This window comes from Lissotriton helveticus, chromosome 7 (genome assembly GCF_964261635.1).
Source record: "Lissotriton helveticus chromosome 7, aLisHel1.1, whole genome shotgun sequence".
Classification (NCBI taxonomy): domain Eukaryota; kingdom Metazoa; phylum Chordata; class Amphibia; order Caudata; family Salamandridae; genus Lissotriton; species Lissotriton helveticus.
Genome location: NC_136068.1, coordinates 475,865,195 through 475,937,283, shown reverse-complemented (window position 1 = coordinate 475,937,283; position 72,089 = coordinate 475,865,195). Strand labels below are relative to the sequence as shown.

General features: G+C 45.6%; 1 protein-coding gene across 1 annotated transcript; it reads right to left on the bottom strand.

Moving 5' to 3' along the window:
- Positions 1-18,588: 18,588 nt before the first annotated feature.
- On the bottom strand, positions 18,589-48,038 carry LOC144766830 (importin subunit alpha-5-like). The gene is made up of 8 exons (XM_078650550.1): positions 47,955-48,038; positions 47,048-47,316; positions 46,648-46,730; positions 33,286-33,549; positions 31,501-31,734; positions 29,417-29,599; positions 28,045-28,194; positions 18,589-18,787 (listed from the first exon to the last, which is right to left on the bottom strand). Exons 1-8 carry the CDS (start codon positions 48,035-48,037, stop codon positions 18,680-18,682), a joined length of 1,374 nt encoding a protein of 457 aa, XP_078506676.1. The 5' UTR covers position 48,038; the 3' UTR covers positions 18,589-18,679.
- Positions 48,039-72,089: the final 24,051 nt, after the last annotated feature.

Below are 72,089 nucleotides of genomic sequence, written 5' to 3'. Positions count from 1 at the left end.
AAGTGAACGTGTTCAATTTGTTCCATCAAAATTCAAAGACTATGTTAGTTTCTAGTTGTTTATATACAGGTTTTATATATATTTTATTTATTTTTTTACATTTATTTTACTTTATTTTATTTTATTTTTTTACTTTTTCTTTCTTTCAAAAAGGGGGAGGTGTGTGGTATTTCATTCAGTGAGTATTATTTGGAATTGTACTATGTCAAATGGAATGTTTGTGGTTGAATTGGTTAGTTGGTTGGAGGCAGAGGAGCTGAGGGATTGTCTGGCTCTCCTACTCATGGTTGTTAAGCTGTGCTTCTACAATAAATCCTATCTGGAAACTCATCTTCGTGAAAGCTTATTACTACAGTTTCCTTAAGTCACATAAGGTTTATATCCTCACTGTATTATAAGGGCTAAGAACAACCATGGCGTATTAGATATTTACATGTTTTTTCAGAGTTTTCAAATAGATGGTTTCTTGCTTATTTTTATAGTATGTTACTTATTAAGGTATTTTCATGTGATGTAATTTAAAAACTTTTATATTGGCTTTTGTATGTAATTTTATCAGTGAATCTTATGGAACTCTGCATACTTTTATTGCTAGTATTAGCCGAATAAAGAGGATTTTACTATACATTTGTTTCAGCCTTGCAAACAGTCAAAGTTAAAGTTGTAATGCTATAATATTATGTTTCATAATGAGTTGCGTGCTACCACGCGACTCATGGTCATTGTTATTGTTGTTCCTTGTACATTCTCGAGCGTTGACGCTTAGTTGCGAAGAATCCCAGCAACGCCAGATTGGATGTTGGATTCTCCATTGGCTGGATATCTCCGGTCATGGGTACTTTGATCCAGAAATAAATCTACAAAAGAAAACCAGAACTTGTCCTGTTTTCTTCCACAATAGTTAACACTTATATTACGAATCTGTACATATGTTCATTCTAGCCATTTCCTATGATAGCATTTCATTCATTTTTCTGTTTTGTGTGAGGTATGATGATCTTTTATTGCAATCTCACGTGCAGTGTTGTATTATTTTGTCTGGGATGTCAGGTCTTTTATGTTGTAATAGGTTCAATATTTAATCAAACTTTTTGGAAAGGCGATTGTAGTGTTCTTTATGTATTCGGATTCACTGTGGTAACTATTTTCGTCTGCAATGTATTTCTTCTATGTTCTTGTTTCAATATGTGATATGTTCCATTTGGAATCCCTGACCTAAATTTAGTAGTGGCATAAGCAAGGTTGTTGAATGTTCTCACTGTCCCACATTCAAGTCCAAGTTCCAGCCTTTGTTTCCAGGAACAGAGGCTGGAGAAGACAGTGGGTGCAATGTGTGAGATGGTTAATCCAAGTTGCTGTGTAGAACATTCATAATTAACCCATCCAGCAGCTTCCTGGTGGCTACTGTACACAACCAGTTCTTCCATAAAGTGCATGGCTTTCCAGGGAAGTGTTGTTCATTCCCCCTCCCTCCCCCCAATCTACCATCAAGTGATAATGTCATTTAGTTTGCAGCTTTCCGTGATAATGGATAGAAAACATACATTTTGTGGTTTTCCTTGACTGAAGTGAACAGGCTTTAGAATCAAAATAGTTAAACATTCCAAGGAAACCCACTAGGAAAGTGATTGGCTGGTCCCATTGTGAGCAAACAAATGTGGTCACATGACCATGGAAACCATTCAGAGGCCACCAGAATAAGGGCATATGTCCAGGTGTAGCCCTGATCACTCACAAGCCTGCAGCGTGCCAAAAACCTATCAGCTCATTCTTCTGATCAAATCATTTTTAGTGCTGGAAGATAAAAAAAAGTCTGTCCCTTTATTGAGGTCTCGTACTATTCATTAAAGTCTACACCGGAAGTCTAGTGACTAACCAGAGAACCGCGGTTATCATGTTCAGCTGTGTGCTGAGCAATGTCACAAAGAACTCAAACTTTATCCCTGTAGCCGCTTTCATTGGGATTGGAGCCATTGGTTCATTAATGTACGCGCTGCATGTGATGAAGCGTTCCGAGGACACTTGGGAAAAGAACAACCCTGAACTTTGGAACAAAAATAACCCCAACTATCCACACAAGTTGGGTCCAGAAAGCATAGGTTACAAGGAACTAAAGAAAGAAGGACCATGAGTTTCGAAGCACAACCTGCGCAGTCAGTGAGCTGTACAGAAGGATGGTGATATTCAGACGTTGATGACCACCAAGCCCTTGTTTTTTATGCTGCATAATTACTTATAAGGGAACGTTATTAGCAATTCCATCCTTGTAAGTCACATTTACGTTACGTGCCCTACATTTCCATTTGAGGTGTGTATACAATGAATAAATATGTAAAAGGTGTACTTAGGTTTTTATACTTTAATTGTGTGTAAGGAGTATAGACCATGACAGTGTGAACAGGGATTCTTTTAAAAAAAACTAAATAAAAACCTTTTATACGTGCCTCTTGTAGTACACATGCCCACTTTAGAGCTCCCTTTAACTAAGCATTCTGTTGTGCCTTGTAATGATGGCTCACGCATGCAGCTGACTGACGGCAAACTTTAGTTGCTGTTGGGCAACATCATAACAGAGGAGGCTGTCAAGACAAGAGCACAGGCGTGTCTCCATTGCCATTTGGTGTTCTTTGGTAAGAGTACCCTGGTTTGCTAGTACTCCACACAACCTCAGGGTTGCTTTGGAAGAATGCTTGGCATTTTTCAACACTTTTCACTTTGTCTTAGAACACCAAGCGCATTGCCATGAGAACTCTCACACAACTGGTGCGTGTGCATTCTCTATGTATTATTCAGCAGCACCAGTCACAGCGTAGCGTGGTGGCAATTTTAATTTTGGAAGGAGAACTACAGTCTACCTGCACATTCGGTAACTTCGTCTTGATTGTCATTGAATCACCACACACGAGCATTCTCATCAACAATCTGCCTTCACACTCGGTAATGGGCACACCTTTTCTTCAGGGAAGGACTCTTCCATCACCGCATACCAGCCACGAATTGTAATATTGCAAGGTATTTCATTTAAAGATTGCCTACACACTCAGTAACAGGCCTACCATTTCATCAGTCACAGTACTCTGCAGTGATTTTGCATTTTCATTTAGGTACTTGTGTTAGGGTTTCAGCATTACATTTTATTACTGCATTTTTGGTCAAAGTATTTTCGTTTCTCTTGAGTCTTGCCTGGAGTCCATTGTGAGATACTGGAGCACATTTAAGGTACACTTCAGACATTGATGTGTCCTCAATTTATTTGAATTGTGTTATTTACCTCTACTTTTGAGATGTTGGCTGTTTATTTGTACAGATTTTTGTTTTGCAAATTGCACATTTACTACAGGTTTCTCATGGCCACTCACCAGTAAATTACTCAGCCACTTCCTTTTCTAACTTAACCTGGTAAACCACTCCTTTGGCTGCCATAGATGCCAATGGGTACAGACCGGTGTGCAAATTTGCCTCTTAATTTGGAAGCATTGGCCGTTCTGGCCAACAAGTTTTTGACGGCTGAAGATGGTCAGTGGAATGTTTATATGGAGGCTATCACTAGGATGCGAAAATAATTCTCAGAAGCCCAACAATAAGGGGCGGCTCCTCCGCTACGCCGGAGGAGCGTTGCCCCACTGCTCTGTGAGCAGGAAAGGAAAAACAAAAAGATAATACTGCATTATCATTGTGTCATTGCAGTCAGCTGGTTAGGGACGGGGCTGAGCCGTGACAGAGGAGCAGGGGGAAGGAGCGGTGATCTCTCCAACCACGCAAGGCAGTTTGGCAGGCCAAACAGTGATGTGCATTTAGCAAATATTGCACAGCCTGGTTGGAGAACATGCACAGGCTGCCACTCCATGCCGGAGTGTCGAACCACCGCGCTTAGACCAATCAAAATGGGTCTGGAAGGCAGATTTATGATCGGTTAGGTGAGTCTGGGAGCCTGTGTGCTTCCAGCTTCTTGTCCATTGAGTCCCGACATAGACCGAAGAGGGCTGCACCGGCTGGCCTGCAGCCAAATGATTTATTTTTAAATGTATTTTCATGCCCCCCAACCGCCGTTAAGTGGCAGCCGCCACTGATCATTATGCTTGAATGTCATCTTCTGCAAGCGTAAGCAACAACCAAATGAAAACGTGGAAGAATATGCAACAGCCCTTAGAGTTCTACCTAAAACGTGCGAATTTGGTCCTACTTAGACACTTATTCGTGACCAGTTTGTATTTAACTGTTATTCAAGGAAGATTCTGGAAAGATTGTTGAGTTGCAGGAATCAAACTTTGCAAGAAGTTGTTGAATTAGCCAAGAGCTCTAGAGATCACTAATTGTTTTCCAAAGTGAACCTTTTTTAAACACTGGCAAGATTTTTTGGTTCATGTCATAGCTGTGGGTCCAAAACTCATCTCAGTAATTTTCCTGGCTGTCCTACTGTTGGCAAGAGAGGTTTACTGTGTAAAAAAAGAAATGGGTCATTTTCAAAGTGCGTGCAAGATTGTGAAACAACCTGTGAAAGTTGGAAGTGTGAATGTGGATATATGCGCAGAACCCTTCAAATGTTGTCCACATATTGGACTGTACTGATCAGTCCACACCCGAGGAGGGTCTGTCATGTAAAGGTCGCATTGGTAATGTCGTCGATGGTCATGGCAGATTCTGGGTCACCCATCACCATTCTGAGACACCACATTTCCTGAGTCGTGGAGCACTAATTGCACATTACTCCCCACAGATGTTAATCCCAAGACGTTCAAAGAGAATGATATCGATATGCTTGGCTACTTCAAAACTAATGTGTCTTGTCTGGATAGAGAAACATACACTAAAAGTGTATGTAGCACGGAAAGGCAGAAATAGTATTGGGTGGCAGGACCATGCCAAAATGGACTTCTATGAATTCACAGGTTCTGACAACCCTGTAGTGGTTGGTGAGGTTCCAGCATCATTGGTTGGTGACATACAGGAAACTGTAGAGCATATCCTGGATGGACATTTTTTCCTCGCTGTTTTTTTTTCCAGCACAGTGCCAGATAATTTTACTCTTGTACTGGATGCTGCAGAACGTGTGGCAATGAGATGTTATGGCTGAGCATCAGTCTGCTATGAGTGAGCAGGCGTGGTAAAATGCTTATGCAGAAGAATGCATTTTGGGAAAGGTTATGGAGTATACATTCCATGGTTTGCCGGTGGAGACATTCTTAGACGGCGATTTGGAGAGAGAGGAAAAAAAACTCATGTCACTCTTTGGTTAATGGAGTGGGCCTCAAAAGGGATTGTGTGGCCTCACTTCCAAAACTGTTCAACAAAATAATATCCTTGGCACATTTAGGTCACAGGGGAACCACCAAGACACGTATGAAGGTTGAGCAACCCTATTGGTGCCTGATATGAATAGTTATGCTCAAGATGGACAGGTGTCCTGAGTGTCTACACAAGCACTGGGAACGCATGCATGCTCTTACACCCGAAACCTGATTCAAAGAGTACTTAGACAATACTAGGCTTACATTTTGCAGGGCCTTAGCCCACCTTACCAGTCAGTAATAGGTACACCGGGTTTCTCTTTGATTAGGTCTTGAAGCTGATGCATCATTCACAGAATCATTTTACTCCGAGACAATTATCAAATTCTTAGAAAGTATTTTTGTTCTGGAAGCACACCTAAAATTGTAGTAACAGACCGCAGTACACACTTTGTGTCTAACCATATGAGAAGATGTTTGTGCAGTATGGACATTGAACTAAAAGCTCAGTTTTCATCATCTTCCTTGGATGGGTTGGTTGAGTAGTGCAAGAGTATCATTGAGGACGGCATACACACTGCTTTGAATTCAGGGCTAAATGTGGGTCCAGTTATTACTCAGAAAGTTAGTAAGTACAATATGTCCCAACATTGCACCATGGGACTGACCCCTTTTTCATTCCTAAATGATAAAGGCACTTCCTTATTGTCATCATGATTGACTGAAATAATTCACATAAGTGCAAGTGTTTGCCTGCCCAGACATAATATATCCTCAAAAATGAGGAAACAAAATCTTACAGGAAGCAGAATTTTTATAAGAAACCCATTACTGGTTAATGTTTAAAATGTCCATAAGAGAGGGGGAGGAAAAAAAAAGGGGGGGGCAGGGGGATTCCAAGTTCACTGCCCCGCTGAGGGCAAACAAAGTTAGCAGAGGTGCTGCACTAGTTATAAAAGGTTGGTGGAACAAGAGAAAGTTAGTAAAGCTTATGCCAGAGAAAAGAAGTGTGATTAGCACGAGGAAAGGATCTTTTCACACTTGTATAGTAGGTAACCAGGTACAGGTTGATTGAAATCTTTTGAAGAAAGGTTAATTGCCCTGCAAACTTGTGGGTATTGGGTTTGTTTATGGATTTAAACTGTCAAGAAAGATGTAATGATTATATTTTTTTTATTTTTTTTCCCAAAAGTTTTATATAGCGCTGGCTAGACCCGGAGGTATCAGAGCGCTTTACATGAGCATCAGATCATAGTTACAGGGTACATCGTTACAAAGGTTACATAGTTCTTAGAGCATGGCCACATAGTTACTTGTAAGGTCGAGATAAACAATAAGCACAAATATGTAAAGGGAAAAGCAGGCAAGGTGAGAGATTCAGGGGAGGGGGTGTTGGAGCAGGGGAAGTAGACAGATAATGAAGGCGGGAAAGAGGAGGGTAGGGTGAGAGACAGCATGGGAAGAGGAGAGGAAGGGTGACGGGGACACAAACCGGTAGACGAGTCAAGGCAAACGTCCAAAGTCCAGTAAGCTGTGATCCCAGGGGAAGTGGTATCACTTTCCTATCTCAGTTGTGAGAGGCTCCCTTTGTGCAGTGGACTCTCTCAGAGGGGTCTCTGAGACTCCAAGGCCTACACACTGGATCCTTCCCCAGAAAGGGGAGAGGGAGTGCTTTGGCAAGGGGTGCCATACCATACCTTAAGTGTGAGTGGCTCCCTTGGCGCAGTGGACTGACTCGGCGGGTTCGCTGAGACTCCAGAGTATAAATATTGTATCTTTCCTGTGCTTAGTCAAAGGGCACAAAGGACAGGGGGGTAGGCAGAGTAGCAGGCAAGGGGAGAGATTCGGCGGAGAGGGGATAGGAGCTAGGGACGAGACAATAAAGAGAGACGAAAAGAAGTCTGTCTAAAGACAGACTGGGTAGGTGACGACCAAGGATGGAATCCACGGCCCATCTCCCCTATAGCTAAACCAAGTAGCTCCATCAGGCATCAGACAAAATAGTTCAGTCTCAATGCATTGAGAGAGGAGGGAAGGAGAGACATAAATAGAGGGCGGATGCGGTAGGAGACGGCAGGAGAAGCGAGTGAAGTGCAACAATGTTGTTCAACAATATACCAGGAAAAGATCAAACAAGTAAACATTATATCAAACAATCAGCAATACATTAGGGGAGGAGAGAGAGGAGCGAGAAAGTAGTGGGTGGTAGGGGAGGAGGGAAAGTGAGGATAAGGGAAGAGACAATCGTAGAGACGAAAGGAAGGTTTTTAACAGTTTGCGAAAGCAGTTATAGCTCGGGCAGAGACGGAGAGTGGTTGGAAAAGAATTCCAGGTGGAGGGAGCCAAGGCAGAGAAACTCAGCCCTCCATGCTTTTTCCGTCTGTATTTGGGAACCACAAGGTAGTTAAGAGATGTTGAGCGAAGATCTCTGGGGGGAACGTAACGAGACAGGCAAGATGAAATAAACACAGGGGCAGCGTTTGGAGACAGGGAGCCAGTGAAGGCTGCGCAGGAGGGGGGTAACGTGCTGATGTTTCGGCTGGTGGAAGATCAGACGGGCAGCCTGATTCTGCACCAGTTGCAGCCGATGGAGGTGGAATGCAGGGATCCCCACATAAAGGGTATTAGCATAGTCGAGTCTGGAGGTGATTAAAGCGAGAATGACAAGGATCAAGGCATCTCTGGTAAGGAACCTGCTGATTTTACGAATCCGCCTTAGATGGAAAAAACAGGATGAGGTGACTGAGTTGATTTGCGGTCTCATAGAGAGGTCTTCAGAAATAATCACCCCCAGACTCTTCACGGTATGCGCAGGAGAAGGTGCCGTCCCCAAGGATGAAGGCCAGAAAGTGGGATTCCAAGGATTAGAGGAGCCTCCCACTAGTACAAGCTCTGTTTTAGTGGGGTTCAATTTCAGTTGGCTGTGAGACATCCATTCAGCAATGGTCAACATGGTGGACTGGAAATTAAGACAGGAGGAAGGAAGAGAATCAATAGGGAAGATTAACTGAAGATCATCTGCATAATTAAAAATTGTGATCGGGGAATTACGGAGAGAGACTAAGAGGGGTTGTAGGTACAAATTAAATACTAAAGGTAATAGCGCAGAGCCCTGAGGGACCCCGCAAGTTAGAGATGAGTAGGGGGCAGAGAAGGTGGACATGTGAACTGCCTGCGATCGGTGGTCAAGGAAAGATCTAAGCCAATCGAGGGCCACCCCCTGGATGCCAGCGTTGTTGACACGGTCAATCAAAATAGTATGATCGACCGTGTCAAAAGCTGCCGATAGGTCCAAAAGGACAAGGGCCTGTGCGATGTTTTTATCAGCACCTTTCCTGAGGGTATCCATAACGGCTACTATGACTGCCTCGGTGGAATGGAGGGGTCTGAAGCCCGCTTGTTGGGCATCCAGGAAGGAGGATTTCTCGATAAAGGAGCTCAGGCAGCGGGTGACATATGTCTCCAGAATTTTCCCTAGATAGGGGAGGAGAGAGATCGGTCTATAATTGCTTAGGATTGTGGGATCGGCATTAGTTTTTTTTAGGATGGGTAAGACAGCTGCCTGTTTGAAGGAGTGAGGGACTTTCCCAGTAGCTAAAGAGTTGTTAAGCAAGGCTAGTGGGGGGCCAGGACAGGCCAAAAAAGCGTCCCTCAAGATCTGAGGGGGGCAGCAGTCATTAGGGGAACCTGAGCTGACGTTGTAAAGCAATGAAGAAAATTCTTCTAGTGAAATTGGCGGAAACTCTGTCAGACGACAGGTGTTCATGGGGGAGGGAGGTAGGGGTAAGGGGGATGAAGGGGAGGGGATATTATTTTTGATAGTTGTAATTTTATCAATAAAATAAGAATTGAGGGAATCACACAAGGTTTGGGTGGGTTGGGGTTGAGGAGTGACCCTGTCAGGCAGGGAGAGCTCGTTGATAATGGAAAAGATATCTTTAGCTTTATTGTTGGATTCCATTATCTTTTGGGAAAAATAGACGGACTTAGCTGTCAAGATCGATTTTTTGATAGATATAAATATTACGTCACACCAAGAAGGATATGGATGGTATCTAATACACAATGATCACAGAGAAAAAACACAGTGATAATTCCGTGTAGATAGATTGTTAGGTCTTTAGATATGGACCAGGTGGACGGCTGACTCAACGCTCTTTCGACAGAAACACTGTCTTCATCAGGAGTTTACCTTTAAAAGCTGTGCTCTGAAAAGGGATAACATGTATAGAAGGCCAAACACATCTAAATTGTTTATAATGCGTCACTGCTGAGGTACTGATACTTGCAAACTTAACAAAAAAGACAGGCATAGTAAAATTATACAATGAAGATAAATTCTCATATTTACTTGATAATGTATTAAAAAGAGCCAAGAACACCAAAGAGAATGAAAAAAGTTAAAAACCATTACTAAATATTGGAAATGCAACCTTATACAGATTAACAGAGGAGGCAACATTGTGACTTACATGATAGTTTAAAAAGATACAGATTAGACCATGGCATACTGCGATGAAAAACACATTCTTACCATATAACAAGAAGACGTCTCCAAGAGAAAAGTGCATAAAACCAAACTATCTTCAATTGGAAGCAGGGATTATTCTCTATATAAAACAAGAATCATGTATACAGATATAACAGACCTGCAAGATCGCCCTAACACCCTTGTCCTATAGCTAAGGAGGGAAAAAGGGGAAATGAGTGGATTACCAGGGTGAAACAAGGCAGTACAGTGAGAAATATTACAATTGAGTCAATGCATACGCTTGTCTTATTCAGACAAACAAATATCGGGTAGCAATAGGCGTTTGTTGCAATTGTACAAAGTGGGCAATTTCCCATGCAAATTAGGGAACAGCGAGATGTGTTGTAGAAGGGGGGAGGTGAACAAGTAGCTGTTGATTAGGGCAAGCCTTTCCCAGCAAATGAAAATCAGGTTTGAGGGATATTGCAGGGACAGGTTCAGGATTTGTCAAACAGACAACCCCTGCAGCCCCTATGAATTGGTGGCGATATTAGAGTCCGTTTTTACACATTAGATGGTGGTGGTTGAGGTCTGGCAAGGAAATACAGATGTGGTCAGCGAGGTACGGTCTTTCCTGAACTTCCTACCACAGAGCAGCAAAGTCTGAAGGCGTCATATCATTTAGTGCTGATGAAGCAAGAAGAGTGAATAATAGCCGGAATATATAATAAAATGTCAAGTAGCTACAGAAGGAGTGTTGGAGACGGTAGTGCAACTCAGAATAGCTTGTGTGGGTCGTTTCTGTACACAAACCAGATGGAGAACCTGCATGTGTACAGTTGTGGCATTTTATGTACAATTGGGGCAGATCATTGGCACAGACAACCTACTGGATCTTGGAGGTCACCAATTTGCAAATGCTACTAGACCCTCCAGCAAACCCAGGTGTGTGCCTCCGTTCTGGTGGTAACGTTTATATTCAAGGTAGGGGAGTGCATGAAATGAGCTGTGGCGACTGCAACATACACCAAGTGGAAGTGCGGGTGAGGAGAGCAATACGAAGTGCAGGATGACAAGATTATGAAAAACAAGTTAAACTTGCCGGCTGCATCACGCCTTCGTACTGGAACTTTCTTGTCCCAGCAGACACTGCAGGCTAGTCACAGATTCCCTGTCCAAACCGCTGCAGAGCAGTGCGGTGATTAGTCCAACTTGTCTAGAAATACGCTCTACTCAGACCAGGGAGTCTGTGGGGGTTCTGTAACTCAGCTGTTCAATACAGGCAGGTTAGAGAAACCCATGTGAGTTTTTGGTTAGCCAGAGATAGCCAGCCCCACACACACACGAGCACTTAGGGAGTGCACTAGCCCCCCTCCCATTCTTCAGCTCCCCCCTCCCCCACCTACCTCCTGCACACACTGGCTGAGCCAGCAGCTTAAAAATAAATACTGAAAGTTTAATTTTTTTGCTGCTGGCTCCGAGCCAGAGGATGGACTGCGGAGGAGCCGCCCTGGAAATGTGAATCACAACGGCAAAGCCATAAATTAAAGTAGTTGTAGTAACTTAATGTAAAATATGACAAGGTCAGGCAAAATCCCCAGTCTGGTACATAAAATATTAGGAATTCTCTGGTTCACTGCAAGCAGGAATGGAAGAAAATTAAGTTCTGCACTATAATTGAAGACGTATGCCAAAAGTAGGTGAAAAATTGGTGATTAACCCCTAGACCATATTTCTGCATACAGAACTGATCTTCTGCTGATGGGTTGACTTCACATGCTCCAAACTTCAGTGAAGTGCTTCCACTGCAGCTCCTTGGCAGCAGCCATAGGTTTTGGTCTCCTGTTTTTTGCCCAGGCCCAGCTTGACCTCTTCTGGCTGTGCCAAGTTAAGCATAGTAGATCCTGGGTCCAAGTGGTGCAGGATGGCTCAAACGGCTGTAATGGAGTGCAGGTGAGGGCCTAGGTGTCCACAGTCTTCTCTGTATAGAAACAGGTAGATTTAGGCCGGTGCAGCTTGCTGCTATGGAAGAAATTTACACCGCACTTTCAACTGCGATTTTTATTGCACTGCACCGGGACACCATCTTGCTAGAGCCGGAGCCTGCCCACCTGGAAGTCCCAGGGACAGCACGTTAATTATATTGAGCTGGTCTCTGAATTTTTGCACACCAGCCCATCAGCCTAGGATTTATACAAAAACAGTGGTTCTGTTGGGGCGTACGACAATTTCTTTGTTAGGCTCACTTATTTTCCAATACTTTTTGTATATTTCACATTATTATTTTTGGAAATACTGGAATGGAGCATTTGTAGGAAGAGAAAAACAAGTTTATGAAAAGGAAAACACACCCCAAAGTTTTGACTTTTGCAAGACTTTTCTTATTTGTCAAAATGTCAGGCATCAGTTGATCACAGATAAAAATAGAAATGGGTTGTCCAAAACATAAATGACATAGGAATCACAAGTGAAATAAGGTGCTCAGGCGAGTGATAGTGACCAGTGATGATCTAACTGTGCAGTGACACAATAACGTATAGAGACATAAAATTACATGAGTCCATAATTTGAAATCAATAGTTTCAACACACAAATATGCTTTCTTTTCAGTTGAAACTTGGTATGGACAGGTTGAGAGTACAACGTCGACGTTTCGACCCTTAAAAATGGTGTCGACTTTCTGGCAACCGTATCAGGTCTTCATCAGGACGAAAACATAGGACAACCTGTGAATGAGTAAGGGGCGGTTTTAGTTGCTGGTGTGTGGAGAGTGTTTGTAAAACCGTGAGACAAATCCCATGTTCTGAGGGTCACTAGGCCACCCCATTAGTATTATTGGTTATCAGCCTAGGATGACACCAGGCTGTGGCCAGAGTGGCACAGACAGCAGTGACCGAGCCGGGCTTTGTGATCTTGTCCCTCACAGGCATTTTAAGTGCAGCAGAGCCATAGGCCGCCTTTGTGTGGAGGCAGCAGTCAATGGATTTGTACAGCTTGTGCCCCTGGAGGAGAGCCTGCCTTCTGCACTTCATTCAATCAGTCTGTCCACTACAAGTCACTTGGTTGTGTTTGGTCAGTTTTTGAAGTGTAGGCAGTGGAATAGCTGGAAAACATCTACTGCTCTAGTGGCATTCAGGTGCAGGCTATTTTGTAGGCTGTTGCCTAATGTGCTTGTGAGCAGTATTTCCTCAGATTATTTGCCTGACAAACTTTCAGGCATAGTTTGTGCAATGACATGCGAATACGATGACTGAAGAAATTGCACTCTGGGAGAGTCATTTCTTCCTCTTCTATGCAAAACCAAGAAACAAGGAAGCTATTTTGCCTTGCCAGAAGTTCTCAGCAACATTTTAAATCCCATCGAACTATCACTGGATTCTATCGAAAATGGTCTAGAACTGACTCAGAAGCAGTGCCAGACATTTCTAGTCATGGTTCTGCCATCACTTATAACTATGTCCTGTACTCTATGCCACAAGTGTCTTAAGGGGGACTATGCCGTCACAGGGGGATGGGGCTGTGGTGGTTGGAGGTGATCAGGAGGGAATCAGTCTTCCACTGTTCTTTAAACTACAGTGGAATCCTCCGCTGATGCTCAGGCAGGCAATGCCCCACAAGCTGATAAAAGACTGCGGTTCTCCATTTATATGGGGGGGGGGGGGCGCATGTACTCAGTTTCAGATGAAACTTCAAGAAATGAAATTAGTGTTCACACCAGCAACTGTCAGTACAGAGGCGATGATTGGATAAGATTTAACTCTCCTGGACACTGATAGACATATGCAGAGTAAGGGAGGTGCCCCCTCCCCACAATCGTGATCCCTTGCTTAAACCAGACAAAGGGAGCTTACTTAATTCCCCCTCCTGGCGTCCATCTCTGCCTCCTCTATATTGTAGTTATAGTCCCCAGGAGCTGGGTCAGGACGTTTATTTCAAGCATACAGTTAGATGTCAACGAGGGGAGGGTGCCTCATCTGATCTATTCATTTTTTCCCCATCGAAAAAATCCTGTTTTCTATTTGGTCTTTATTGGAAAGGAGTGTCAAGTTCCAATTAGGCATTGGAGAGGTCTGCAATTCTGTTTGAAGTACAGAATGCAAACAAGAGTATCCTTACCAAGCCAAAATACACAGTGAATTCCTTTAAGGATAATGGTGTGAAAAATGTCAGGATTGTTCTTTTTGGGGGGACGCGGGACGACTAGAGATGCTTTTGTTGAAACTGGTATACCACTACATCAGTTGCCTCCCCGAGACAACGCTTGCAATTTGGACAATGAAGAGCTATGGTTCAATATGCTTTTTGGGGATTCAGACCAGGGATCCTCTGGAGAGAATAAGAAAACAAAAAAGACTAACTTGGTTTTACCCAGTGTTTAAAAAGGGAATTAAGAAGCGCACTGAAAAAGCTGGGAAAGGAAATGTATCAGCTCTGTGGGAGGGTGGGGTAGGTCGTTGGAAGCGGGAACGTGCAATTCCCAGCACTTTACCTGCCTCATATCGTAATGTGCCCGTTTTCAGTGGTGTCCCAGTCAGGGCTGTTAAGGTGGATAATTCCACAAGAAGTCAAAAGGGTATGACTAAGAAAAGGATGACAATTAATATATCCTAAACAGAAAATAAAAAGATTCAATTTCCCCAGGGACATCGATATGCATAGTAACAAGGGAGGGGTTCTGTGAGAAGTTGGCCTGATACGTGATGTCCACTATTCTAGTGGGCACCCTGTATCAGTCCAAACAACCCTTATGGTGATGGTTGTAAAGTCAACCTTATAGACCAGCTATCCTAGTGGTAGCATGACAAAGCAGTCTTAGGCTAAAACTTCAGAGAGCATGTGAAGCCAGCTGTTTTACCATATGTAACCCCTTTAATACCAAATGAAAGGACACCACACAGGTTATATATAATATATATATGTATTTATTACTAACACAACCCCTCTGAACTCTTTGAGGTCAGAGGCACAAGCACATAACAAAATACTTAATCATACAATAAGTTGCACAAAATACAGTCGAGCCCTAGGGGCGTTGCAAACCATATACTAAAATAGTGGTATAAGAACCACGTCACAAACAGGGAGTAGGCCTAGGGCATCGCTGTGGCTACACTGAACTACCAAAGGTTAGGAAGCAGGAGGCCCACGCGACGCATTTGCAGTGTGTTAACACACACGCGGGTTCTCATAGGAATACAATGGGAACAAATGAGTTAGAAACTAGTTGATTTAAGACACTTCCGGAAGGACTAGGAGAAAGCTACTGAAAACTAGGACACTTGGATAGTCAATACCCACAGGAGCACTGTAGTACTTACGTTACCTCACCCACAGGAGCCGGGTGCATAGGTGTCAAGTTGTGTCGGGTTTCGTCGCTGAATCCTACGGAGACCTGTGAAAAGATGCTGCAGGCGACCAGGAGATAAGTGTCCGGTTGGATCCAAGGGTGGATCGAGGATGAAGAGTACCTGAATGCAGAGGGGACAGAGTCTGGGTCACTAGCCAGTGACCAGGAAGGAACCAGGTGATGTCATGAAGCTTGTGTCTGCAGCCACGTGGACCAGGAGGTGTCGACGACAACCAGGAGCTGGATACGGACTGTCCCACAAAGGATCTCGCTGTTGGCAGTGTCGACTTCCGGATTGGAGTCAACAAGCCTAGGCAAAGGCAACCCACGCAGGAATCGAAGACGGCTTCTGTTGCAGACCAGCAAGGTCTAGGGAGCTTCTTTTCAGGGAAGCAAGGACAAGCCTGGATCAACAAGGCAAGCGGTGTAAATTCAAAGGTTCGTCGTCACAGAGGCCACTAGCCAACGGGCAAGTGACCGGACAGATGCGTCAAGCACAAAAGTACCAGCAGGTCCCACGCGGCACTCATGGAGTGTGGAGGGCTGTGCTTCAGTGCAAAAAGTGCTCGAGGCTGGGGCTTCTCAATCCCTAATGCACAACTTCGAGGGTGCCTCAGAAGCTGCACAAGTAGCAATGAGCAAGTTTTACAAGATGGCCGGTCCCACGTCTCTCATCGCCTCCACGGTTCTCAGCTTTGCTGTGGATTGGGGTCAAAGAAGTCTGGAAGTCCAGTTCTTGTTGGGCTCTGTGCTCCGGCGGGAGCATCGACAAAGCAAACCGCAGATCGCTGGATGGTGCCTGTTTGCACAGGGTGGTCACTCCTTAACCACAAGGGAGATTCTTCAGTCTTCTAGTTGCAGTAGAATGTCGAAGGTCCAGAGTTTTGTTTCAAGTTTCAGTTCAGGATAATCTAAAGTCTCTAGACTCAGCTCCTACCTATATACTAATCAGAGGGGCTGGATTACCTGCTAGTTCCCTCCTATGGGTGGGACCAGGGAAGGGGGTGGTTACACCCCTTTCCCTTTGTCCGGTTTCTCGCCACAGCTGGGGCTGGAGTGCCCCAGCAACTGGGCTATGCATGGAGCACCTTCTGTGCGCCAGGCAGTGTCTCATTTCATTCAGCCCTCCCTGCCCCAATACACTATGGCCTGCCTGGGGTGGTGCTAGCACCTCCCAAGGCAGGAAATCTATTGTCCAAGCCTCCCTTGCTGGAAGGACTCCCAGCAGCAGGAGGTCAGATTGTGTCTGTGGCAGCAGCATCCATTTTGTGATGCTGAGGCTCTGGTTAACTTTAACCGGGATTAACGGGAACAACATGTCTTCTCCCTCTAGAAGGGAGAAATGCTACCCCCTGTCTCCAGAACTGGTGAGGGGGGTAGTATTCCAAAGCATATGACACCTTACACGACATGTTTTGATAAAGCCAAACCAAAGTTAGCATTAACCGCGAGGATTATAATGCACTTAAAAGTATATGGTATGGCTATATCATAGAACAGCTATAAGGACATGGTTCCGAAAGCTGCAGACAGGCTCAGCTCATGCTAGAACCTCATCCCACATAAAACCAAGCACTCTGTCTTCAGGATTGTTAAGGCCTGCCATAGGAGTGACTTATAGGTATATACGTGTCTAATGGTATGTATAGGGATACTACACCTAAGCAAGGGGTGATTACACGACCTTGCCCCTGCTGAGTGATCAGCCAGTTGAGTCAATGTGGATGGCCAGCCAGGGGTGGCATAATACATGCTGCAGCCCCTGGTATGCCTTGGATCCACCTATGCCCTGGGTACCTACGGTACACTATACAGGGGCTCATAAGGTGACCCAAAACCCAATTGGAGATGTACCTAAAGTACACAGAGTCCATTTTACAGTGAGAGCAGATAGTTGGCCTGGGAACCTACTAATCCGGGCCCTAGGCTAAGTCGAAAACCAGCTAAATAGGCAGACCGAAAAAATTGGAGTAACCATATAGTCAGATATGCACCTTCCTACAGGTGGATCGAGATTACCTCCCAAGGTTAATCTTCGGAATGCTCCCACTACGCTAGAGAACTTTATTGGAGTTGATGTGAGAACTAGAGTAGTCAGTCGCAGCCTATGCGGGTAAGAGCATTGGGGCAGAACTTAGACGACCATGAGGGGAAAATTACATAATTTTCCCATAGTCTGAAAAAAATCCCCACCACTTACCTGCACAGGCCGCGGCTGGGAGTAGTGCACACTTCTACTCTGCCGTCCGACACTTCAGGGAGTTTCAATTCATTTATCCAATAATCTGTTTGAGCCCCTTGGAGAGAGAGGAGGAACAGGAAGTGGGGCCCTTTTGCACCAGCTGAAGTTGAGGCACAGGGAAGTTCTCAATCTATATGGGTTGACCAAAGAGGGGAAACACCCCCCCCGCACCGAGGGGAGAGGGGGGGGGGGAGCTAAGGGCTATATGGTGCAATCCAAAGTATGAGAAATGCAGATTATGGCAACACTGAAGTGTTTGTCTTGCACCCCAGTTCTGGGCTTGTCCCCAAAACAAAAAAAATATTTGTCAATACCAGGGGCTGATTGAGCAGTCTAAACCAATACTAATGAGTGGTTTCCATTCTACAACTATGGAAAGGTGACCTGCCTAGAAACCGAATACTCATGCTTTGTGTAAAGTGAATGGTCAAGAGTGGAGCACTGGTAGTCAATTCAGATCTGGGATTGGGCAGTTTGGTGAAGCAGGTTATTTTAAGTACCATGAAGGAGACTTATCTATTTAAATGGGCTCTTAACCTCACAATGGTTATTTATTTCTATATAGCACAAACTTGACCAAAGATATCTGGTATCAGAGCGCTTTACATACCACCAGTTGTGTTACATATAACACATTCATTTTTGTTAGGCAAGGAGAGATTAAGTGATTTGCCCAGAATCACAGGATGTTCAGCGTCATTGCCGAGACACAAACCTGGTTCCCCAGATTAGAGGTCAACCGCCCTAGAACTTAGGCCAACTCCTCTCCTCTGAATTTGTATAGAATTATGCCAAACTGCAGAATGGGGTCACACAATGCTAGGATCAATTTGTCAATAGGATGGACTTTTTGCGTGAGGTACACAAGACAAGAGCCTTCCAATGGAAGGAAGATCAAAACTAATCTGGCATCCGCAAGAATGCTTTGAATTGGAGGCACTTTGTTGAGTAGACAGTAACAACGTTGGTTTCTATAACTTAGGAATCAGTTTGTGGATTCTTGGAGAATGGAAGTGGTTTACAACACAGGAAAGTTATACAGCTTCCCATGACAAACACTTTGAGTGGGGAAAGTTCAAAGCAGATTGTAAGAGTGATGTAATCAAAGGAACGTGGGATAAGACCGCAGCATACTAGAGTGATTCTTAATCAGTGTCAGGTCTAATTTTCATTCCACACAGACTTGGCTAGGTAGGTGTTGGGGCAACCATATCTGTTTTTCAATGAGAAAAATAAATCTTTGTTTTATTAACTTCTATGCCATCCTAACAAAATAATAACACGATTATGCAAAACCACCTTTATTAATTTCCAGGAGAACAAAAGTCTCCTCTCCAAGTGCTATGACAATCCTCATTTCTGAGAAAGTTCAATGTTGCATTTTGTCCAGTTTAGACATTAGAGGAACCTTTAGCTTCACTAGAAAACGTGTAGCCTTCCTCACCAGCCTCTGGCTCAAGTGCAACACCGTCCGCAACACCGTCCTTGTCCTCATCCCCCTGCATGGAAAAAGTTTGATTTTAGTACTCCGGGTTAACGGTTTTGAGCAACTTTAACAAAAAGGTTAATACACAATAAAATTTGACAAGAACCTACAAATTAGACAATATAAAAATTGCAAACTTTACGAATATATTCACAATTGGTCAAGATAATCTAGATTTAACAAATTCATCAAGAGTAATATGAAACCAGAGATCAAAACAATTGATAACCCTAAAATTTCGTAGAGGAAAACTGCTTGGTGCTCATTGCGCCAAATGTTTACTTTGAAACGCACAGTAGAAATCTCTGCATACTGCAGTATTAAAACAAGCACCTTAATCCATGCCCAATATGTCATACAGCACTTCTGTCATTTAAGGGCGGTAAATAATGTACAGCCTATTACTCACTTAAGTACTAAATTTACCACCTCGTAAGAACTTGCCCTCTGGTTACAGCAGTGCTAGGTTGCACCTGACCAGTTTACCCCATAAGTGTTGGCAAAAAGTCTTAAAAAAAAAAAAAAATCAGACTTTTTAAAAATGAGATTTACTTCAGTTCTTTGTGTGAACACTGCAAGCCATTCATACCACCACTGTCTCAATACTCCTGAGCATCATAGCTACCCTTGGAGTGAAAAGTAGTCAGTGCCATATTAAGCTAGCATTTATCTGCAGACCGTCTCCTTTTCCGAGAACCAAGGGTAAGCCAACCAACTTTAAGCCCAAGCTTCCAAATCAAATAATTCCTTGAAAAAAGAAAAAAGTAAAAAAGATTTGAAGGCATTACCACAGGTTGGACTTTAGGAGTAGGACCATGTGTAACAAAATGAATTACAGCCCAGCTACCATCTCAAATATATCAAAATGCCAAGTAAAGCCTTTCACAGCAAAACAAAGCTTGCATCTCGAACCTCCAGTTTGAAAACACGTTTCATGGCTAGATTGTCCAGTGACTGAGTTTTAGTATCCTACTGCTGATAAAGGCATGCCTCTGGCCATGAGGCCCTTTGAATTGGATTATATTTTGGTCTATAGTGCAAGGTATGGGCCATGGCACCTTTATCCAATCACCAATATTAAAAACCCTTAAATTCTAATCCATGTGCAGGGACCCATTATCTATTGATAAAGATAAACCCACACAGAGTTAAAGCCACTTTGACAAGTTAATCATTCTCAAGCAAGAGGTACTATAAGTGAGGGCATTGCACCTACTTAAAAGGTCCTGGGTGTTGGGAATCAAATGAAAGCCCTTCTAAGCCTCTTAAGCCCTTCTAAGCCTCTTAAGCCAAGGAGGGGGAATGTTTGAACACTAGCTCCTCAAAACTACGCCCGATTCTGAAGTTCAGAGATTAACAGGGATTGTCAAAGCATATTTGTTTTCCAGCAAAGACACGTATAGACTGACATTCTCACAATTCTCTTTTACTAATTAAAGTAATTGCTCAGTAGGCTTGGAGAAACTGATGTGTACTACCAGCAGAGTAAGTGGGTCTTACCAAATCGTGTTCACCAATTTTCACCAGGCAATAACTTTCATGATCATATTTAATTAATTAGCGAGAGCGGTCACCCATTGGCCATAGGCCCCACCCACCCATCCAACACCATTGCCCTTAAGGCATGCCTGCGGAAACTACTTCTGGGCTTAGTTATGAGGTGTGTGTTGGAATGGTTTGGATGGGGACTAACAGTTTTGTTTTAGGACCTGTTCTAGGTAGGGTGAGGGGTGGGGGAGTTGAGGAGGGTTGGGTTCTTGGTAAGGTGGGGGGGCGGGGGAGTTGGGGGCTGGGGTTCACCGGTGTGTTAAATGGTTTTAAGGGAGAGGAGAAGTGGCGGAATTGTGATGATTGAAGCAGTACCCGATTTGCGATGTATTACTTGGAATGTACAGGGACTACACACAATGACAAGGCGCCACAAGGTCCATGTATATCTGGTCAGGAGGGGGGTATATATAGCATTGCTCCAAGAAACGCATCTTACTAAGTCAGAGGGCCTAGCATTGCAGCGTAGGTGGAGTGGGCAGGTTTTTAGCACATCTTATTTGGCGTATGCAAGGGGGGCGTTGATGTGGGTCAGGGCAGGGGTCCCCTTTCAGGTACTTCAACAAACGATAGATGGCAAGGGCAGATTTGTTGGGGTTGAAGGGCACTTGTATGGCAGGGAGGTAACCGTATGTAGTATTTATGCCCCAAATGTGGATAAGGCAAGGTTTCTGGATCGAATGTTCAGCATGCTGGCACATTTCCTGGCGGGATAATCTTGGAGGGAGAATTTAATTCAAAAGTGGACACGGTCAAGGACAGGTCGCACCCCCTCTTACCAGATTCACCGGTTCATAGATTGTCCAAGTATAGGCTTGATTGGCAAGCTAGGTGGCAATTGGTTGATGTACGGAGGTCACATCATTCGCAGCCAAGGGATTATTCCTATTTCTCTGTACTACACAAGCTTCATGTTAGGCTAGATGCCATACTGTGCTCCCCATTGGTAGTGCCTTCTGTAACACTCTGAATATTTCACTAGGACCCTCTCCGACCACAACCCGTTGCTGATCACCTTGCATTGGACGAAAGAAAAGGCTGAAATACCCACATGGCGATTGCACCCCGAGACATTAGATGACCCAGTGTTCAGTAGGGAGGTGGAAGAGGGGATAACGCATTACTTTAATGAGGACGCTGGCACTGCTACCACTAGGGCGGTGGAATGGGACGCCTTTAAGGTGGTAGTAAGAGGGATATGCATAAGCATGTATGCTGGATTAAGGAAAACCCTGCTGCAGGATGTTGAGAAAGCAGACCAGCGATTGAGGGTAGCGGAACAAGCAAGGACGGAGCACCCGGAATGCCAGAAAGACGTAATAGAGGCCAAGAAGAAGCTAGCTGCGGCGGTAGAGAGGCTGCGCTGTTTTGATTATAGGAAGTATGTTGAGAAGACACATGCAGAAGGCGATAAGGCAGGAACACTACGAGCTTGGCTGGCGAATCAGATACTGCGGGGCTCCCCGACCTTGGCACTGGGTCAGATGAGAGTACAGCGGTCTATACACAAAGTAGGATCATGCATGGGTTCAGGGAGTACTATGAGAAGCTTTATGAGAGCACACTAACAGCGGACGAGGCGGATATGGAGGCCTTCTTTGAGAGTGTAACACTCCCACAGCTAGATGAACAACATGCGAAACACCTGGGTCGAAACATTACGCTTGAAGAGATTAGGAGCGCCATTAAACAGATGGCGTGGAATAGGACCCCGGGAGTAGACGGATTACCTATTGAATTTTATATGCAATATATAGACATATTGGCACCAAGGCTCCTAGAGGTCTATGGTGAGGCGTGGGATTGGGGACAGCTCCCGATGACCATGCGAGAGGCCCTCATTGTTCCACTATTAAAGCTGGGACGAGACGGTACGGACACGGCGGCATACCGCCCGTTGTCCACAGACTATAAAATACTCAGTCGGATCCTGGCATCGCGCCTGCTGCAGCATAGGACTAGCCTGATCCACAAAGACCAGACGGGGTTCATCCTTACCAGGAATACTACTACCAATGTGCGGAGGCTGATGAGGGTCTTTGGAGAAGCTTGCGAAGGCTCGCCCATGGCCGCAATCCTCTCAGTGGACATAGAAAAGGCCTTGTACAGCCTAGAATGGCCATATTTGTATACAACGATAGGGCACTTTGGGCTGGGTATGGCATTTGTGGGGTGGACGACGGTGCAATATACTTCGGCAGTAGCTAGAGTGAAGGTAGGGCAGATGGGTTCTCCCCAATATGCGGTAGCCCGTGGCACAGGGTAGGGTTGCCTTCTTTCCCCGCTGTTATTTGCTTTAGCAATAGAACCCTTAGCAACGAGGGCTAGATTGGGACAGTGGTATGAGGGCCTAGCTTTTAGAGGAGAGCAGCAGCACATCTCGTTATACGCAGAGGATTTGTTGTTGTTTTTGGCAAATACGGACAAAGCATTGAAGGGGGCAGCACACCTGCTATCAGATTTTGGGACGGTTTCAGGACTGAGGGTTAATTGGTCTAAAACATGTTTATTTCCAGTGAGACCAGGTAAGGCGGCACCTAGGATGTCGCAGACAGTGCGGTGGGAACAGTCTTGTTTAGCGTACCTTGGAGTGCATGTCTATCATGGAGCCAGTGATATGTTAGAAGGCAATATAGGGCGATGTATACGAGCACTAAAGGGAAGCGTGGCATTTTGGAGTACCCTCCCGTTGTCGGTGATGGGGAGGATAGCCCTGTTAAATATGGTGGCACTCCCTCAGCTGTTGTACCTTTTTAGAACATTGCCTATATGGGTGCCATGCTCGGTTTTCACCAACTTGAAGTCTATGATAGTGGGGTTCATATGGGGGTCAGGGAGGCGCAGAGTAGCACTAAAAACATTGATGAGACCAAAGGCGGAGGGCGGATTGGCGGTTCCTGACCTGGAATTGTATTATATAGCAGCCCAACTACAGGTTCTTACACAGGCGGTGGCCGTGGAATTTCGGGGTCCTGAATCCGTGGGAGGTAGGGGAATTCCAAGACATGTCCTATCCTTTATAGTAATGCAACAGCGATTGAGCCGGGAGATGTTACAGTGGAAAAGACGACTGAGAAGAGAGTGGGTGTGCAGCACCCCTATGTGCCTCAGATACCACTAGGGATGCTGACAGCATTGCCCCTCGGAGGAGATTGGGTGTCACTGTGGGACTGGTAGCAGACAGGGATCCAAGTGATAGGGGACTGTTAGACCTGACACCTTTTGGCGTGGTTCTTCCCCCATCTTTTTGCCTCGGACTCATGTGTTTTGATGCTGTGCTGGATTTCGTTTTTGCTGATTTAGATTCTTTGGACACTCTGCCACTGCTGATCAGTGTCAGAGTTTAAGTGCTCCCTCTGTAAATTGTGATATTGATTGAATATACCTGATTGGCATATTTGTATCACCACGAAGTCCCTAGTAAAGTGCACTGTGTGTGCCAGGGCTGGTGATGACAAATGCTACTAGTGGGCCTGCAGCGCAGATTGCGCCACCCACATGAGTAGCTTTAAAATGGTGACTCAGGCCTGCCAGCGCAGGGCCTGTGGGCAGTCAGTGGACTGCCCTGTCCCCCTGGCCAGTGTCTCCACTGGCTGGGCCTAACCCTTCCCTGTCTGTGCACATCAGCCACCCCTATGGAAGGCTCAAGGTACCCCCCTGGGCAGGGTGCAGTGTATAGCTAAGGTTGAGCATGTACTAGTGCAGGTCACATGCTCTGGTAGTGGGCAGCAGCCATTTTATGTGCTCACTGCTGTAAGGCTCTCTTGCTCCATGGAGTAACATGGAGGAGACTGGCCCCATGTGATGCCAGCCTATCTTCCCATAGGAACAAGATGGGACATAAGTGAAGGATATCCCTGAACTCAGAATTTAATGACACATCTTTTAGTGAAGGGTGTTTTTAAATCCTGTGTTGGAGAATAGCACTTTTAGAAAGTGGCTGTTCTCTTGTCTAAACCTTTCTGTGTGCCTGGGTTTGTGGAATGCCTGCCTGGTCTGGATGTGACAGGGGGGGCTGCAGAGCCCCGGAGGAGAGGGTCGGAGCCAGCCCGGGGATGAAAGGGCACATCTGCCTGCCTGGGAGGTGGGAGGAAGGAATGCCTGATAAGTACTGGGCTGTGCCGGCCTACCTCCCCCATGCTAGCTCCCTCCTGGTGGTCAACTGACACCTCTGGCCCTGAAGCTGACAGGAAGAAGAAAACCAGAGACACCTCAGTGCTCCGCAACCCCCAGAACTGGTTTAGACTGGACCCAGGGCCTCCATGCACAAAGACTTCAAAGGACTTCAAAGACATTGAGGGGTATAAGGAAAGGACCCCTGACTACAGAAGTTGAGATTCTGAAATTCTACAAGCAAGAAGGAACCTCGGCTGGAAGGAGGACGGCTAGAGAACCAAAGGAAGATTGCCTTGCTGTGTGCTCCAAGGGCTGACCTGTTCTACTGTCTACCTGGAAGCTGAGGAGGAGAAAGGGACTTTGCTGTGTGCTGTGACCCTGCCTGCTTGCAACTGCCAAGACTTTGCTGTGTGCTGTGTCTACAATACTGAATCTCCAAGGGCCTGAGAAGAGCTGGCCTCCTGCTGGGAACCCAGGGTTAAAGGTTCCTAAAACTTTGCCAAGGACTGCTGAGAGATCGTGCTGTGGTCCGCTCCAACGTGTGATTATTACTTGCCAGCCGTGAGGATTAATCGCTGTGCTCTTCGGCACAGATTCAGGGGGTGAGGAGGGACCCGGAGTGGTTTTCGGCGTCCTACGCTCCCCCTGTTGATCCACAGGTGGAGAATCCGGCTGACCGTGATCAGCGGCCCCGAAAACCCCTTTGCCGCCAAATAACCACCGCGGCCCGGGGCCAGCAAACCCCCCGTAACCTGCTTCGAGGTCTGGGAGTTGCCGCGGCGAAGAACGAAGCCGCCGTGCTCCCATTGGTGGAGGGAGCCGAGCCCCCTCACTAACGCCGCGACGGGATTGGCCCGTGCGGCGCGGCGTCATCAGCGGGTTTGTGCCGTGATTGGGTGACGGCCTCGCGTGTAGAGGGGCTCGTCTGAGGGGCCGCGACCTGATTGGCCCGCAGCGTGGAGCAGCCTTCAAGCCGCCGAGGAAACCATGACCTGGTTACCCCAGCGAGGAGCCGACAGCCGGAGCAGCCGCCGGACCCGTCGTCGCCGAGGGAGTCTGCGTGTGTTCCCCGCCCCTGGCCTACCGGCCCCCGAGGAGTGCTGCATCCCCCGCCGCTCGTTGGATTGTCGAGAGCGGGCGGGTGGAGCAGAGGGGACCGGCCGGGGCAAGGAGCGAGTGCGCTCTGGCAGGCACGAGGCGCCTGAGGCCATCGGGCGCACGCGGAGATACCGAGCACCGGTAAAAGAGTCCCGAGGAGACCGGGTGAGGCGCGCTTGCCGCACTTGGGGGGGGCTCAATGACTGGAAGGCTGAGTGGTGATAACTTAGCCTTGGCACTGCTCGATTGCTCTTGGGAGAGCGCTTGATTAGGAATCAGTGGCCATATTTTTAACTACTGATTTAAGGGACTTGAGACTATACATGGTTTTTTTGCATAAGAACTTCCTATTTACAAGCAACATTATTAAGATTAAGTGCAAACCGTAAAGATAAAATGCAACAGCTTTCTAAAGAAGTGTTTATCATGCAACTGCTTTCATTACTTGCTGAAACTAGATAAAGTTATATATTTTTATAAAATATACTTACCTGTGTGGTCTCAGTATGTGGTGGATTGGGGATTATTGTTGTGTTAAGTGCAAATGTTATCCACATTGCCTCTGTTTAGCCTAGACTGCTCGCGCCATGCTACCTAGAGGGTGAGCAGGGGTTATCTCAGAGGGTTATTCCGTCGCCCTGACTAGAAGCAAGGGTCCCTACTTGGTCTAAGGTACTTACCTCTGCCAACCAGAGACCCCGGGTTCTAACAGGGACCTATACGAGGATGGCGTACTGCTGCCTTATCAGGCGTTGCAGGAGAGGTTTGATCTTCAGATGGGAGGCTTTCTGACGCATGCGGCCAAGGTGCGGGCAATACAGAAAAATTGGCAGGGGGGTATTAATAGAGCCTACAACAATGATGACATGTCAGTATGTGGTGATGGCTGCAGGTACGTTTAAAGCAGTTACATGCTTGTACTCGAGGATGAGGACTGAGGGTTTAGCCCCGTTGGATACGCTGCGCATAAAATGGGAGGAGAGCATTGAGAAGCCCGTACCGGAGCCCACATGAGGGCACATCCTGTGTAGGGCGTGGAAGGGCACAAGGAATGCACGATTCCAACTGGTGCATTTCTTTATATTACATAGAACGTATTTGACACCTGGCAAGATCATGAAATACTATAATGTTAACAATGTGATGTGTCCTAGATGCACTAGAGTAGGAGCAGAATTGAAGCATATGTTGTGGGAGTGCCCGAACGTGGGAAGCTATTGGGAAGAAGTGGGAGACCTATTAAATGTAATCACGGAGCGCCAGTTGGACTTGGATATGGCTACCTGCATTCTGCACTGGTTCCCTCACACTTCTAAGACGAAGGTCACAATTAAGTTTGTAGATATGGGTCTGGTGCTAGTGAAAAGGGAAATAAAGATGCGCTGGAAATCGAAAGAGGGTCCCAGCATTAAGAGATGGCGGGCCGTGCTACTTAAGTGGGCTGGTAGTGAGAGTGCCGTTCGCCTCCAGCAGGCGCGACGTCAGAATAATGAAAAGGCGCTGGACGCGGCACGGGCGGAGTTGGTACAGACGCTAATAGGTCAATCGACTGAGGAAAACAGAGTAGATGGATGGGGCGCACGGGGGAACTGCAACACCCTGTAAGGGCATCCTGGCTTTAAGGCAACACAAACCTTAACTATAGAATTGTTGTGGATACATGGAACACACCGGTGGGAGGGGGGAAGGGAGTTCTTATTTGTACATTTGATTAGATATAGTATGTAAACAATGTCGGTTATAGTGCAGCAATGCCTGTGGATTAGCGGTCTGGTGCAGTTTCATTGTGTCCTACAGGGGGAACATTGAACATGGAAATTGATCAGTAAAATGGTGGACTTGAAATGGAACCAACTAATAAACCTTTCGGGGGGGGAAGAATGTTTAGTAAATGTGATGTATTTTTGATTGTCGCAATGAAAATCAATAAAATGTTTACTAAAAAAAAATTTAATTAAATGGATGATATCGCTTCACAGTGGCCAAGTGACTTTGACATGTTGACAGTTAGGCTTTTCTAACCCTCCTCCACCCCCAAAAAATAAAAGCCCCAAACAGCTGTTACTGCTACTACTACAGCAGTGAGGACCAGTATGAATTGATGCGATTTGAGGTAGTGCATTAAGGTTGAACATGGTTCGGAACAACATCTGAGTCTCCCGTATCCCATTGGATAATGGAGTATAATTCCCCATTCGAGGAGCAGAAAAACAATAAAACAAAAATGAGAATGTTAGGTATACATTGAAACATTATGCTAAGACATATTGACAAATATTTAATTCTGCCCTTACATTTCCATGTACAATATAGAACACTAATTTGGTCAGTGTCAAGACGAAATACCATGAAAAAGCTTACAGGTAAGTGGTCTCTGCTCCTTCTGTACTTATTTTATCGGATACACATGGCTTCACCATGTAGGTAAAACAGTTTCAATGAGCTTCTACACAATACTAGACAAGTGGTCTTAAAGTTACTTAAAATAAAAGCAAAAAGGAGTCAAACCTCTGAAGAAAAATATTTCTCCATCAGTGCCAAAGCAGCAAGATACACCTTGTGGTTCTCATGGGTTTGTAATGCTTCGATGCTTTCCAAGCCACCAAGTTCTTCCACCAGGAAACAGAGGATCTCCACTTCTCCCAGCCTTTCCGCTACCTGTTGATCAAAGGAAGTGAGCTTTAAAGAAACAGAATCACTGTTGGAAAGAAAGCCAAGATACTTAAACTAGAGGAATGGTCAGCACCACTGACAATTTATTCAGTATAGATCACACGCTTTCTACAGCACCAGTAAAGGTTTTGTGGCATGATTTTATTAATACTAACCATCCCTGAAAACTACAGATGCAAGTTAAAATACAAGAGCAATGCTTAAAATTAAACCCTATGCTTTAAAGGATTACAAAAAAAAGGTCACCAGTTCAGCTTTGACAAGTTACACACGTGGAGGATGGCAAGTAGTAATGACTGCAAGTATTTATATGCAGTGCAGAAGAGCAATTTTGATAAGTGTATAAAATCTGGAACCCAAAGAGTCGCCATTGATCTCGATTCTGGGAAACAAATCTGTCATTGCCAGAACTGAAATAAAATAAGGTGGGCTGATGGAGAAGCAATATTAGCCCATTACTAGACATCAAACAGTTAATCTTGACAAGGCGGTAGGTCAATTAGACAGGTCTAACCTATGCAGGCTAATCATCAAAATCCCAATTCAGCTACACTGGCTGCATGAAAACTAGGGCAAGTGGTTCAATAACTACCCAAGGGAAACTACAGGTACACATTTAATCCAGTGTTTAAAGTTTAGCACACCATTGAATATTAGCAGCATCCACACCAATATCAAAGCCACTAAACTTGTATCATTTAGATCTCTCCAATTATGCCACTCTTCATGGAAGCGAGTTTGATTGTGCTCGGTAGCAATGTCCAAAACCTAAATCCTACTGTTTAAGTCAGCCATGCCCAGACCTCCCTAGTCATGATGGTACATCAAAGCAGCCTTGACCAAGAACTTCAGTAAACTGTGTCCCTTACTAACCACCATTGATTTACAGCGACCCAAGCCTTTTTACACGGCTTCCTGCGGAACGAAGAAAGGCACCCTTCAGCTTTACAGGATCCACAATATCTTGATGCACTGCACAGTGCCTTTTATTCGCATCATCCCACCTCCCAATAGCCCCCACACTCTAAGGCTTAAGACTAAAAACACATTTACTTTTAATAATATCTACACTGTTAGTACTTTCTAGCACTGCCCTACCAGAGTGTGTATCGGAGCACTGCATAATATATAGTTGAGACCAGTCCTTGAAGGCCAATGCCAGCATTCTCATACTGGCTACAATAACCCTGCATTGCAGATTGCTCACCATGAAGATCTTCGAAATTGCATCAAAAATGGCCAAAGTGACTTTGCTGTCCTTACAAGTGAGCAGGTTTAGTAAAGGAGCCATCACTCCACACTGGACCAGCTGGACCACCTGTTCCACCGTCCCACCAATGGTGTAGTTTGTGACCGCACACACAGCCTCTTTCTGAGCTTCGAAGTCACCCTGTGATTAAGAATGGACAATTGCAAGGTTTAGTGCTAACACGTCAATGACTGATGCCAGACATATCCACCCAGTCTTCAAAAACGTTAACAGACTGTGCTCATTAAACAAACTAATATATGCATTAGCAGTTCTCCCATCCAAGAACAGTAAAAGAAACTAAAAAGGTGTTTAAAAATCCGTTGCACTTATGTAGTGGTTACACAGTTAAACATTTGTAGTATTGTACAGTATAAAATAGATAATGGTGCACAACTCTAAACGGAAAGAATTTAGGAAAACAAAAGTGAAGTTTGGTATACTAAGCCCTTGGATTATAAACCCCAGATGACCATTTACTGCTCCATGTACAAAATCTTAATACAATATCTGAATCTATTAGATACAAGAATCAGGAGTGCAGTTATTGCAGTCTAGAGCAATTCCTATTCCCTCAGATGTGCTCACTTTAGCCTCAAACCCAATGTGGCTCTAGACAGAGTAATCCTCAAAATGCCCAGACCATCTGAAAACATCCAACATGGTCTTAGTTAACAATGATACCAGACAAGTGTTTAAGAGCAAACCTAGCAAGCGGAGAGGCTGCCTAGAGGTGTTCTGCTCTAGCAACTATCGAAGGCTGGATCACATGGGCTTCCAGTTACAAGGCACAGGATCTTTCAGCTCAGATGCTTTACTTTAGATTCCCTCCACCGTAGACTTAACTTGTTAATCAGGAAACCTTGGAGTCACATGGTGCCCATTTCTGGTAAGCAGCAGAAGTCCCACAGTAAGCTTAAGTATATTGTTAAAGCAGATTATAGAAGAATGTTGTCTTTTCTAGATAAAAGAATTGTATATTACATTTTAGATTGTAGGACAAATCCAAATGTAAAATAGAAGGTACTGCAGGAATAACTCTTGAAGTAAAAGCATTGAAAGTACTCCCCAGCCTCAGAGGAACTATTCCATTTGAGAAGGGTCAAGGGGTGGCAGCTTGTCCATGTGACCAAAGAATATTTGAATAGCGCTTTTCTTTGGCAGGATGGGGGGGCTGAATGTGGTTAAAATTCAAGTACTAATGTTCTCCTTTTGTCCACTTAAGTTGGATACTGGCAATGCTAATTTTAAGGAGGAAGTTGAGAAAGCTACATTGGCAGCTACAGAGAAAGCAAGATTGCAGCTAGAGAAAATGCAGCCCACAAAACGTGAAGATTAAACAGTCACCCAGAAAAGTAAGGCAGATGCAACTTTATGGATTGCTCATATCCATACAATTCAACTGAACATACCTTGCATTGCTGAAAGTCATTTGATTAGAAAAATAAAGCAGCCATACACAATACTACTTCCAAACAGAATCCATTCACCACTTGAAGTAGGTTATGACCACGAAATTAGTGAAGACAAAAAGGGTCTTTTGTTACTCTAGGTGCAGAACTAAATTTAAACTGTTACACAAAAGTTACTGTAAACAACAGTGTCAGTAATCTTCAGAACTAAGATGAAGTTAAGGTGCATAGAGCACCCTACAGCACCATTCCATGCAGTACCAAATCCCATCCATTAATGATCTAGTAACAAGCAAATGGTACATTGTAAACTGGAGAATACAGTCTAAGCAGCAACTTCAGACTACTATCTATCTTTCATGTGTCTTTGACTGTTTCCACAACGGACTCAGAAGAGTCGGATTGAGTGAACTGCACTAACCCTTACCCACTCAATTCCCTCCAACACTGAAACTTTAGCAATAAATGGCAGTAAAGTTACAATAGCCTGAAAAGTGGTCTATAATATTCCTTACAGGATAGTTAGCCTTCAACATTAGTCCATTCAGGTAAGAAAATGTAAATTTGTTCGCGCAGAGGCAGCCACCTGCTAGTACTCATCACAAACTAAGATGAGACATGCAACATTACCTTGCTCAGAACCTCCACTAGTGGCGGGAGCAGGCCACAGTTGATCATCTGTTGAATCTGCTGTGAGGGCCCTGCAGCAATATTACTCAACACGCATGCCGCTTCCTTCTGGATACTCCGCTTGCGGTGGCGCAGTAGTTGGGGCAAGACAGACAACACGCCACAGTTGATGGCCACTTGTGTTTGGAGATCTGTTCCAGTGACAATGTTCCCAATTGTACGCAGAGCTGAAGTCTGGAAATGGAAGACAACGTTTACCTTTTAGGTTGAACAAAGGTGCTCACTATCTAGAACCAAAAAGTTCTCTATAATCAATGATATAGGAGATCCTTGTGCTCTGTGGCATTAATAAATGCTTTTAAAAACACAATGAATCCATAGCAAGCACTTCACTTGGATCTTAGCTATTGTAGAGGATACGGTTGGTGATCGACCAGGACTAGTGGCACCAACACAGTTAATCTACTCCTCAAGTGAATATTATGTTAAATACAAGCTAATTAAATTAATCAATGCAAAATGTTTAATAAAAGAAGGAATTCAACCAAGAGTGTGCTAGACCGCTCCTTGGTGGAGGCAAAACATTAACAGATAATCCTGTATCACTAGGTAGATGGGTCAATAATCTGGTGGGAGGCATGCGAGAAGATCAAGGGAAAGACTTTTAGAAAGTAATGATAATCAGTCCATCTATTACCTTCCTAAATTTAAGAATAGCCGATTTATCAGGAGAGAGAGAGAGAGAGAGAAGGGAGAGAGAGACAAGAAAGCTGCATGGTGGGGTTGAAACAAACGCATGGCTGATTGACAGCAATGCAGCTGGTGGTGTTTTTATAATGGAACATTTGCCGAGCAGCATGGATGCTCTGGTGCACCAAGCCTAGCTATTGTTCTCTATGGGGTAATCAGCTGAACAAACGCAACATTAGAAAGACTTTGCCATGCCTGCTGTTCAAGGATCTACCTCAATTTTGGTCAACCAAGATAGATCCAGGTCTGCATCTACAGAACTATGATTAAACTACAAGGCAAATCAAAGACATGCCCAATGGAAAGATTAATTTAGGAATCGCATTTGAAGTTCAAACACCCAAGCAAAGGCTACAAGTAGAACTAGGCTTGTAATTTGTAGTCCTTAGAGTCAAGGAAATTACTTTTTCGGAAGGTGTTTTTTTAAGCTAAGGGTACTTTGTTTGGGAGCCAAGAATCAAACTACATTAAAGTATTCAGAACTGCCCCCGATGAAAGGAATATATAGTTGCTCCCACTGATCAGATATCCATTTTAAGGGATTGAAATCAGAATGAATGTTAAATTACCCAATCCAAACAAACATGCAAGTTAACCATGGATCAGTCAAGATGAAGTTCTCGCACCAGAACTATGAAAGAAATGGAAACCGGTTGCCTTTCCCTCTGGTCTGACAGACCAAGGAACTCCTTCTCAATGTAGAAGAGCAATCGGTGAGTGCATCACCAGGGTAAGGTGCCATTTGTCAAACCCATAGAGGTAGGCGGAGATCTGTTCTCCACCCCCAAACTCTTGAAGAACCACGTAAACCATGCACAACCAACCACAGCTATGTTGAATGTGAAACTGAAAATGGCCATCTCCCCAGTGATGGACTAGAGAAATGGAAAGCTTGGGTCAGTCATGTTTTCCACCCTAAAGTAGGACACAAGCTAGCAAGTTAACCCAAAGCAAATCAGTTATTTCAAGCACAAAATAATCAAGGAATTATCCAATCGCCTAATCTGAGAACTAAAGGAAAGAATCTGTACATACCAACATTTCTAACTCTTCACTGGCCAACAGCTGGACAAGTCTCTCCACGATACCAGTGTTCATCACAACATCAATGCAGTCATTTGAGCCATTTGTTAGGTATGACATTGCCCAGCAGGTGGCCGATAAAATATCCTTGTCATGCTGATGAAGCAACTGTTTTAGCACTGGCAGGATCTGAAGAACGGCTTCCATTGGAGGATGAGGGTTCTTATTCCTGCAAAGATTCCTTAGTGTCCAGGTGATTTTGCGCAGGAAGCCAACCTGAAAGAGAAAGACTCGTGACAATAAGGAAGGGTGAAATTAATGTCAGACCAGTGACCAGAACCATTAGAACTCGCTCAACCACCTATGTTTCCAAAGGAATAGGTACAGAAAATATTGGAGAATGTTCTAATTTAGGATGTCACCACTGTATATCTGGAGCACTGGCAAATTCTACAATGCTATTTGGCTAAAAAGTGGATCATTGAACCACAACTGGGCAAGCAGTCCCTCGAGAAGGTCTTGCAGCCCTCATTGCATGATTGACCTGAATCATGCGACTTGAAGCTATAGAATCATCCACCTGCATAGTTCACACAAACCTCAAATTTTAGACGCAATGGGGACCACCTCCTCCTCTCCATCAATGAGTCATACATAGACAGCATTTGGCTTCTTGACCAGGCTAGATCAGCACTGGGAGCTTGGATATCACTCATTTCCTGTCATTTTCTATAGGAAGTTTTAATTACTTGGCCTGCACACCCACCACAAAGCAACCACACCTTGTCAGGTCAAGTCCCTACTCACTACTCCAAGCGCCAACATTTGTAAATTAAAGCTTTCAGTACCACCTTTTCAGCAATTAGGAATGGTGCTAGACTAGTCGCGTTGCAGTTTGCAGATTCACAGACGAAAGCACGAGAAAGACCCCACGGCTCCACTGGACCGCGGTGGTGCAGCCGCCCCCCCAGCTGAGCTTTCTCGTGGCAGGAGTGGAGGGGTGATACTTGACTCACGGCGCCAACTCGGTCCCGCCCGCCCGACACCATCGTGATCTCACCTGGCCCCGTTCGGCGTGTCGGGGCCGGAGCGGAGATAGAGGCAAGGGTGGCGAGGGCGCAGAGATGTGGGTGTGGAGAGCCGCAACCAGGGGGCAGAGAGACAAGCGCCGAGCCTCAAACGATCCCCACGTGAGCCTTAGGAGCCATAGAGCAGCGGAACCACAAGTACGGAAACCACCCTCCCGCCTGATAGCTTGACATTTTGTTGACACACAGCAAACCTTTCATTTTGCTGGCCGCTTGGGGCGGATGACCACACTCCCACTGCTGCATTTGTTGATCACAGCTGACTACAGTTCTAGTCCTGTCTGATTCCCCAGTTCGTGCTTTTTAGAAAGAGCAGATGCAGTGTGGAGGCAAACTGCAGGGAGAGCTGCGGAGCTGTGAAACCGCACCCTCTGCGCTTTCTCGTGGAGACGTGCAGATTGCTCCAGCCTTGGCCTCCAGTCGTGTCGTGCAGCCTGCGCCAACCTTGCCCCCCCAGCCCTTCCAGAGGGAGGGGGAGCACGGGGCAGACAGGACCGACGGGGCCGACCGGCCAATAACTGTTAAGACTCCCACGGAACACTCGGGAAATTCAGGTAGTCATTGCAGGACTTTTTATCAGCCAGGATTGTCCACAGCTTGCAGATACCGTTGCTGGCACCAAAACCGGGGTCGCGCTGGTCACTGCGACAAGCAAAAACGGCGAGGCAGGGCCCCTGGGGTGGTACCACAGCAATTTTTCCACAGCAATTTTAAGATGGCAGCTGCTAACGGACACCTGCCCCCCTCCCCCGCAGGAGGTGGCTGAGTGGCAGAGTGAGTAACAGCTGGCAGAGAGCGGAGTGGAGGGGAGCCCAGAGCCTGGACCAGGTGGAGGGGCCAGAGGTCCATCAGACCGGAGATCTAAGGCCAGGACTCGATAACCGCAGTGAGTACAGTGATTGACAACACCCGGGAGCAGTAAAGGGATAGGGGAAGAAAGGAGAGGATAGGCGAGAGCCCGGATTGTGAGTTGCGGGGTGCGAGGAGACAGGGTGAGCCACTACCTCCACCTTGGAATGGGCTAAAATCCTAAAACATCTTGACGCTAAAAACATCTTGACGCTAACAATTCGGATTGACACAGACTTACAGCTAGCAGGCTAGTAGGCCACAATGAGGTCCGGAAAAGAAAGAAAATTGCTAATCAATCTAAGATCACAGAAAAAAAAAAAAAAAAAACGAACAAGAGGGAGAAAACGGGGATAGCAGCAAGGGCGGCAGTTCGCCTGGGCAAAAACAAAACGTGGGAAGTTAGAAAATAAAGAAACCAACGAGGCCAACGTGACCCCGATCTTCCCTCAAAACACCTTTACCAATTCCTTAATTAAAAAAATCTCAACTACACAGGAAAAGAAATCATTGACAGAATCATTATCAGAAGAGGGAATAAAAATGGAGGCAAAAACAGACTCAACAGCTACCTTGAGCTCAGGCCCCGACACGCTTGACCTAATATGCATAAAGGGCGCACTGCAGTCAAGAAACCTCACCTAATTCCAGCCCAAAATATACACCAAATTCTCATTTTTAAAAGACCCAGGGACCGTAATATTCTCAAAAACAGGAGAAATAAAAAGGTTTGCAACCAGGAAACCAGGATCAACTCCCGCAACCATCAACAAATAGCCAAACAAGGGGACCAAATTAAACTGTTTTATCAATTCATTCAGAATACTCTTCCAAAACCAACGGAAGAGGAAACATAAGCAGGAGTATACAACCATTGCAACAAAATCCAGAAAAAATAGAAGAAAATGTCAAGCTGGAACCAACTATGGGGCTTACAAACACAAAAGACAATGGAAACAGTCATGAAGAATAAATAAGGGCAATTGAAATTGACCAAAGGCAGATGAAGCAGGAAATCGTAGTGAGCTCACTGTACAACTCAAAAACTACGAAGAGCCCCCACAGCCCATTAAAAGCAGTCACAAAGGGGAGTGAGCTTGAAACTCCAGAAAAGGAACAGCTGGGTAGGTCGCAAATCAGAACAGACACTAAATTTATTCAAACACTCTACTAGGCAGAGGAGACACAAGGTGCCTCAAAAACATGCAAAGCATTGCAACAACTTAGTCCGATAAAACCAAACTACTAGATTTCACGAAACCACCACCAGCAAAACAGCCGGCCAGACAGAAAATAAATCAAAGGAGCAAAAAACGCAAAAAAAAAACCCTCCATTACCCCACACCAGTCAACTAACCAATTACAAACCTTAGTTTCAAGGTAAATCTCGAGACATTAGAATACCAGAATGGAGTGAGCCATTACTTCAAGAAAGTAACTATAACCCTAATGGTGATATGTCTTTCTTAGCATCACAAGAATGGGAGGAATTAGTTGCGTCGTACAGTCACAACCAAAAAATACTAACAAACTGTGCAAATCCAGAAACAAAGGAAAAAAACAATAAGACCCAGGACTTGATTTGGGCGGCGCTATTGAGCACAATACAATACTCAACTGCAGCATTGCAATACCAATCTCATAAAATGGATCTTCAGTTAACAGTACTCCAAACATTAGCTGATTTTACGTCAGGGATTGACCGGAAATTAGCAGACTTGAATGGGCTAATAAAACGAGGGCAAGAGGAAGCACTCGACAGGTTACAACAACAAGAATGCACTTGCGCTCCAATAGTGGACAAACTACTCACGCTTCCATTAATACTGGGTGATTTACTATCCACTATGAGACCAAAAAATGAAACCCAGATCATCGTGATTAACGAACCACCCACCTTCAGGGGAAAAGAAATGGAACCTGAAGTCTTGGAGACAATAAAAACATCTAGAGATCCTTCCCCAGAAGGGAGAGAGAGATTGAACAAAAGAACAACCAGCATTTGCAATGCAATAGGTCTCGCATTCACATGATTTTGAGCTATAGGCATTGTAAACGATAATGCCTTCTATTTATGTTTTGGGTTTTTAAAACAAATAGAAGGCATTGATATTTACAATTCTAATACTTAAAAACACAATAAACCTCACCATCTATACCAACAGAAAGTGCGCTTTAGATATATCAGGTGGAAGAGCAAACACTCCGAATGGCGCAGATGAAAGCACCTTAGAATGGACCTGCTGTAGATATATACGTTTTAACCTGCTGGTGACATGTTCATATCCTATTGAGAAAGCTCAGTGCATGGCTACCTGTTCCCTGCTGGTAAACTATTTCAAAACCAAAACTATCAACTCAATGACAAATCAAAACACACAAATGTGCCAATTCTGTTTGGTTCTCCCCCGACACTTTCACCCTTGCACACTCAGCTAGAAACCAGGGTATAAATTTCAAGAGGCCTGACCTTTGAAACCTTCATCACCTCTCTACCACCGCTTCTAGAGAACTCCTCATCTGCACACCCTATGACATATGGTCAAAATACGAGTTGGTCAGCCAGTTCAAAGCAAACTGGACTACTTCAGCAACCTACAGGCTGACCTTTCCCAAGTCCCTGCTCCTTCCTCTGGAAGGAGTCAAGTCTGCAAAAGGAATTCTCTCTAACCTACCTTAGCATACCTCAAGATCAAGTTATGTAAATGACCCGGGGGCTTGTTCAGACCTTTTTTGTCCATCCAGCAAGAGCACACCGACCCTCACTCACTCTTCACATCTCTCATGTCGTTGTCCCTCCGTAGCCCGTGCTTCACCCCCATTGTTTACATCATACCGATAGGTTTAGGTACTCGTGAGAGGGCGGGCTGCAGAGATCTTCTCCGATGTTCATTTGCTTCGAGCCTTTAGAGCCTGGCATGGGATTGGCTAGATGCATCTCTGCAGGTTGTTAATTGGCTCAAGGGTCCCACACACTAGCACGGGGTCTATTACTCATCTCCTCCCCGCAGTGGGCGGTTACGATGCACTTTTGGAAGGCGCATGCACGGGCCTGCAAGCCTCAATAGACCGGCCCTTGCGCTGCAGGCAGCCGGAGTACATGTTTAGTCGCCATGCGGCCAGTGGGCACACAGTCCAACTCCGCCCCGCAGCGCCTTCCCTGATGCCATACGCTGCCGCTGAGTAGGATCCTCCTCCCGCATACCGGATGAGCGGGGGATTTATTTATTTATTGAATGCGTTTTTGTATAGTGCGGACTTTAGCCGAAGGTGTCAGAGCGCTTCACAATAGGAACAGAACTGATACATGAGCATTCTCAATTTGTGCTGATGAAGGCACAGTATCAATGTTCCTTTCTTGAGCGGACCCGCCATTGCGGGTCGCTCCAACGATAGGGCGAAAGCGAAACTGAATGCTGGTTTGCCTGCGGGAGAGGCGCTGTGCGCGTGGCTGGACGTGCGCGTCCACAGAGCACAATCTGCGCGTGCCCCGGTCTGTATCCCTTGAGAGGCATCTCAAAGACAATAGGTCTCGAGAGCGAGACCTAAAAATGAATCATTTGACAAAGATTCCTTGACAACGAACACCCGGCGAAAGAAAAAAAGGAAAGGAAGGAACAATTAACCAGATCAAGCTCCATGGTAAACAGCTTGCTCAGCTCACAGGCTCTCCAGAACATGCTGTGGAAGAAGGATCTAGGGTGCCATGGATGCCACGGCTAGGAGATCCCCCCCCTCCCCTTCACACAAAACCCAAAGAAGGGAGAGTGGCACTAATGAGGCATCGAGTATAACCCCTGGAAGAGAACACCCAATAACCCCCCGAGCAACCAGGAAACTGATCGCAAGAAAAGTGCGTCTAGCAAGGACTTACTAACTAGTAAAGCATCAACTAAAGTCGTCCAACACACAATAATGAAGCAGGGTAGCCACACAGGATGAATTAAAAGAGCCCCACCACTCACCAAACACATTCTCCCAACATGGCGCAATATCGCAGAATACCGCCGGGAAACCTAAGGAGACAACGCTTACGCTGCAATACAGCACCGACTGCAGGACAAGCAGTACCAACAACATAAGGCCAGAGGAGCACACTACAACTAATGGGGAGCTCCCTCAGTATTCAAACTACGAATTCAATAAAGAAGAATAAGACACCATCATCTTTTCCCCCCACTATAAATCAAGCGGCTGAGGAGACATTTTGAACAGAGGAAATGCACTAAGATTTCTGCAATAAATCCTTAATCTTGCGAATATTAACACCTTGGACCTACTGTCAATTGAATTCCAGTTAAACAGCATGCAGGCCAGTCTAGAGATTACAAAAAAACGATGGAAAACACCAGAGATAGCAAGGAGAATAATACAGGAACTAAATACCTTCCAAAGGTATTTTTAAGATCAGCAACCATCAACAAAAAAAAAATAATGCTTCCTCCTCAATTTTAAAAGGAGCAAGGAGCAGCTCTCCAACCTCAGGTCAATCGGCATTAACCTGCTTTTCGCCTACAAGCAACTGTCAGAGCATACAATGAACAATAACACCGGCTCACCCAAATTGACATGTGAAATCTAACTTTCAAAATCCACACCTAGCAAAAAAGTGACATAACCATGAGTATTTGGAACATAAATGGATTAACATCCAAATTAAATGACGAAGAAGTCACAAATTACTTAACACGCTTCGATGTCATCTTTATTCAGGAAACCTGAGAAGAAAAACCACCCGAGTTACAAGGTTATACTTCTAGCTCTGTTCCTGCAATAAAGAGGAAGGGCTTTGGACGTCGATCCGGGGGCCTACAGTCCCTATTTCCTATAAAGATCAGTATGACTCCTCCAAGTTGCATTCAGGCATCAATAGTAAAACTGTTTATGGATCAAAAGGCACAAAAGGTAATAATGATAAACATTTATGTACATCCAAAACACAAATTAAAAACAGCTAAAGAACGGAGTAAAGAACTAAAAAGAGTAATGGAGGACGAGGACACCGAACTCATCATCCTGGCCGCTGACTTTAACACGCATCTCCTGGGGGGAGTTTATGATGACAACACGACCCAGGAACTTACACGCATGGGGAATTCCAGCCCAAGACCCCGTAAAAAAGTGAAGAAAACATTTTGCTCCAAATTTCTTATTCAGGAACTGGAACACCTAAATTTAAGATCAGTAAACGGTTGCTTCAAGGAAGATAATCCACCAGCTCCCACATACCACTCAGCAAAAGACATCCCATCTGTATTTTACTTTTATGTCCTTATCACTGTTCAAAATAATAGCTACTTTCAAAATAGGTAACCATGCAGCGAGTGACCATATGCCACAGGAGTTGACGCTGAAAACAAAGACAGACCTACTACTGGAGGCGGACAAAAATATATTTTCAGTTGAAGCAGTAAATCTCAAGCGACTAAGATGCAACTCAACCAACATGGAGTTAGTATCAAGCACAGCAAAAAATATACTAATCCGTGCAAAGGAAAACTCAGAACATCCGATGGACAGTTGGGAAAAATTCACCAGGTCACTGGGAGACAAAACTGCAACTGGGATTAATCAGAAACAGAGCAGCAAGGCTGTCAACGTAACAAAAAAGGCTATGAGCCCTGTCTCAAAAAAAACGAAACGGATCATAAACACCTTAAGGCAACTTCGTAAATCACAAACCGATCAAAAACTGCAGCAATCTCTCCGTGAATCTAAGGCTCTCCTAAAGCAAAGGAGATGGGACAGGAAAAGATCACTGAACAACGATCTATGGGTTAAATTACTTTACGAATCGAACATGAAAAATAGCGCCAAGTTTTGGCAATCAATCAATAGATTACAAAGCCCAACCCATCCTGGGATAAACTCGAACATCTCTGAAGCGGCCTGGGTCTACTTTCTTTATAATCATTTTAATGAAACCAATTCTATACTTGCTCAAAGCGCCACTCCTTGCACTGAGAGAGTGATCAGCTTGACGAGGGAGATGCTAAACCAAAACCACGTCCATTTAGATGAAAAATTCTCCCAAGCTTCCACCCAACTTACAAGGGAAACTGACTTAACACTGACCCAAAGTAATGTCATAAGTACAAAAGAGAAGCCCAATAGCCTGGAAACAACCTTGATTCAGAAACAACTGGCAAAGGGATGACAGGCAGGCGCCCCAGGCCCCAATGGCATTCCGCCAAAGCTGTACAAACATGATCCTGAATTTGGGAGCAATGCACTAGAACCGGTCTTCAAATATGCATTTGAAACATCTATTATTCCACAGTCTTGGAGAGGCTCAATCATAAGCCCGATTTACAAAGAAGGGAAGAGGTCTGAGCCAAAATACTATCGATTGATAGCCCTCATATACACCGAGGCCAAATATTTCCAGGGCTTATTTTAAATGACCTAACAACTTGGGCTTCAGACAACCACAAAGCCCTAACTTTACTAATGGATGCAGCAAAACTGGGGAAACACCCCCTGTTCCTATGCTTCATAGACTTTACAGCCGCCTTTGACCATGTGGACAGAACAAAGCTCTGGCAAAAACTACAAGGGATGGGAATACCACCTCTGCTTCTGGACCAGTTAAGGAACCTGCATACAAACAGCTGGATAAGGATAAAGCTAGGTGCAGGGACTCCCGTAGCAAAAGAAATCACTACATCAAAAGGGTTAAAACAAGGGTGCGTCTTAGCCCCGTCGCTTTTTAACCTTTATCTAGCAGACTTACCAGGGAAATTGGACAAGTGTAAAAACCATGCTCCAAAACTAGGAAATAACCTTATCTAATCTGTTATATGCCAACGATTTGGTTCTGATAAGTCGAACTCCTATTGGATTACAACATCTACTGAATGTGACTCACAGCTTCTCAGAACTGAACACCCTGAACATAAATCATAGTAAGACAAGAATAATGGCAGTAAATCATAGGAAGAAAGGTTTCAATTGGTTCCTGGATGGGCACTGCTTAGATCAAGCACCTAGCTACAAATACCTAGGATTAATATTAGACCGAAACAACTCATTCAAACCACAGATAGATTCTGTACGGAGGAAAGGGGTAATGGTATATTTGACAATAAAACCTCTAAAGGAGCTACTGCCGGACCTAACACTCGATCCATTAATAAAAGTCCTGCAAGCAAAACTTCATCCTACAATAACATACGATAGCTCAGCAATGAAGGGCAAAGATGCAATAGCTGTAGAAAATACAATAACTAATGCATATCGATCCATCTTTCACCTCCCTAGGTATGCTTCCCCAGCCCAAATACGGTTGGAGTTTGGGCTACAAAAACAATCAATCGAAAGAAGGGGAGCATACGTAAAATGCAGCATAAAATCAAAGTAGCAGCAGAAGGATCCCTGAACAGCCATATTTGGACAGAGTTATTCTGCCCTACAAAATCACCAGCCAGAGAGTACCTGCAGAACTCAAACTGTTAGGACTGACAGACCTCTGGAGCATTACAGTGTCACACTCTGTATTTAAAAAAAACGTAACAAAGGTATCCAGACAACTGGCAGTTGCAGAAGATAAAAACACGCTATCCAAACGATCTCACGGTTGGGTAGTACTAAATACGTATAAAGCTTTAAAACCGCAGTCTTACTTGAAAATCGGAATAAAAACTACAAAGGAAAAATTCTTAAAAGTCTGCTTGGGTATTGGTGCAATTAATCAGTTTCTTCCCCCTTGGGAGAGAAAAGGCAGTGATCAGCCTCGTCGCCTCTGTGGCTGCGGAGTGGAGGAACTATTACACGTCATTTGCACTTGCAAGAACCTAAGAGACATAAGAATAAGCCTTTTAAAACCGGTGTTCAACCAATACGGAGTTAGGACCTGTAGACAAGCAGCTCTGCTGCGTTTCAACCCAGAGAGTGTGCAGCTAAATTGTCGACTAACAACGTTTTTTGACATAACAGCTAAGCGACTGGAAAATTTACGTACGTTGCCCTAGGAACATTCAACAACAGAAGCTTTGCCAAACGGATAAACCCATTAAATAGAACAGGGAGAAGAGTCACTAACTGAGCCAACGTCCTAAAAACTCTTCCTACCTTCGTTACACTTAAAATAGTAGTAAGTGGTAAAAAAAGCTTTCCACAGTGATCTAAATTATAAACACTCCGTAGAGAATCCTCCTAATGAAGTGTCGCAAGTTGTCGATAGAAATCAAGAGTTAAGGCAATGACAATGAGGATTCTCCCTACATCGGCCACGGCCCTCTTTACAACAACACTGCGACCCACAGGAAAAAGGCTAAAGGGCACATTGGAAGAAGTCAAATAACGGTGGCATCCGCCCTCCTCCATCTCTTTACTTCGCCTTTTTTAATGAGTAACTGAAATTAAATATGAGGACCATATAACAGTATTTTTAAATATATATGATCAGATGTTTTATAATAAGTTTTATTGTATGCAACGGTTTTAATTAATCATGCATAATAAAGAAATTCCAATTCCCACCTTTTTTAGGCTGCCTACCACAAAATAAATTAATAGTCGGGTTGCAGAGCTTTCAATGTGCCTCAATGCAGTTTTGTAGCAGCAACTGTACAGTTGTTCAAACGTTAACACCCACACAGTGGTGCTGGAACAATTTGAGTCATTGATATAAAACGGATAACACCCTCAAAGTGTAGCAAATGAAAGCAGGAAGGGTGTTGTATGTAACCAGTGGTGCATTTGGGAGTGCACTGTTGCAAAGAGCTTACTAAAGCATGGTGTGGAAGAACACTCCTTTACAGACTGCACAATTCTAAAGAAATGGTCCCTACATTCTTGCAGCCATTAAGTTTTACTGAAAACACTATACAGCGCACAAATGTGTGGAAATCGTGTTTCAATGAATAGATACTGGTGCATCACAAAGCAAAGGTGCTTTGTTTTGATCCCATTGAAATATTGGTTTCCAAAACTTCGAAGTTACAAAATAGTGCTTTATTTGTGCTTTTCTAACTACTCAAAGTTGAAATATTTATACAGCTCAAGTTTTGGGTCAGTAGAAGGAGCAATATCCTGGAGCCTCCCCTTTCCACTTAAATTGTCAGTTAATTTTACAAAATCCTCCCTTTGGGGTCCACGTCTTTCTTCAAATGCAATTTCCAGGTTAAGAATAAGCAGCCATTTGTCAGAAGACCAAGCCTGACATTTGACCCATTTCAAGATTAAATGTAAAGGCATTTGTTATTGCCCACTAACCTTCTGAACGTCAAAGTGTTTGTTGGGGAGCTGCAGGCCCACCCCCTTCCCTGCACACCTACCTCCCCGTATGCCAACTAACGCAAGTCAGTACTGCATCACTAGACACCAATTTCAACTAAGTTGGTCTTCGTAGCTGTTCATTATCAATCCTTGAAGAGATTCCAGGCAAAACCCTAACACTCAAGCAAATGCCACAGCTGTGCCTGTGTGCAAATGAACAGATAGCGCCACAAAAACAAAACAAAAAAACCCCAAACACAAGTATAGAGGTCTAGCCTTTATTCGGCCGGTTAATTTCTAGCAATTTCTATTCTCTAACTAGTTGATCACTTTTATATGATTAATGCTTACTTTTAAGTAACATCTTCCATTGAAGTGTGGGACATGGTTTAATTTGTACTGAAGTCATCCATCAATGCTCCTCTTCACATTTCAGTCTAAGGAAGGGCGCAGTAATGGTAGGTGTACCCCATCACTCAAACTTTATGCCAAGACCCTGTGAGAATTGGTTGTGAACGAAAAGTGTTCTAGACAAAGTGAAGTGGTAAGCTACAAAAAAAAAAAAACCTTTACAATTAGAAGAAATGCTTAAACATCACTAGAACAGGCACTCCGGATATTGAGTTGTGCTTTAATTTAACATGTGCAATATAATATATTACTAGGTTTTAGGAGCATTTTAAAATTAAGCAAGCTTAATATCTGCTGTACTGGTTACTCATAGTAAATGGAGCATTTGAAAATAAAGATACTTGGAGACCAAACAAAGTGGAGGTGGTGTATGGTATATATATTCAAAAAAAATGAGCAAAGATCCATTTCTGAATAGTCCATATTATCCCAATATTTAATACTGCAAACGCCGCAATATCCAGTTTTAAAATAAAAAAAAATAAAAGTTGGCAAACAATTAAACTATTTGTTTTCAGAGCCACTTGCAGTGTGGTTTATGGAGCCCCAGCCCCTCAACCTTGTCACAGTATTGCGTCCTTTGGAACACTTCACATTCTGCTCTTCTACAAAATTACTTTCCAAAGAGCTTCCAGGCCATCAAACTATCGGAATGACTGGCTTACCGACACCACATAACTGACAAAAAGTAGGTAAAATTGTTGATACCTAGGAGTCAGCCCTGCTTGCGCTCACATGTACAAACAGTCTGATCCTTAAAATGAAGAACTTGCCCAAAGAGACCAGGTTTCAAAGTATCCAATTCAAAATATTTGGGGTCAGAGAAAGGCAAAAATCACTGCAAGCAATGTAACTGCAACCAGCCTCCATAAGGGTTCAACCAGCAGAATGTGGGTGTATGTGGATGCAGGAAGGTGGGGGGCAGGGGGAAGAGAAGTGGGCCTTTGATAAAAGCTCATCCTGTCGATAACAACCAGATCCGCACAAAGATTTAGCAAATGAGAAATGGGGATTTTGATTGCCTGAAGTCAATGGCTGAATTCTCCAAAGGATAGCATTTAACGGGCTACATGGTTTAAACCACTCAAAACATTTTGAAAACCCAAGTTCCATGGTCTTTCCCAAAGCCTTTGTCGGCTACAAGCCATGTTAGTCCGTACAATTACGCCACCTTCATTAAATTACATCAAGCAATTTAAATTCAATGTTCTAAATACAGAAGCTACAGAAAACAATTTGTTTCAGTGGGAATGTAGAACATTTGGCTAATCAACCCCTCATGGCAAATTAGCATGTACAAACTTTTACACGGGTGGGACATTTAAGTGAGATTAGCTTGACCGATGACTCCAACATGCTTTCATGCCTTATCAACTGACAATCCATAGCATGAACTTGGATAATGTTGACATATGCCTGGGGCTACAACAGGCTGTAGCAACAATGGTTTACATGACACTCAAATTCAACGAGGCATTTGCATCAATCGCTCGAAGAGGAATTTTCATACAGTCTTGAGAAGAATACAAATCGCCATAGAAGGTGTTGGCATGGTGCCTAGGCTCCCATCTGAGATCCTCCTTCCTTAGAGAGCTACAAACCATTTTACATACCAGTGCTCAGGCTCTGGCATTGAATAGACATGGACAGGAAGCCAACACTGGATGAACTGGACCATTTTGAATAACTCTAGGCACTGTGTGGAGTTTGCTTGTTTAAAACCACCTACTTGTAGATCAAGAACTCATAATTGTATACAGATAGAAAGTCACTATGATCAACATTCCATTTTCAAAAAGTCACTTACTGGTGTCTGGGGCGTCACCAGGGAAAGAAGTGGGGGAATAACATTACATTTGATCAAAGAATCTCCGTAGAGTGGGCCAGCATCTGCAACGATAAACAGCAAAAAATTAAGCTACCTTAGAGTCCATGCATTGCAGGTTACTTATTCAACATTGATTTAATGGCGAGAACAAACTGGATTAAATATGCTAATTTTCAGTTAACCTTATTCTGTAACAGTAGCCATTTGGTTCAACAAGAAACACCAGTTTAAAAGCATGATCTGCTTTATATTCACATACTGTTCATTCTTTAAACACATGCACACTACACAAGTTAACGAATACCTTTGGAACTAGTATATCAAAGCTTAAATTGGAAAAACAAAACACGCTGCCATTACATCAAAGCATTCCCCTTACCTGCTATGTTGCCTAGCGCCGACACAGCTTGCTCACTAATGTGCGGGTGCTGCGATGAGAGCAGTGCAATAAAAGCTGGGATAGCTCCACCTTCCACCACAGCCTTGGTCTGCTCGGAGGTCCCAGAAGCAATGTTAGACAGGGCCCAGGCAGTCTCAAACTGCAGAGTACTGTTCTCATCGCGGGCCAACAACTCCACCATTAAGGGGATATTCCCACGCTCAATGACCTCATCAATGGGAGGATTCCTCTCCTCCAATAGCATCTCTCTGGAAGGATGAACAGATGATGTTCAAGGTGAGCACAATCTGAAACAATTCAGGCAACGTGTAGTCTTCCTTGATGAGAACATTTTAGATAGCTGTATTTCCAGTCTAACTAGCAACAAAATGCATACATCTTCAGTGGATTTACTTCTCAATTAGCCATGCTGGTTATTGACTGGTCGGTCAGCACTGCATTGGAAAGTGCCAGTCACTGGAAAGTAGAAGAGATGCCGGAGGCAAAGAGCAGGCAGATAAGCCACCCAAAAGCAAACACAAGATGGAGAGCTGAAATGTCAGACACTCACCCCCAGATCGGAGTTGAATCCATCATTTTTCTTTAGCTCCCTTCCCCACCCTAGTTCAGACCCAGCCATATGCACACCAGTCGTGACCCTGTCCCTAAAAATACATCCACTTCTAATGCATGAAAAATTCAGGTTCTTGTAACAGAGGCATTAGAGGGTAGATTTAATGCCCACATTAAACTGAAGACTAGGACCAAATCATTTGCACAAGTGTCAAGTTCTAATATGCAAATTAACTAAGAACATAACCAAGTGTCATTCATTTCAATGAACAAGCATCTAGGACAACATTTAAACTAAATAGAAGCTCAACACAGGAAGAGCAATGGCCAATACCTTCCTAACGGCTTTAACTCCAACTCAACATCTCGGTCTATAGTACTCGTTCCCGGGTCAGTTTCCACAAAGGTCCTCGGCATAATCTGTAAAGAATTGATAGAAGGAGCTTGATAGAAAGCCAGAAGACCACAAGACTGGGCATTTCACTATACCTCACCCTCCAGGACTGTCAATCCCACAGGATTTTATTGTCAATTCCAACTTGCATTCATCCACCCCAATAGGAGCCAACAGCAATATGAGCAACATCACTACAGCTTGAAACCTGTAGTTTGGAAACGTAGCTTGAGTAGCCTGGAATCTTCACAATTTAATTACCACGTTTCATTAAGATTTTATTGGGTGATGAAACCTTGAATCTGCACACTGACACAATCATTTCAGATCGAACTACCAGCACCAGAAGCCTCCCAAACAACCCATAGCTAATGTCAACTGAAGTTAAAAGGAACTACGATAATTTAGAGGTCAGACTTATTTATTGTGAGATCGCAAAAGACGAGGGCATCACATTTGGTAGTTCACAAATGCAGTAAAGGAGGCTCATATACTGCAACACCTGAGACCAATATCTAGAGTTCTGGAAAATAGTCTAGTAGTGAGAAAGACTAGTTTACACTACTAATTTTAATACTTTGCACAAACATCCAAAGCCAGATATGGCATAAAGCCCTCCACCCAATCTCAAATCTGTCCCTTTCAAATCATCCCAGCGCTTCCAATTTGAACCACTTCACTTCTTTCACCGGAGAATTCTATGAAGATAAACTTGTACTAGCGATTGGACCTGCCACATTAGATGAAACATGAGTGCAGATAATAGAATTCTTCATATAGAAGCATCTGATAATTGAGTGGAGGATGGGACTAGGTACATGGTGTACAGATGTGTTGTCCACCCATAAGACAATAGCAAGTATCTGAAATCTCAGCTTTGGATTCTGGCCTTACCCTGGCACTAATCTAGTGTGTAAACGAGAGCTGGGCCAGCCTCTGGACATAAGCGAGACTTATTGGGTCAGACCTTGAGGGGGTACAAACGCCCTCATTTATTAGACCTTGAACTGTCCAGTCACGGGTTTAGCATGTAGAGTGGTAGAGGAGACTATGGTATTTTGTGAATTAGTTGTGACAAGACCTCATCTGTTGCTGATACATGTTAACTCTCGTCCTAGTGCCAACACCCAAATTAATGTATGTATGGTGTACATTGTGCATGCACTGTATGAGTGAACCAGATTAATGGAAGTCTCTGGGTTCCTTTTGGGAATCTCCTGGTCGGTTCATGTGCACAAGGGAAGGTGAGGATCTTTTCCTAAACACTGGAGTATTGCTGACATTCCTAAAGCTGGAGGGATGAGAACCAGACAATGAAATGAAGAAGAAGATACAAGACTACTTTAGAAGTCTGATTAGGTCGTTTTGCTGCAAAGAACTGCTGATTAGTCTCAAAGTGCTGCAATTTGGTATTGGACAGGTGTAAAGTGGAACTGCAGCCTCTTAAGGGTCTGAAGGGTCCTTTAGGTGAAGCCAGTCTGGTCCCTCTTCCTGAGCACTGCTCAGAGTGGCTGTCGATGGTCAGGTGCATACCTTCCACACTATTGCGACTCGGTTGCGAGTGCTATCAACTAAGGATTACACTGGTGAGAGGAGCATCACTCCGGAAAAGCAGAGTCTGGAAAAAGCGCATGAAAGAAGTGCTAACCAAACTGGTCCCAATTGTACAAATACAGTGAACAGGGAGAGGAGGCCTGGTAACATGGGAGCTGCTGACACATGGTCCAATTCTAAGTTCTTTGGCGAAGGAAGGGAAGCTCTGCAAAGTACCAAGAGTACTGCTAGACAACCAAAGCTGGCATCCAGCTTCCCAAAGGTGAGGAGACTAGTTGGAGGCTGATCGGAATCAAGATTAGTCTCCATGTCTGAAGCACTTGGAGGTGGATGTTGCTTAGCCCAAGACAGAGTGAGTGTGCAGATGCTGCAGGAGGTGATGAGTAAGTGACAAGCAGAAGTACCTGGCACCAGACCTTCTGGTCAGGAAGATTAGAGGGGCTGACACTTACCTGACACGACTACACGATGGCACTGCCAAAGTGTTCCTGAGTGGAATGCCACTGTAACCCTGAAAATTGCAAAAAACACAGTTGATGCACAGAATGTAGAACAATGTCATACATTCACCCCAGTACAAGGATCTGGGCCTAAATCCATCGTTTTTTTTGCACTCCACACCACCCTGGGTTAGACACTGGCTATATGCAAATCAGCTCTGAACCTGTGCCTCATGGGAACAGTCCAGTCCGAACTACCAAGCCATGTCTCTCCCACACCGGAATCAAGCATCCAAGGACCGGTTTCTGGCTATCAGCCTTCATCAGCCTGGATAGCTTGACTCCAGTGGTGTGGAGAGCCTGGGACTCACGTCTGAGCATACCCAGCCCACTCGGGGTGAAAATTGCAAAAAACACAGTTGATGGACAGAATGTAGAACAATGTCATACATTCACCCCAGTACAAGGATCTGGGCCTAAATCCATCGAGTGGGCTGGATATGCTCAGACGTGAGTCCCAGGCTCTCCACACCACTGGAGTCAAGCTATCTGGAGACTGAATGCTAGTCAGACTGATGTACAGCCTCTGCATCTGGTTACATGAACAGGACAGAGTGCAGACGTTCACAGCCAGGGGATTCTTCCTTTGGGATGGTGAACCAGATGTGTGCTGTGAGCCCAGACCGTCACCAGTGAGAGAAGGGAGACTTTCATTGGTGATCCACCCACAGTAGAACTGGGAAACTGAGCACAGGAACTGTAAGTGAGGGGGTAGCACTGAATCTGATAATCCATGGTACCATATCTTGCAACTAGTTCGGGGAAGTTAGGGGAGCTTGAACCCAGGGTACAGTGTGCCTGCACAAGTAGGTAGTTGCAACAGCATTTTGTAGTATGTAGCATCTCATCTACGTGTACTAAAGTAGTTTAAAAAAAGATAAGCACTGGATTTGACAACTGGAAGAGTGCTGTCTGAGAGCTTGATGCCCCTCACTACCTGCCTGAGGTGCCCGTGACAGTTCACCATTGATACTACCGAGAGCCAAGTGATGAAGGGTTTGTAAATGCCCGTTCTGCACAGCCATTGCAGCGTAGATCCCGGGATAGAGGTAAGTGACACCAGCCCCACAGAAGATGCACAGTAGCCCCCGATTGCCCGGTGGCCAGTCTGAGCAGGATCAAACACTGGTAATGAAAAATCCTAGACTATAGCTCCAGAACAAGAGCCCTGGAGATCCAATGCAAGGGGCATTGATCGCCAAGTAATGACCCAGTGTAGGGAATGAATAAGAATTAGGTGCTTCAACATTCTAGGGCACCAGCAACTCACATCAGTAGAAAGAACCACCCTGACCATAACCCCGTGCTGCTTAGGCTTTGCTCTCGGTCTCACCAGTGCCGGCCCAGCTTTCTGTTGCTCTGGAGAGAGACACTCCTCTTCGTCAAAACTAGTAACATTTCTTTGTTTCAATATCTGCTCAGCTTTCTTTGCTTTCCTGATCTTCATGGACACTTCCACTCTGCGCCGTCTGAGCTCCTGCCATGAAACAGACCATGTGAAAAAAAAATTAGCTTACAGACAGAATTCAACAAGTTGACTAATCCGTCCATAAAGTCAAGGTTCCACCTGGAGAATTTGGCTAATATAGAAGCATATATATTTGTTTATGGGCACAACTCTCTTGCTGGACTGTATGCTCCAAAAGACACCTGACAAGTGGTCGGAAAGGCTACAATGCAGTGTGTTGCATAACATTCATTTAATAAAGAGCCTTATCCCTCACTCATTTATGGACTGTAAACAGGTTAATAGCAGGTTTAGAATACTCATTTACCCATCTCAGTAGAATGACAGTCCAAGTGCGCCTTGACAGGAATCAAATTGTGTGATGCCAGCATTTTTAAGAAATCATTGAGAATGGCAATTATTTATTCAAAAATTAATCCTACAAGGTAACTAGCTTTAATGCTACCCAGTAGCCTATAACTCAGGAAAATAGGCACAATGACTCCAGCACAGTTTTTTCATCTCCTGTGTTGGAGCTGCCCTCCTATATTATGATCCTTCAAAGGTAAAAGTTTGCCTCCAAGCAGAGTTTACAAGTAATCTACAAGCTAAATACATTTTAGTGCCTTCATATTAGACCAATCAAAAGGTGCTGGAAAGGGGGTTCAGAGTCAGTAACGCCAAGTGCTGGCTGGATTAGGGGACTCTATTAACAGTTGTGGTCCCTTGAGACTGACATTAGTGAGCAAGTCAAGGCCGATCTACTGCTGCAACAGTGTCAGAGATCAGAACCATAATATGCCAACACTGCATGGGTTTTTAAGGCTTTGACGTTCACTTTCATCCCATGTGACCAGAGGTTAAGGGAGTTACTTGTACTCCTTGAAAGTTAAGTCACCAAGCAATTTAGTGAGGAATCCAAGACTCCACTACCCTTCATACCCACACGAAGTTTTGAAAGTTCTCTGCAGACCTACTTCGCTTAACATTAACTCTCCTTAAGCAAATTCATATGCACCCTTTAAATTCCTTAACTTACAACTGAGCTGTTCAAATGTACAACCACCTAGAACATAAGAGGAAACACTTTACCAAGGGTGGTGGAGGACTCCAGACCATCGGCCACAGTAAAGGTCATGACCTGTTTGGGAAAATAGAGAAACAAGAACTGCTCTACCTCCTTCACGATCCCTGTGCCACTCACTACTGATGAAGTGGCATGGTGTGTGTGTGTGTGTGGGGGGGGGGGGGCGGGTGGTAACGTCATGGGGCAGGTATAGTGCCCCGAATCAAATGATTTCCTGAGGGATTCAAGAGATCTTCGCAGTACCAATTCCATGAGCAGCTAATATTCGATATAACATCCAACTAGATACCCTCAAAGTGGTCCAGCCCCAGTAACCACATTACTGCGTCTGAGGATAAAAATCCTTCGGCCTGCCATGCGGACGATAGCTGGTATCCAGTAACAGCTGCATTTGAGCCAATTCTATAGTGTTGCAGATTTCACGGTTTTATCACATCATTTACAATCAGGACATCACTTGGCACTGCAGGTATGCCACAAAAATGATTGAGGTGTCAGCAACGTTGTGCAAAATAAAATAAAAAAATGCTGAAATGTCTAATGGCAGTGGTGCAAAGCAATGTATGCAGGACAATGACAATACAACTTTTAAGCCAACATTTCTAGATTAGGATAGTGACCTCAGCAAGGTGTCAATGTTGAAATTAGCATTATCAAAATGACTGAGTAATTACAGATTCCCACAAACTTTAATTTTGGATTAAAATCGATCAAAAATATTCAAGTCATGAAAGGAATAGGACATACGTTTCCTCAATACTGAGACCCTGGTGGCCACCTACGGGACCTTGGCACCACTTCCTTCACATGGTGAGCATGAAGTTTTGGCATGAGAAACACATGCCAAAAAATTCCCAGTCAGGACCCAGTTGTAATTCTCAGATCTCCATCCACTCATCTGGTTAGAATTTGTAACCTTCGTATGAGCAGGCGGCTTGGTTTGCTTCCATCAAGGGAATCACAAAAATCTTCCACGGTGGTTCTATCAACACAAAACAGCAAATTGATGCTCAATAATACTCCCCCCAGTTATAGGAGCAACGTAATCTCCAACAAGGAAAGAAGAATCCAGGATCTTATAAAGATGGTAAACCCAGATTGAAGGGTCCCCTTGCAGTGGGACAATATTTACCCCAAAGCCCAATAGATGTGCTTTAAAGATTCGGCATGTTCATGTAGTACAGCTACATAGGCCCCTCGTTTTATTCTAGTGATCTAGGCAATGTATTTATTACTTTAATTCATAAAATTGTAACAAAAAGGTACAAACAAAAAAAAAGGTCAGCAACACTGGCACAGTTCATTTTAGATGAGAATGAGTTACAGAAAGTTAATCCAATCTTGGTTCAACTTTGAACAGGCTGCATATTAATGGATATAAGAAGAAACACTCCTGTTCCGTCAGTGATCGGCGGAACCAAACAGGTATGGACCTCCAGCTATCCTCTTCAAATGTAGCGAGCAGTAATTACAGACAAAAGAATCACTCCTCAAGTGAGTTGCAGGATGAGGTGTTTATTCAATGAAAAGACGACGCGTTTCACTCCACTAGGGAGGTTGCTCACATAACGCGCTCAAAAACACAAGGACAATTTATAGTGAAAATAAAAGTGGGACAATTCAGAAAAGTCCACGCCCTCTCTGCGTTAGTGAAAAACATACTAGACAGACTTACTCTTTTTTAAATGCATAGAAACGCAAACAAAATGATATTTTCTAAACAAGCTTGCAATTGATCAACAAATGTGACAATCAAATTAAAGAATAACTAATCAAGTAAATGAAAAATGAGCAACATACATTTGTACGTGTTGACAGATTAGAAAGATGTAAATAAGAAAGGCCACTGAATATTAGCCTAAAAATGCAAAAACAGAAACTTTCAAAGAATAACGACATAGTGCCAGAAAATAGAAAGTTTCAAGAATTTACATGAAATTAATTGAAAAACATGTTCGACATGTTGCGACATAGTGCCTAGGTATTGAATTGATAATATGTACAAAAAACATATCAAAAGAAAAAAATGCCATATATATGTTGAAATCAAGTTCGTTAAACTGTGCATTGCATATTGAATAGACTACCACTGAAATAAACAACGTCAAATCTGTTGAAAAGTCACAAAATAGATCAATGATTCCAGAATTTGTATTTGAATGCGTTAGACAAAAAAAATGTGCTGTCATGATAGGAAATGACCATAAAAAAGTGCAGTGATAAATCATATGAAAAGAAGGCCAGAGTTGTTCAGGCTGTGACCCACAAAAGAAATTAACATTAAAATAGTGTACAGCAACTTGATGGCACGCTGGTGACAGCTTTATTAAATATATCCAAATAGAATGTAAAAATGGCAAAACAAATTAGTGCATTATAATAATCTTTCTACATTAATCAAAAAATACAATAGTCACCAGCCGGCGACTAAGTGTAAATGATTGTACCCTAGCAGCAAACTAAGAATTGAAAACAAAGAGTATATCAGCAAACCAAGTACCCTAAGGATATTTCAGGACTAAATGGGATGTTAAAAGATGTTATAGGAAATTACTTAAATCTTCCGTCAAATTAAGGCCATTGGGAGCCTTAGTATCTAGAGACAATATGAAATGTGATTCTTTCTGCCTGAGTAACTTCATACGGTCCCCACCCCGGCTGGGCTGAGGTACCGAGCACAAAACAGTGTACTCAAAATCTTTTAGTTTTTTGTCATGCACCGCCCGAAAATGCCTCGCTACAGGATAGTTGTTATCACTGTTAATGATTGCGCGAATATGCTGGAGAATGCGCTGGTGTACCGGGAGCTTGGTGCTCCCAATATATTCGAGATTGCAGGTGCATCTCAGTTTATATGCAACGAATTCAGACCTGCAGGTTAAATGTTCACGAATAGGCACCGGCACCTCACTAAATGCTGTAACATAGTGGGTGCTGTTTTTGGCGAAGGTACAAGCGCGGCAGGTGGTGCATTTGAAGAACCCTATTTTGTTGACAAAGATTTTTTTAGGTGGATTTTCAGGCGCTGGCCTATCCAATGCATCACGCATGGAAGGCGCTCTTCTAAATGTTATAGTTGGTGTGCTTGACAGCATTGGTCCAAGGATAACATCCGTTCGTATTATAGGCCATTCTGTACATATAATACGTCTGATCTTACGCTCCTGTGCACTGAAGGTAGTTATAAGTCTCACAGTGCATTCAAAGATTGGCATGTTAGACACCTTGGGCGCAAGGAGTGTTTTACGATCTATTGAGCTTGCTTTCTGAAGAGCCTGTTGCAGAGTGTAATGGGAATAGCCCCTGTTCGGGAAGCGCTGTTTGGACTCTTTAAGACAAAGGTCTAATGAGTCTGTCACTGCAAATTCTACAGATGCTACTAGATATAACTACATATACATTGGGAAAGTCAGCCGAACCATAAACTTTGCATGGTCACTTTAGACAGGACCGGCTGTCAAGTTTCACCTTCCGTTAGCTCACTTAACAGAGCATTTCTTCACTTCTTTACAAAGTAGCTACACCTAGGGGTCCAAATAGCTTTGCATTTGAAGGCCAGAAGCGACCAGGAGTTTGTAAGATAACATATCCAGACATGACAGAAGCAGGCCACTTCTCCATGATAAAGGTACAAACCTCAGGCATCCTCTGTGTTCTGCTAGTTGCACACACTCTCAAAGAACATATTTTGCTTAAGTTGTGGATTTTCCTTGACCCAAATGGGATCTACGTTGCCGTTCAAGGGACATGGCAACGGCATGAATACACACTAGTCAGTGTTATGCCCCGCCACGTCTATAGGCCCACACTATGGAAGCGGTTGGTAAGATACTGCTCGACTTCGGCTCCTCTACACACCTCATTGGAGGAGACTTAAATGACGTAGTCCCATGGCTAGGTTACACGCAGATGGCAACTGGAACCCAAATCCCTACACCATTGGCAGACTTTTTTAATGTTGTAAAAGTATTTCTTTTTCTTTTTTGGGGGGTTTAAACTTGTTTTATAGGTTTCAGAGAAATGCAAATACATGGCATTGTGGTGTTGAGTCCACAAGAGAATGCATATGGCAGACTGAAGCAACCTTTACATAAAGTTGCACATAACCTGCAGGGGCTGTCAGGCCCCACAAATGTCCTCGGGTGGCGTCGCCATGATGACTTGTGGATCTAAGCGATACAAAAGGGGATGAAGGACGGAGCGTTTGAGCAAATCAAAGACTCACCCCAGTCAACTGATCTGGGTTTAGTCCATCACCATTCTTTAGCCCACTCAGCCACCCCATTTCAGACATGGCTATATGCAAATCAGTCTGACCCTGTGCCTCATGGGAACAGTCCAGCCCGAACTGCCAAGCCATGTCTTCCATGGACCGGAAACAAGCATCCTGGGAACGGTTTCGGATTCATAATCATCAGTCAGGCTATCTTGAATCCAGTAGCCAAGTGAGCAAGAGACTCACGTCTGAGCATACCCTGCCACACTTAGGGCGAACAAAGCGATACAAAAGGGGATGATGGACGGAGCGTTTGAGCAAATCAAACACTCACCCCCAGTCAACTGATCTGGGTTTAATCCATCACTATTATTTCCAATTTTCACCCCGAGTGGGCTGGGTATGCTCAGACGTGAGTCCCATGCTCTCCACACCACTGGAGTCAAGCTATCCAGGCTGATGAAGGTTGATAGCCAGAAACCGGTCCTTGGATGCTTGATTCCGGTCTGGGAAAGACATGGCTTGGTAGTTCGGACTGGACTGTTCCCATGAGGCACAGGGTCAGAGCTGATTTGCATACAGCCAGTGTATAACCCAGGGTGGTGTGGAGTGCAAAAAAACGATGGATTTAGGGCCAGATCCATGTACTGGGATGAATGTATGACATTGTTCTACATTCTGTCCATCAACTGTGTTTTTTGCGACTTGTGGATCTAGACAAGGATCTCCTATGAACCCAAGCTAAGTAACAAAGCAAACAAGCCAACAACCCCACCCCCCAAACCACACCACCCCAACCAGTGTACCGATGTGTGTGAGTTAGATAGAGCATAAGTGTGGAGCACTCGGTGCCTCAGTCTCAGATTCTATGGTGGCATGGTTTGCATCTGTAAGGCGTAGTAATCTTGGGCACGTTATTTCGATAAATTCCTGGGATAAGTGTTAACAGCGGTTGCCAGATCGTGTGGAAGGTGGCCGTGGTCTGCATGAGTGTGGCTTGAATGTGTTCCATCCCCAGGGTGTACCAAAGTCTGTGCAACCAGCCTGTGTGAGTGGGCCATGTGTTAGTCCCCAAAAGAGACAGGATGTGTTGGGAGGCTGCCTGCAATGCCAGACCCATTTTTCGCCCCCTAATGACTTTCAGCGGGAAAGTGAGCGTGTTCGGAAGTCCTAGAATGGTGTAGGTTGGAAACCGTGGGATTTTGGTGTCAAGAGACGGTATCCATGGTGGAGGACAGATGTCCAATATGCCGTGATCTCTTTGCAGTCCCATAGAAGGTGCGTCAGAGTACCGGTCTCACCACACCCCCTCCAACAGGTCGGACTTCGAGACGGGTTGCCCCTATGTAACCTACCTGGGGTTAGGTACCTATATGTGGCTAGCTTCACGGCTGACTCCCTACCCGCTGTGTTCCTAGCCGTGTGGTTGGCCCTATAGTAAATGGACTGCCTCTCCAGGGTTGTGAGCGTTATCCCCAATTCCTCTTCCCATCGCCTCTGACTGGCCGATCGGTGTGTCTTAGGGAGGAAAAAGCATCTCATAGAGATTTGTAATCAAACCACGGTCAGATTCTTTTGTAACTAGCCATTTTTCAAATCCTGTCATTCGCCTACCAACTAAGGGACTAGTCTCGGGCTGTGTGACCCTATGCCGGAGTTGTAAATATTGAAAGAGCTGTGGTGTTTTGACATCATAGAACTGTGAAAGTTTGGAGAGTGGTAGTAAGCCCTCCAAGTAAAAAAGATGCCCCGCCGATCTGTAGTTGGAGCCTCGCCATTGTGGAAACATGTGGGCGTCGGTACCTGGAGGGAAGTCTGGGTTATCCAGTAGAGGAGTTAGCGGGGTTGGGAATGATGCAAGTTCCCACTTGGTAGCCACAGAGTCCCACACACCCAGTACTGTACGCGTAATGGGTGATTTCTGGAGGTAGCGCGGTCTGTGTGCGCGGCGGAGGAATGGTATTTTCCATAAGGAGGTCTGGTCCACAGCCCAGTCTTGGAAGAACCACCTCTTCTCTGATTCGGGCCTGTACCATTCCAAATATCTTAGCTGTGAAGCTTGAAAGTATTGTTGCAGATAGAGAATCCCTAGGCCCCCCCTCATCCATCCCTCAAAAAGCCAATTGTCTGTTCAAACGCCGTCTCTTCCCAACCCGGATACAGTGCTGAATTGCCTCTTACAGCATCTTGATAGTCCCGGCCGGAGGTAGCACTGGAATAGTCTGAAAGATGAATAGTATCTTGGGGAGTGCCGACATTTTCACAGTCGCAATCCTCCTTAGCAATGACAATGGTTGTTTCTGCCATTGCCCAAGATTGCTATGGATCTATGAGGTTACTTCGGCATAGTTTAGGGCCACCATTTGTTCCGTGGATGGCGTAAGGACGATACCTAGGTAGGGAAGTTGCATCTGAACTAGTAGTTCCCTCCAAACGTGGGTGCTCCATGTTGTGTGTGGGCATTTTTACCAAGTGGTAATATCAGCGATTTCCCTCCATTCATCTTGAGGCCCGACTCCATGCCGAAGGCCTCCACCTCTTCTAGAAAGGCCAGCACTGAGCGCCTAGGACTTTCAAGCACTGCCAAAATGTCGTCAGCCTAGAGGCCGATTGGGTGTGGCTCCCTGCCAAATGTTATGCCGCGTATATTAGGATTATCGCACACCCTCTGTGCTAGCGGGTCGATATAGAGTGGAAACAGGAGGGGTGAAAGTGGACACCCCTGCCCGGTGCCACATTGGATTTCGAAGGGGCATGAGCACAGTCCATTGATATGGATCCTCTCCTGTCGAAGATAGTAGCAGCTTGCAACCCACACTCGAAAGCGTTCCCCAGCGCCAAAAAGTGCATCAGAACCCTCTCGAGAAAACCCCAATGAACTCGATCGAACGCTTTCTCAGCATCGATGGCCAGGAGCACAGAATCTGAGTGTTGGAAATAGACTTTGTCAATTAAGTGGATGATGCGTTTGTTGTTGTCGCTACATTGTTGACCGGGCATAAAGCCTGACTGGTCCGGTTCTATGATCCCCAGGAGACAAGGTCCAAGCCTTGAGGCTAGTACCCCCGTTTAAAGTTTGAGGTAGAGGTTAAGGTAAACGTCTGGTAAGTGAGCACTGGGTGGTATCCTTGCCCGGCTTAGGCAGCACTATGATGTCAGCCTCTAGCATGTCAGGTGGGATGGAACTGGGGCCCCGGAATGAGTTAAAGAGTTTAGTAAGAATCAGAGCGAGTATCGGACAGAAAACCTTGTAAAAACCGGAGGAGAATCCATCAGGACCTGGCAATTTCAGGGGTTTGAGGTGCGAGATGGTGCTGGCCACCTCCTCAATTCGGATAGGTGCTTCTAAGGACCCTGCGTTTTCTGTGTTCAACGGTGGTGGCTGCGCCGTGCAAGTAATCGGCACCATCTACGGGTGTGGGATTTGCCTTGTAGAGAGATGCATAATAGTCCATCCTCCCCTTCTTTGTTGTGTAAGGTTAAAATTGGAGTGCTGGACCTTGGCCCAAATGGCGCTCGCTAGGAGGCGTCCCGTTTTGTTCCCCCCACGTAGTGTGTGTCACAGTCTGAGAGAAGCATATTCGGCACGATCTGTATCTAGACTTGCCAGTTGAGTTCTGGTGATTTTTAGCGGTTTACAAATTCTTGGAGCTCCCGTATGACTGTGCACCCGTTCCAGTTCAACCACTTTGGCCGCTAGGGTTTGCGGTTTGGTTTTGCAGTCTTGGACCTTTGTCGCTGAAAAGGCTATTTGTTTGCCCCTCACCACTGCCATTAATGCCCCCCACACCGCCCCCAAAGGCGTGTCCGTCCAGTCATTAAGCTCTATATAATCAGTGATGCGTTTACGGAGTTGTTGGACTAACTCCTTACGTTTCAGGAGGGGTTCCCTCATGATGCGCGGGACTCTAAACATCATTTCCACGGCCTCATGATCTGAAATGGCAGCGGGAGTGATATCCAAATCCACTACCTGATTCTCCAACTCAGAAGAGCCTATGAAGTGGTCTAATCTGGCGTACGTGTGGTGCACATGAGAATAAAAAGTGTAGTGTGAGGTCTTGGGGTGCTTAACTAGCCACAGGTCCCTCAGCGTCAACCGCTCTTTCCCTGCCACAGAAATGGCGCCTGCATTGCCAAAGTGATGGCCCGATTGGTCCTTTTCTTTATCCATCACTAAGTTGAGGCCCCCCCCCCCACATGAGTAGGAAGGAGTCGGGGGAACGTAGGGCCTCCGACAAAGCTTTTTTTTGTTAAAGGGCTCCTGACTTGTGTTAGGGGCATAAAGGGATCCCACGGTCATTGTCATGCCTCCCACCGGGATGCTTTGGGCAAGAAGTCTGCCTTTGATCTCCCCAACCTTATCTCCAACCCGACCATGAAAATGTTTGGCAGCCAGAATCACGACCCCTGTCTTTGTCAGGAATTGATGAAAAGAACTGTTAAGGGAACGTGCGGGACCTCATCCTATGCCAATCTTTAGTGAATAAGTGAGTTTTCTAAATATGACCGGATAGCATGCCGCCTAATGGGGTTGTTGAGCCCCTTCACGTTCAGTGTAAGAACTTTCAACGTAGTTTTAGACATCTCGTTAACAGGATGTAAATCTTGAGCAGTCTACTATCCGCCTTTCGCACTGTACCCTGCACACGGCCCTCAGCCCATGTCCGCACACTGGCTCCCTCCCACCCTGCAATTCTCCCAACTCTGGCACCCCAAACTGACCACCCGCCCTCCCGCCTCCCCCTCCCCACCAAACCAACTGTTGAACATCACTCCGCCTGATAAGTGGCACCCCTCCTCCCCCACCCTAACCCTAACACCCCCTCCCCCCACCCCCTGACCCAAAAAGACTACAATGTCGTTTCATAGTCCCAGGCCAGTTAACATGCAACACAGGCCTGTGGTGAAGTTATGTTTAGGAATGTGTGGCATTGGCGACATGTCTGGCCCCTCATCCACCCTCACCGACCTGCATGGTGGCGATGCGAAAGAGACCCCTCTCCTAGCAAGGGCAGTCCACTGCTGATGTGTCTCTGGACACCTCTTGGATGGCCGAGGCCTGTTCCTGTGCCACGGTGGCAGGATCTGGTTTCATGTATGCTCTGGGTGATAATCAGCAGCAAACCCTTTGCCACCCACTGTGAAGGTCGCTGTGATAGTTCTTGAGAAGGTCGCTGCGAAGCTTCTTGCAAGGGAGATACCTCGTTAAGCTAAATGCCCAGCAGGGCGCAGGTGTCTTGTAGGGATCTCATCTGGTGCAGGGTCCCATTCCACTTAAAGATCAATCTGAAGGGATGGATGGCCCATGAGTAGGGGACTCCCTTATCTCGCAGGAACATTGTGACTACTTTAAATGCTTTCCGTTTGTGTAGTGTGATGGCAGAAAGGTCCTGATAAAGTGCCACCGGCTGCCCTTTGAACGAGTGGTTGTTTCCGACGCGCCTCCCGAAGGATTCTCTCTTTTAAAGGAGAGTCGGGCAGGAATGCCAGGATGTCAGGTGTGTGGGGGGGGGTGAGGGGACAAGCACGCCAGGCCAACTGTGCGCTCTGTCTAGATGGATGTCAACGTCCTTTGCCTCCCCCAGGACCTCCCGGGAACATATCTTGCAGGAAGCCGGCAACACTTGCTCTGCGTTCGATGGCACACCTCGAACCATGATGTTGTTCCGTCTGGACCTGTGAGGTCCTCAGCAAGCGCCTGAAGATCAACTGTTCTTGGAGGCGGATGAGTTCTTGCTGGAGTTGTTCCACTTCTTTGCTACTGGACTGTTCCGCCTCTTCGACAGCCGCCACCCGCTCACTCAAACAGTCTACATCTCTGCAAAGTTCGATGCTCACGGCCATTTCCCGCTTCAGTGTCAGAAAGTCCTCACGCAAGGAGTTGAATAGAGATTCGAGGAAGGATTTGGTTATGGGTACGACACCGGTGGCACATACATCAGACCTAGTCTGGCCTGCTGACTGCTTTGTCCGCTTCTGTTGCTGCTCTCGGGTAGGACAGGTGAACTCCCCCCTCGCTTGCGGGGCGCCCCACTGATTTGTCCTGATAGTCCTTTCGTTGGGTCTCCCCTGGGACCCAGTCACTGCTCTGGGCCTCCTCCATGCGCTCCCTCTCCCGATCAACAATGTCCGTGTTGCTGAGGAGTAGGCTGCTGCAGTCCCAGGAGCGCTGGTGGGCACACCCTCCGCTCCTTACCTCCTTTGCGGGCGCTCGCCGGGCTGTAGAAGGCAGCAGGCGGGCCGATCGCGTGGGCCCCGCCGCACAGGCCTCAATTTTTACGCTGCTCCTGCTGGGCCTTCTCAGCGCCAAGCTCTCGTGCCACCCCCGTCTCGCCATTCCTCGACTGCTGGTCACAGGGCCACAGCGCCTTACCTCAATTCCAGGGGCAGTCAGCAGCGCTGGCTGCACGCCCCACACGTGGCAGATTCAATGGGGCTGACGGCTTCGATTAGGGTGACGGGCCCAGATGTCCGACCCTCGATTTTCGCGTCACCCTCAACAGGGACCCTCCGCGGCCGTACTCGCTGCCCTTCACTGCTTCCCACTTCGGTGCTGCCCTGCACTTCTGGGCTCCCAGGGCCGACAGGTGATAGATCTCATCCGGGCAAGCAATAGCAGGGCTTCTTATGGGCTGTAGGCAACCTCTCTACTGCGCTCGGCTCACTCTACTGCCAAATCGAGAAGCCTTTATTGAAATTTTAGTTAAGCATGTATAATGCACAATATCATCAGCAACAGTCCCATGCAAAACACTAGAACAGTCTCATAACATGTGGCGACAATTAAAAATCATGAAGCACTAACGTGATTATAAAAGATAATGAATTGGATATTGTCATGCTGGTGTAATATACATTATTAGGTACACTTACAACAATCTGTGGGGGCTTGTCCGGTGACACTGAACGTAAATATTACAAAAAGGCTCCCATATATCAGCAGGTCTGGATGAGGAGGGGAGCTCCTCCGCATAGAGGATGAGAGACTCGACAGCTCGCCAAGTCCAGCAGACTTGGCGAGATTACTACGACTGATGACCTTTTTCGCCATCACCTCCCAATGGACTGCGTGTACTCTCTTCTCAGGGGCACAAAGGGTCTTCTCCAGATTGGGCTATTTCCTTGCCCAGCAGGTGAAGTCCACTCGATAGGCAAGGTAGAATACCTGGCAAGGGGCATCTCAGATCACTCAACGCTATGGCTAATGGTGCAGAGACCCCCAGGCAACGCCAGGACTGGAGATTTAATGCCTGGAACTCCATGACAGAACAGTAATAAGAGCAGAGACTACACTATACTGCAGAGAAAACAAGGGCTTCGTGTCCTCTGCTACCACTCTATGGGAGGCCTAGAATGCAGTACTGAGAGGCAGGTTGCAGGACACAATAGCACGTAAACGTAGGGAAGACACATTACGGATAGAAACTTTAGAACATAAGCTTAGATCTAGAAAGAAATGTCACTTCACATATTGATCCAACCCTATTGCGGCAACTTGCAGTCACACGGAGGGAACTTTGTGTGCTGGCGGAACGAGAAGTACAGGCCCAAATACAAGCCACACACCATAGATCATGCGAAGCAGGGGATAGGGTGGGACAACTTCTGGCTTGGTTGGGTCAGAAAGAACGGGAGGCAAGCTGAGTCTACCACATACAAGATGGATATGACACAATGGCACACACCATAGCAGGAGCCTTTACATGCTACTACACGGACCTATATGAGCTAGGCCACTAGTAGAAGAGACACAAATTATATGCTATCTTAATGACAGATATGCCCACTTCGACAGGAGGACTGCGATGCCCTAGAGACAGACCTTACTTTAAATGAAGTGCAATAAGCCCTCACCAGACAAAAAAAAATCAAGGGGGAAAACCCCCAGGGCCAGAAAAATTTAAGTGTGTTAGCCCCCCACGTGCTAAACATGTTTTTTGGCGGCACGAGAGGGGACACTACTGCCAGATCTTTGACAGGCCATGGTGGCAGTTATACTGAAATTAGGTAAATCCCAAGAAAAATGCAGTTCCTACTGTCCCATCTCCCTACTGAATGTTGAAACTAAGATATTCGCCTCTATATTGGTGGTGAGGCTTCTACCAGTAATTACCTTGCTGGTTCACCAAGACCAGACTGGCTTTATGCCTGGACGAGCCACACATCTCAACTTGCGCAGATTGGCTAATTGGCTAGACACTGTCAAAGACAGGCCTACCTCACAGCTGCTCCTCTCCTTGGTTGCAGAGAATGCCTTTGACACAGTCCATTGGCCGTTTATGAGGCAAGTCCTGGTGAAGTTAGGATTCAGACCAGAATTCGGGATATGGGCGGAGCATTTATATACAAACCCCAGATCACAGGAGAGTCAATGTGTCAAATCAGCAGACTTCCCTATCCCACAGGGGGATTAGACAGGGTTGCCCCCTGCCATTTGCACTGGTTCTGGAGCCTTTGCATTGCCAGATTAGAAATAATCCAGACTTCAAGGGCTTCCAAGATGACGAAGGCAAGCTAAGAGTTGAGTGAATCTCCTTATATGAAGATGATATCCTGCTTTAAGTTACCAACTCGGGCAGGACACTCACACTGACGTTCCAGTTAGTAAAAGACTATAGCAAACATGCAGGGTACTATATCAATGGGAGCAATCAAGTCTACCCGGTGGGAGGCCCCATAGATCCACGCGCAATACCAGAGCGTCTACATATTACCAAAGGCAGCTTTAAATATCTAGGTTTATACATCTCCATGAATACAACAGACTGCCTCATGCACATTAAGCGTGTTCTAGCTGAATTCAGAGGAGACGTGGTCAGATGGAAAGGCTGCCATGTATAAAATAGCCACACTTCCCAAACTCTTACATACTTCAGAACATACTGCAAGATTTCAGAAATGGTATTCAATGCAATAAGTGACGAGCTACGCACTTTCTTATGGGATGGGGGGGGGGGACACGAGAGTGGCACTGCAAACATTACAACGCAGTCAATATAACGGAGGTATAGCTCTGTCTGATATTCAAGCCTATTATCGGGCTACACACCTAATAGAAATTAATTAATGGAGCCATGACCCGGGAGACCACCCCACATATGCCCTGGAAAGGCAACAATTTCAAAAACACTCCTATCTTCCCTACCTATAAGGGGGAGCGGGAGTGAGAGGGTTACTCTCAGCAACACAGAGGAAGATTGAGGCCTGCAGAGGGGCGAAAATGAAATTGGGTGGGGACAAAAAAAACTAACAAAGTCTACACTGATGTGTGAAGGTAAAAGGCTCTCAGAGCTGGCAAAACTACAGGGTTTTGAAATCCGCCGAGACCACTCACAGCACCTAAGTCCCATAGTGCGCTTGTGCGACAGCAGCTCCTGCACCGTGCTGCCTGAAATTACATTATTGCCTGCAATTGTGCTTTGAATTTGCATCGCGCTCGCCTCCATTGTGCCCCTGTGTTGTTTTGGGATTGCCTGCTTGCTGCTGCCATTTTGTTTGTTGTTGTCTCCTTCCCCTGATCTCCACCCCGCCTCCCTGCTGACCCTCCCTCCCACTGATACTGACCTCGCTGCCCCACCTCTATCGCGCTGTGACCGTCCTGCTTTCAGCAGAAGCGGCCGCTCCACTCACTGCTCCCTGCCTCCTGGATGTGGTATTGTAAACGCTGAGACCCGGTCTCACTCCCTGCTTGAGCCTGCATAATTTAAAAGAAGCACCTAGTCAGTGATTGGCGCTAGATCGCCCCGACCGCCGAGCATTTCCTTAGAAATCCGCCGAGACCACTCACAGCACCTAAGTCCCATAGTGCGCTTGTGCGACAGCAGCTCCTGCACCGTGCTGCCTGAAATTACATTATTGCCTGCAATTGTGCTTTGAATTTGCATCGCGCTCGCCTCCATTGTGCCCCTGTGTTGTTTTGGGATTGCCTGCTTGCTGCTGCCATTTTGTTTGTTGTTGTCTCCTTCCCCTGATCTCCACCCCGCCTCCCTGCTGACCCTCCCTCGCCCCTCCCCTTCCACTATCCACATATGCCAGATGCATTTGCGCGCAGCGTTCACGGGCAGCGACCGCGCCCTATGCGCGCCAAAGGTAAGCCCGTCTACGCCCGTCCGCGCCTGGACCGCGCCCAGCGCCAGACCCCCTGGTTCCCGTAATGCCCAGCCCACTCGCATCACTTACGATGCCACCACCCTCCTAGCCCTTAACCCCGGCCGTTCCCCCAACTGCGTCCAAGCCGCTCCTGGACACACCCATGGACCCTTCTCTTGCAACTCCTGCAAGTTCGACGGCACCAAAACCAACTCCTCATCCACCAACACCAAACAGAGACCTGACACCAACCACCTAAAATGCATCCTGCTCAACACCCGCTCGGTCCACAGACACGCCATCGACCTCTGGAATCTACTAGACACCATCTCACCGGACGTCGCCTTCCTAACAGAAACATGGATGAATGCCTCTTCAGCCCCGGACATCACCATTGCCATCCCGGAAGGATACAAGATCATCCGTAAGGACCGCATCAAGCAAACAGGAGGAGGCATCGCTATCGTCCATAAGAACTCCATCCGCATCTCAACCAGCTCAGACGTCAACCTTGCCAACACCGAACACCTCCACTTCCAGATCCACACCGACCCCAAGACCACACTCAGAGGCACCCTCCTCTACCGGCCTCCAGGACCCCGTGCACAATTCAGTGACGACATCACTGACTTTATCACCCCACACGCCCTCCTCTCCGAGGACTACATTCTATTGGGAGACCTCAATTTTCACCTGGAAAAGAGCAATGACAGCAGCACCACCACCCTTCTGGACAATCTCGCCAACCTCGGACTCAAACAACTTGTCACTACCCCCACCCACATTGCAGGTCACACACTCGACCCCATCTTCACCTCCAGCAAACATGTCTCATTCAGTCACACCACAGCTCTTCATTGGACGGACCACAGCTGCGTTCACTTTATCTACAATAAGACCACAATCCACAACCATCCTCAACCATCCTCAACCCACCCTGCGAAGAAACTGGAACAAAATCACCATCGACCAGATCTCCTCATCGCTTCTTCTAAACCCCCCCGCCCACTCCTCAAACCCCGACCAAGCAGCCATTAACCTCACCCAATGGCTATCCAACAGCGCCGACATCCTAGCACCGTTGAAAAAAACGTCAAATCAAACTAGGCAGCAAAAACGCCTCCTGGTTCAACGATGATCTTAAGAATTCGAAGAAACTCTGTCGCTCCCTCGAGAAGGCCTGGAAAAAAGACCGAAACACCAGCACCAGGGACGCCTTCAAAAATGCCACCCGCATACACCACCAACTAATCCGGTCTGCCAAGAAAGCCGCATTCAAAGACCGACTAGATAACGCCCACAACAGCAAGGAATTATTCAACATTGTCAAAGAATTTACCAACCCATCAGCCAACTCCAACGACATCACCCCCTCCCAAGCCCTCTGCGACTCCCTAGCTTCCTTCTTCCACAACAAAATCGCAGACATCCACAACAGCTTCGACAACCGACCCGGAGACCAACCCACCCAACCTTCTGCAGGACCTTCACCCCCCTTGAACATCCTTAACGACTGGAACCCAATCTCCACTGAGGACACCATCCGCCTGATGAACTCCATCCACTCAGGATCCCCAACTGACCCATGCCCTCACCACATCTTCAACAAAGCAGACTCCATCATAGCACCACACCTCCGATATGTCATCAACTGCTCCCTCAACTCCGCCACCTTCCCGGAAAGCTGGAAACACGCAGAACTCAGCGCCCTTCTGAAAAAACCCACAGCTGACCCCTCCGAACTCAAAAACTACCGCCCCATCTCGCTTCTTCCATTCCCGGCCAAAGTCATCAAGAAAGCTGTCAACAACCAGCTCGCCACCTTCCTCGAAACCAACAAATCCCTCGACTCCTCACAGTCCGGCTTCCGAGCCAAACACAGCACTGAGACCGCACTTATCGCAGCAACAGACGACATTCGAACTCTACTGGACAATGGAGACACAGTCGCCCTCATCCTCCTCGACCTCTCCGCTGCCTTCGACACAGTCTGTCATAGCACCCTTCTACAGCGCCTCAGAAACGTCGGAATCCAAGGAAAAGCACTGGAATGGATCACCTCGTTCCTCACCGGAAGAACCCAGAGAGTCCGCCTCCCACCATTCAAGTCAGAGGCCTCTGAAGTCATCTGCGGCGTGCCACAAGGATCGTCACTCAGCCCCACCCTCTTCAACGTATACATGAGCCCCCTTGCGGCCATCGCTCGCCAACACAATCTCAACATCATCTCCTACGCTGACGACACTCAACTGATCCTCTCACTCACCAAAGACCCTAACACCGCCAAAACCAACTTACACGAAGGAATGAAAGAAGTAGCCGAATGGATGAAGCACAGCCGTCTGAAACTGAACTCAGACAAAACAGAAGTCCTCATCTTAGGCACCTCCCCCTCTGCCGGGGATGACTCTTGGTGGCCAGAGGCCCTTGGAAAAGCACCCATCCCGACGAACCACGCACGGAACCTGGGCGTCATTCTGGACTCCTCACTCTCGATGACCAGACAAGTCAACGCCGTGGCATCATCTTGCTTCAACATTCTTCGCATGCTCAAAAAAACATTTCGCTGGATCCCCACCGAAACTAGAAAAACAGTCACCCACGCACTGGTCACGAGCCGCCTGGACTACGGAAACACCCTATACGCCGGTACCACCGCAAAACTCCAGAAAAAACTCCAACGCATCCAGAACGCTTCAGCCAGGCTCATACTAGACATCCCGCGTAAAGAACACATCTCTGGTCACCTGAAAAACCTCCACTGGCTCCCCGTAAATAAGAGGATTACTTTCCGCCTCCTAACCCACGCACACAAAGCACTTTACGAACTTGGACCCGAATGCCTCAACACACGTTTGTCCTTCTACACCCCCTCCCGTCAGCTACGATCCTCCAACCAAGCCCTTGCCACTGTACCTCGCATCAACAAAACCACCATGGGAGGTAGATCCTTCTCCTACCTGGCAGCTAAAACCTGGAACTCACTTCCCACTCACCTTCGCCTTACTCAGAACCACCTAGCATTCAGAAAGCAACTTAAAACTTGGATATTCGACAAGTAATTCCCCACCCTTCCTCAAGCGCCTTGAGACCCTATGGGTATGTAGCGCGCTATATAAATCTCTTGACTTGACTTGACTTTTAGAAACTTGGACATAGAAGGCATCACGACGCTAGGAGATAAAATACTGAACGGGGACCTACTTACTTTTGCAGACCTGCAAGCAGAATACAGTCTGTCAAACACACGATGATACAAATATATACAGGTACAGCATGCTTGGAGAAGAAAAAACCCTGACCTTCCAGGCATCCCCGAATTCACGCCATTGGAAGGGAGACTATTGCAGGAAGACTATTGCAGGAAGAGGTGTTGTCCAAGGCGGTCTCCTGGACGTACAAGACAAAGAAACATTATGCCAGATAGGCGATAACCCTTAAAAGCAGATGGGTGGAAACGGGCCCACTGGAGGATATTGACTGGGAAGCAGCACTGATGCACCAGAGGGAGGTACCGATTAAGCTCATGCTACGACCGGTATAGTTTAAGATCCTGCATAGGGTCTACTATGACAGAGCGCGACTCTACACAATGGGCAGGGCAGAGACACCCGATTGTATACGCTGTAAAACAGATCGTGGTTCCTACATACACACCCTATGGAAATGCACATTGATAAATAGATATTGGTCACGTAGAATACAAGAGCTGAATAATATACTAGAAACCCAGATCCCAACAGATACTAAGTATATCCTCCTGGGTATACCCACTAACATTGATGTACCCAGGTACAAACACCTGTTAAGTAACTTGGGCAAAAGGGGACATTGCTGAATACTGAGGAAGGGCAGACATGCCTACCATGGCGGGCTAACATGGATCTCTACATGGGGGCTGAAAAAACGACATACGCTGCCAGAGGGCGTCTCAAGAAGTTTTGAAATGTTTGGCAGATACTATGGCTTGGATATGGAGGATGAGACACAGATGAAACAACCCACCACACAAGACTCACAATAGCTGGGAAACATAGTGAAGGCCCTCAGAATACATGGAGTGCTGGAACCACCTCCAAAACTGAATGGGAGGGAGTGGGAGAAGAGTAGGAAGAGCTACTATACGAGTGTACCTTTGATTGTATAGGCAGCCATGACCATAGAGTATTATGCTGAACCTGTCACACACGATATATACACACCTGTTGATGTTTTGGTGGTTTGTAAAATTTTAAGAAAATGAAAATTAAAAAAAGCATTTGCAATGCAATAGGTCTCGCATTAGGAAAGTTTGAGTTGTCTTGTACATGACAAACTTGTTATTTGTGAAAAGTGTGAAATTAATAGCTTTGTCATTTACAATGCTAATACTTTTATTTTTTGAAAAGGTGACACCTATAGCATTTTTAATGTAACATGTTTTGTATTTACGTGACTTAGAAGTAATGATTTTACAAATAACTCTCTTTTAATTAATACTTAAATAAAAGTTAATGTAATTTATAATGGCAATGGCTTAAACGTTTGCAATTAACTTTTGTGAAGATTATGTTCAGTGTATTTTATTGTGACTAAAATATAATAACAGAAGGGAATTATCAACATTTTTGTGACATTTGTAATAAAGCTTGAAACATTGAGAACATATTTGAACCAGTTGTTGTTGAATGTTTGCACAGATTGATACTGTGGTGCCCCTGAGTGATGCTGTGGTTGTGCGATAGAGTGAGGCGATAGAGAGCGTGAGAGAGGAGCGTGAAGGCGAGAGAGCGTGAGAGAGGAGCGTGAGGGCGAGAGAGCGTGAGAGAGGAGCGAGAGAGCGTGAGAGAGGAGCGAGAGAGCGTGAGTGAGGAGCGAGAGAGCGTGAGTGAGGAGCGAGAGAGCGTGAGTGAGAGCGTGAGTGAGAGCGTGAGCGAGAGAGCGTGAGCGAGAGAGCGTGAGCGAGAGAGCGTGCGAGAGCGCGTGCGAGCGCGCGAGAGCGCGCGAGAGCGCGCGAGAGCGCGCGAGAGTGCATGAGGGCAAGAGCGCGCGAGAGCGTGCGAGGGCGAGAGCGTGCGAGGGCGAGAGCGTGCGAGAGCATGCGAGAGCGCACGAGGGCGAGAGCGCGCAAGGGCGAGAGCGCGCAAGGGCGAGAGCGCGCAAGGGCGAGAGCGAGAGCGTGCGAGGGCAAGCGAGAGCG

What these genes read in the sequence shown, in the direction of transcription:
- LOC144766830 (XM_078650550.1), bottom strand. Translation starts at nt 48,037, where the DNA reads ATGCCGAGGACCTTTGTGGAAACTGACCCGGGAACGAGTACTATAGAC. An exon ending in TAGTGGAGGTTCTGAGCAAG is followed by an intron (nt 29,600 to 31,500) that starts GTAATGTTGCAT and finishes TCTTAATCACAG; the next exon opens with GGTGACTTCGAAGCTCAGAA. An exon ending in CAATTTCGAAGATCTTCATG is followed by an intron (nt 28,195 to 29,416) that starts GTGAGCAATCTG and finishes TTTGATCAACAG; the next exon opens with GTAGCGGAAAGGCTGGGAGA.